Source organism: Liolophura sinensis, chromosome 13, assembly GCF_032854445.1.
Source record: "Liolophura sinensis isolate JHLJ2023 chromosome 13, CUHK_Ljap_v2, whole genome shotgun sequence".
In the NCBI taxonomy this organism is placed as follows: domain Eukaryota; kingdom Metazoa; phylum Mollusca; class Polyplacophora; order Chitonida; family Chitonidae; genus Liolophura; species Liolophura sinensis.
In genome coordinates this window covers 2,585,976-2,658,064 of record NC_088307.1, presented here as the reverse complement: position 1 = coordinate 2,658,064, position 72,089 = coordinate 2,585,976, and the positions used below count along the sequence as shown (strand labels likewise).

Genomic DNA, 72,089 nt, shown 5'->3' with positions numbered 1-72,089 from the left:
AATATATCTGCTGACCGAAGTTAAACTCGACCGAATTCAATCAAATTTTGTGTCTGGGAAAATTAAATACAAATTTATCGATTTCTTCATGATTTATTTGTTTGATTGGTGTTTTACGCGGTACTCAAGAATATTTCACTTTACGACGGCGGCCAGCAATACTGCGAGAGGAAACCGGGCACAGCCCGGGGAAAACCAACGACCATCCGCAGGTTGCTGACGGACCTTCCCACGTCCGGCGGGAGAGGACTCCAGCGTGAGCTGGACTTGAGCTACTTTATGAATTTAAATCCGCGTAATAACCCACTACCGCATTGTTCTTCCAGGTGACGTATGACCCCGCATCTTTTGACCCCATGACACAAACGTACAAAGACGTCACAGCTTACGTCAGCCTCCTTACAAAAACTACGTCATTCCGGGTAAATCAACCAATCAACATCTTCTTGCCAGATTCCGCTGCACCAGTAATCGCACGGCAAGCTCTGGACTGGTTCAAAACTCATTAATACTGCGGCAACCTGCCAAAAGTTGGTGGTTTACGACAGGCAGTTCAGTTTTCTCGACCCATATAACTGATCGCTGTTACAGAAGAGAACATTTCTTGAGAATAACGTTACACAAAAAGCGATCAATCTGTCATCAGATAATTTGTTCTCAGTTTCTGTACTGCATGTACATACAATGGCCCTGGCTGGTCTGGTCGTTTGGCAAGGCCTAGTTCTTTTATGCACAGTCTGTCGGCCCATCATCAAAGAAATCGAGGAGCACTCCGGTTTCTTCACCTAAAAAAATTCAAATTTAACAGAAAGTTTGTTGTCTGAGTGATGGTAGAATGTATTCTGCTATTGCGGAATACTGAGTATTCTGTTAAATACAACACACATATTACATTAATTCAACACAAATATTCTATTAAATTCTGTTAAATACCACGCACATATTCTATTAAACTCTGTTAAATACCACGCACATATTCTATTAAACTCTGTTAAATACCACGCACATATTCTATTAAACTCTGTTAAATACCACGCACATATTCTATTAAACTCTGTTAAATACCACGCACATATTCTATTAAACTCTGTTAAATACCACGCACATATTCTATTAAACTCTGTTAAATACCACGCACATATTCTATTAAACTCTGTTAAATACCACGCACATATTCTATTGATTCAACGTAAACATTCCAGGTATTCCAGCATCACTCAGACAACAGACTTTCTGTTACTATTAACAGATTAATTTTTCGAGAGTACGTATTTATGCGTATAACGTAAGCGGATATACATCGTCGTACTTTACTCATCCGCTCGCGGATAAATATAGGGCTATTCTACGTTACGGGCTATTCTCCGTTATAGGCATACTTGGGTGATTCTCCGCGCTTTACATCACACATTCTCCGTTATGACAAGCAAGAAATAGTACAATTTGCGCTAGTACATACTGTTAATGATACATGTTAATCAAATACATGATCAGTTATATAAAATAGAACAAAACAGATAAAGTAAAAACGAAGAAAGAATACTGCAAGAATAGCTCGAAAACATTCGCAGTTCACTGCGTACGTTTAACGTTATTTTTATCACGTTCATGAAGTACCTCAGATAAAGGGGAATAACTCGGGGTTAAACCATGTTAACAAGGCGGAAATGCAGTGCACAGTTAGGCGAGAACAAGCCGTGTCAACGAAGAAAACTATTTACTTTAACCTAGGAAAGTTACGCCGCTCACAGACACAAAATATATGCGGCTTATACACAGAGATCTACATGTAAATATTTGTATGTTACATTAAGACAATAATAAACTGCATACCGTTTTTGGGGCTTCATTACGTTCTTCAGTTTTCACGCTGTCTATGCTAGGGATTCGCCATGTTTGTTTCTAACAATCCCATGTTCAAACAGACCTAGGCGACACCCAATGAAATGGCCTCCCTTAGTCAGCTAACTGATGATACGTGAAAACGCATGCACTAAAGCTAAAATCTCACTTTAACCCCTTTGAATTACAGTCACTTTCCACTGTCAGTAGACACACACACAAGCCTATCTTTTCCTCAAACTCGCCGTATTTGCCAGACCAGCTTTCAGGAAAGCTTTTTGTTTACCAATGTTAAACTTTGTTTTTTTAATCTCCTGTACAGTTGTCTTGTCCAACTCACACATGGAGTCGGTTATGTTGTCAGAGATTTAAATTGGATCACATGACGTGAACCATCCAATAATATTTATGGATTTTTCTCGTCTTGGAGGCATTTCGGCCATTTGATTGGCTCTCTGATAACTGGGTTATCTGACTGTTTTAACAGTGAATAGGCCTATATTTATTGGTGTAAAGTTTGGCGAGATAAACCCGTTAACTGATATTATGAGTTTGTCCGGCTCTCTTCAGCCATAAACATGGCTGCCACGAAGACACCCCATGATAATCAATAGACCTTTCCAAACTGTCAATCAAGAACACGCAATTAACCAGTCGTAAGCAATATTGTTGCAAATAGGTTTACCGGATGATGGGTTACAAATGTTCAATCCTCTCTCTGACGTCATGACGTCACAAATGCTTTCACCGGGAATGGAATGAAAAGTAACGTTATCACGAGAAGGGGTTGTGGGGACATCGGATGTGTTGGATCCATCCATTAAGTCTTTGTTACAAAGTGCTCTTGGGACCACATGTAATTGCCAATATTAACGACGCATGACATGTATTTATAAAAACGCATACATTAATGTGCAAACTCTTTGCTGTTTTTATTTGAACTCAGACGTCCTATCCATAAACGCGTTGCATGTATACTGGGACTAAACACGCATACGTTTTTGTTAAAACATAGGCTGGCGACCTTTTTATAACATTGACGTTTTCAGCAAATTATTTCCAACGTCTTCTCCAAAACATTGGTGTTCTATACAGATGTGCGCATCTGCATAGAACACCATGTAGTATATGTGGGATGTCTCACTTGTGGGAAAGTTCGTCAGTAACTTGCCAAAGGCTCGTTATAGTTTTCTCCGAGCATTCGATATCATCCACACACAAGTATGACTGCCGTCGTATGAATGATTCTGACCTTAATTCTTCATCCTTTAACATAAAATTTAACTACACTATGAGCACCTGAGGTGCGAGTTAGCTTACCTCTAACACCACTCCAAGAAAAGTAAGTATTAGACTACATGGCCGTACCGTGGTGACTTCAAAGTAATATCGGAGCGAATGTGCCGTCATGCAGCACTAGGCAAAAGGAAAAAATTAGTAACGATTAAAAGGAAGCCCCTGAGTTAAAAATGTAGGGCCACGACTGGATTTGAATCGGCAACTAGCATGAAGCACATACGACATGCCTTTGCCGCGTATACATCTTTGATGGACGGACGTTATGTAACGGGGTATCATTTCGCATGCAATGACGGCTCGGGTCCAAGGTGAATCGAACTAGCAATACTACGTTTAACTTACCAGGTGGCCCACGAAGTGTTAATGCTAAGGCAATAGTGAACAATATACTACATAGCTTATATAAGCCCGAATTCCCTATGGGGGTAAAGTTTCCCCTTTGATCATGAGATCGTCACAGTCTATTTATTTGATTGGTGATTTACGCCGTATTCAAGAATATTTCTCTTATACGACGACGGCCAGCATTATAGTGGGAGGAAATGCGACAGAGCACTGGGGAAACCCACGACCATCCACAGGTTGCTGACAGAACTTCCAACGTACTAGTCATAGTTTGTAAGACTTTACACATAAGACCTATATAAGAGATCGTACATGTCGTCAATGTCCTTGATCTGACCACGTTGTGTCTACGTGAACCTACTCCACGATCAGAACAAAGTTGCACACTTTGTCGTAATGGAGCAGAGACAAGTGTTTTGTGGTCTTATATCTGAAAAGTTTTATCTGTAAGGTGACACTCACAGCCTGTTGATTTACCCTGGTTTTGATGCAATGGTTTCTGATAACGTTTTTTTAGAAAAGAGTTCAAGTTTGAGATTCGTGGTCGTATGGAAATGCTGTGTAGTGACGTCCATGCCGTTTTGAAAGGTCCAACAACAAGATAAAATATCTGGTCAACAATATGAACATGTGAGAAGAGAACGTCTGTTAACCTCATGCAGAGCAATTCCCTGAGCTTGTCGGCTACCAAATATGTTACCGAGAGGCCATATTTTATAAATGAAATGATGCGTTGTTGCCTTGATGATCTGTTTGATTTCACTCACAAGAAAGTCAGACAGAAACTCGCCATTTTTCATTACATCTTTAGCTACTTAGGGCGACAGAGCGACAATGCAACGTTTTAACACAGGCGACTACCCTTATTTGACGTCTCCCCTGTCGAAGCAATTCCATACCGTACGCAGTACGAAGGTGCTGAACGAGCCTATACGACCAATAGTTTATCTTATCTTTATCTGGCTCGGCGCGACTGTTACATTTTGCACCATTATTAGAAATCAGGGTATGTTTTCGTCCACGAAGTAGCAAAAATTTATTACATCAAGTTTATTTCATCTTTGGCACAATTTGAAACAACGTCTTTATTAGTGGACAAATGTTTATGAGATTATTTGGTCGTGTAGCAGGTGAAATCTGTTAATTGTTCATTTGCCGATCGTCTTCGTTACTTGCCTTGTTTTTTAACAGCAACGACGCATATTAGCCTACAGTTAGGATACAAGCTACAAGGGCAGGCACCTGTGGTTTTAGGATTAAGTGCAGTGTTTCCAGTAAATGTCACAAAAGGGTTCAATTGACGCCATTTTCCACCTTTTTGTATTCAGATTCGTGGATCGACAACGCCACACCACGATTATTTTGTTGCTTGATCAAATAAAACTTTTCCTTAATTGTTGCTGTCCCAGCATTTAGATGTTAGAGCAAAGAAACAGGATTGGTTGGCCTGGTGTCAGTATAATGAGACTGAGTTGGTTGTCATGCCTGTTGTCTTCGACATGATACTTCAGTGGCGGCAGCACTTTATATATATATATATATATATATATATATATATATATATATATATATATATATATATATATATATATATATATATATATATATATATATATATATATATGCAAATCTAATATGTTGTTCCTGTAGAGCGACCAAAAAAATATCTCTTTGTCGTGCAGCTGAGCGAGATCACGGGCTTCCAAACTTTGGTGCTTCAACAGACAAAAAAAATAAACAGCTTTGATTAGACAGATGATAGAGAGAGAGATGTGTTTCATGGGAAAGGCGACAATAATAAAGTAAAGAGAAATGGAATAGAAAAGTGATAGAAAGAAAAGGAAAGCACATTATTAAAAGAACAAAAGAAAGAGTTTATCTGAAGTGCGATCGTACAAATAACAAGACAGTGGAAAGACAGACAAAAGAAGCAAGCAAAACATGAAAATAAAACAAATGCGAACACACACAAGAGTTTTCCTGATTTGTTCCTACCAATGGCACAACGGGTTAAAAATGAGAAAGAGCAAACAAGAAATGAAAACATAAAAAATTGCGAAACAGTTCACCTGTTCATAGTCATATCTGTAACAAGACGGATGTACGTAAGTGCCTATCAATAAAGTCACAGTGTTATCGTGAGATAGTACCAGTGACGTGATAATAGCACTATACCTCGGGCTTATCGCCACCCGCGGACTTATCGCCCGTTTCTATGGTTTTTTTGCCGAACACAGCACCTCTTACACGGAGAGATCGATCTGTGAAATGAGACACAAAATCTCTGCAAAACAACGCATGAAAACAAGGCAAGCGTTTCAAAGATTCATACCTGGTTAGTGTGTTTGTCAATGTTTCCCTCAGATCTAGTACTGGAATCACTGGGTTTTTACTTATCCGTGTGGTGTACAGTGCCATTGTGGATTTGAAATATAGACCAATCGTATGCTTTTGGTGAGGATAATCAATGTATCCATCCATACAGACGGGAGCCGCAACTGAAACAGCGACGATAAAGCCACTTCCACTGATGTTTGCAGAACCTTTCGTCGCCTCTAGACTCGTTAGTAACGCTAAATCTGTATAACGTATAGTGTCAGATAAGAAACAGGGAAGGGCTGAAGGGCTACTGACGCGTTTGGAAGGTATAGATTTATGAAAATCTACATGTATTTATCATTAGATTTTATAATTTATTTTCAGAAAATGGCAAGCCTCAGAGTATTGACATTACCATTCCTGGTTCTTCTGTTCGGCAATCTGACACTTCAAGGTAAGTTTTCCTAGCGGAGAGCTAAAATATCCGTCTGGTAAGCGGGAGGGCCCGACTTCAATCCCCGCTAGCTCAAGTCCTGTCTGAGACATTACTGATTGTAATGTTGATACCTCATCACTTGGCCTTCAGTTTGAAGGAATGCTGGAATATATTGTTTAAAAATGGTAATCGGCTCGGTATCAATATACCTGTACAGTGACTGTGCGCACGAGGCGTCAGCTTTGGCGTTTCGAAACGGCATGGCTATCCAGTGAGGCAACACATCAAATATATTGTGGCTTTGTCCGGTCTGCGGCCGGAGAAACCATCTTCAAACCCAATACTGTTACACAAATCTAGTTTTGTTAGCGATTGCTCTTTCTAATCTAAATCCAATGCATTATTTCCTTCCCCTCAATCATTTATTATTAAAATTGCTATCAAACAAGTGGTTTTCAACGAACGTTAGACCGTGCAAACGGCTACACGAGCTTCGTCGGCCATGTCCCCATAAGCAGTAAGATTTTGAGCCCGCATCTAGAGTGAAAGGCATAGACCTATTTACGTCTAACACGCGAGGGAAAACGTGTGTTTCACGCGAGGGAAAACGTGTGTTTCACGAGAGGGAAAACGTGTGTTTTTGTCCACCCATAGATCCGCAAGTATATTCTTGAATACAGACTTAAAACATTAATCAAGTAAATAAATACATAAACAAATAAATAAACTCACAGCTGAAGCAGGGAGAATCGGATTGGAATCTGACTCTAATCAGGGGCCGATCTTGGTACCGGAAAATGGCTTCCAATTCCAATAAAACCAATTTAGAACTTCGAAAAGTTACTTTAAAGTATACATGAGTTTTATTTCTTAATATGTAGGATATGATGTGACCAAACATACAAAACCACAAAAAAGGTTATCAGCTTTCTTCTTTGGGTCGTAAAAGTGGCTTTAAGGCAGAGTTTCCATAAGGCCCCAGTGGAGGGGTCAGTTAGGAGTCCTAACTGGAGGCTGTGGGCCGGTCATTGATAAAGTGTATGTATGCTCATCGATGACGTCATTTCCGAATACTTCCAACCACTGGGAGAAAATCTGCATAAAATAGAGCATGAAATAGAGGGGATTAGCAAGAAATACAAAATATGCCTCAGAGTTTTTGGCATATCTTCATGTTCCTTAAAGCTGTGCTAGTTGATCTGTGGTACCTTTTGGATGTATCCTTTAATTAAACCATTTTGTGAACCATAAACGGTTGGTAATATTAATAAGGGAATTGTATCACTTCTGGAACCGTAAATAAAGCACTGAAATAAGTTTTTAATTTTGACAAAAACAATTCTGGCTTATTGTCTTGATATTAAATGTAGGATTCATGACCATGAGCCATGGAACCATTTCCACTTTAAAAGGGAAATAACTAGTACTTTTCGAGGGTTTACCTGTATGAAATAGAATCTGTCACTGAGGAGATTCGATATATTTATTTGCTTGGAGTTTTACACCGTGCTCAAAATATTTTGACCTATACAACAGTGCTGGCATTATGGTGTGCATACTGGAAAATGACACAATCCGATTGGTATTTATTTATTTATTTATTTATTTATATATTTATTTGATTGGTGTTTTATGTCATACTCAAGAATATTTCACTTATAACACGACGGCCAGCATTATGGTGGGAGGAAACCTCGCAGAGCCCGGGGGAATGACATGGAATAATCCAGAGGAGATATGGAATAACACCGTGGAGACATGGAAAAACCTCGTGAAGACATGGAATAACCCCGTGGAGACATGGAATAATCCAGAGGAGATATGGAATAACACCGTGGAGACATGGAATTATCCAGAGGAGATATGGAATAACACCATGTCTCCACAGGTTATTCCATATCTCCTCTAGATTATTCCATGTCTCCACGGGGTTATTCCATGTCTCCACGGGATATTCCATGTCTCCACGGGATATTCCATGTCTCCCTTGGGTTATTTCATGTCTCCACGGGGTCTTTCCATCTCTCCACGGGGTTTTAGTCATAAGATGGACTGTTCACTTTTAAAAAGATCAATGTGTCTTTATTATTCTTCACACGAAGACCTGATTTGCGGCGTAGTAGATAATAATAAAGCAGAATTGTTAGCTGTGTACACTATAGCGAACTGCTGTGTTTGGGCTGATTGTCCTCCACTAAGTGACCTAATATCCAAGCACAGTGAAACATTTTTGAGTATTAATGAATCAAATAAATCAATATTTTATGAAAAAATAATAAATAATTAAAAAATAAATAAAAATTCATTCCTTAAGGATTTTGGTCTTGAGACAAAATCGTTAAATTATTTTAGCGTAATACATGGATCTGTTACTTCAATTAGCCGTTTAGAATACTGTGTTTTTCCTCAGTTCCAGCAACCTCGACTGATACGTCTCCTACCACAAGCACAGCCCAGCCTTCATCTCCTACCACAAGTACAGCCCAGTCTACATCTCCTAACACAAGCACAACCCAGTCTACATCTCCTACCACAAGCGCAACCCAGTCTACATCTCCTACCACAAGCACAGCCCAGTCTACAACTACCACAAGCACAGCCCAGCCTACAACTCCTACCACAGCCACAGCCAAGTCTTCGACGGCTAACATAAGGACAGCTCAGCCTACAACTACTACCCCTAGTAAGGGTCAGTCTGCAGGTACTATCTCAGACTCAGTTCAGTCTGCAACTTATTTGACAAGCACAGGTGAGCCTATAAATCTTACCACAGGCACAATTGGGCCTATAAATCTTACCACAGGCACAATTGGGCCTATAAATCTTACCACAGGTACAACTGGCGAAAGCAATGCTACCAAAGAGACTACAAACATAGATAACGGAGCCCACAACGTGTTCTCACAGTGTCTTGTTTCTGTGGTGATTTTTCTAACAACCACATCTGCCGTGATATCCATGATTCACCGATGGTAATGTTTTGTAATGAGCACATCTGCCGTGATATCCATGATTCACTGATGGTAATGTTTTGTAATGAGCACATCTGGCGTGATATCCATGATTCACCGATGGTAATGTTTTGTAATGAGCACATCTGCCGTGATATCCATGACTCACCGATGATGGTGTTTTGAAATGACCACATCTGTCACATACCATAGACCACACACACAACTGAGCCTATAGCACTTATCAAAGACACAACTGAGCCTAAGGCACCTATCACAGACACAACTGAGACTATAGCATTTACCACAGACACAACTGAGACTATAGCACTTACCACAGACACAACTGAGCCTATAGCACTTACCACAGACACAACTGAGCCTAAGGCACCTATTACAGACACAACTGAGCCTATAGCACTTACCACAGACACAACTAAGCCTATAGCATTTACCACAGACACAACTGAGCCTATAGCACTTACCACAGACACAACTGAGCCTAAGGCACCTATTACAGACACAACTGAGCCTATAGCACTTACCAGACACAACTGAGCCTATAGCATTTACCACAGACACAACTGAGCCTATAGAACTTACCACAGACACAACTGAGCCTAAGGCACCTATTACAGACACAACTGAGCCTAAGGCACTTACCACAGACACAACTGAGCCTAAGGCACCTATCACAGACACAACTGAGCCTATAGCATTTACCACAGACACAACTGAGCCTATAGCACTTACCACAGACACAACTGAGCCTATAGCACTTACCACAGACACAACTGAGCCTAAGGCACCTATCACAGACACAACTGAGCCTATAGCACTTACCACAGACACAACTGAGCCTATAGCACTTACCACAGACACAACTGAACCTATAGCATTTACCACAGACACAACTGAGCCTATAGCACCTATCACAGACACAACTGAGCCTATAGCATTTACCACAGACACAACTGAGACTGTAGCACTTACCACAGACACAACTGAGCCTAAGGCACCTATCACAGACACAACTGAGCCTATAGCATTTACCACAGACACAACTGAGCCTATAGCATTTACCACAGACACAACTGAGCCTATAGCACTTACCACAGACACAACTGAGCCTAAGACACAACTGAGCCACAAATATATTGTGGCTTTGTCCGGTCTGCGGCCGGAGAAACCATCTTCAAACCCAATACTGTTACACAAATCTAGTTTTGTTAGCGATTGCTCTTTCTAATCTAAATCCAATGCATTATTTCCTTCCCCTCAATCATTTAATATTAAAATTGCTATCAAACAAGTGGTTTTCAACGATCGTTAGACCGTGCAAACGGCTACACGAGCTTCGTCGGCCGCTTCTTGTGAACATGTCCCCATAAGCAGCAAGATTGGTAGAATCTACACATTATCTGTCCAAGGCGGGTTTGAACCCGCATCTAGAGTGAAAGGCATAGACCTATTTACGTCTAACACGCGAGGGAAAACGTGTGTTTCACGAGAGGGAAAACGTGTGTTTTTGTCCACCCATAGATCCGCAAGTGTATTCTTGAATACAGACTTAAAACATTAATCAAGTAAATAAATACATAAACAAATGAATAAACTCACAGCTGAAGTAGCGAGAATCGGATTGGAATCTGACTCTAATCAGGGGCCGATCTTGGTACCGGAAAATGGCTTCCAATTCCAATAAAACCAATTTAGAACTTCGAAAAGTTACTTTAAAGTATACATGAGTTTTATTTCTTAATATGTAGGATATGATGTGACCAAACATACAAAACCACAAAAAGGTTATCAGCTTTCTTCTTTGGGTCGTAAAAGTGGCTTTAAGGCAGAGTTCTATAAGGCCCAAGTGGAGGGGTCAGTCCAGTAATTACGTAGCTTGCTGTGGTGACGTCAACGGTGATAGTTGTTTAAACAAGCTTTTTGAAGTCCTAACTGGAGGCTGTGGGCCGGTCATTGATAAAGTGTATGTATGCTCATCGATGACGTCATTTCCGAATTTCCGACCACTGAGAGAAAATCTGCATAAAATAGAGCATAAAATAGAGGGGATTAGCAAGAAATACAAAATATGCCTTAGAGTTTTTGGCATATCTTCATGTTCCTTAAAGCTGTGCTAGTTGATCTGTGGTACCTTTTTGATGTATCCTTTAACTGAACCATTTTGTGAACCATGAACGGTTGGTAATATTAATAAGGGAATTGTATCACTTCTGGAACCGTAAGTAAAGCACTGAAATAAGTTTTTAATTTTGACAAAAACGATTCTGGCTTATTGTCTTGATATTAAATGTAGGATTCATGACCATGAGCCATGGAAACTCATTTGCACTTTAAAAGGGAAATAACTAGTACTTTTCGAGGGTTTACCTGTATGAAATAGAATCTGTCACTGAGGAGATTATCCGATTGGTATTTATTTCTTTATTTATTTATTTATCTATTTGACGCCATACTCAAAAATATTTCACTTACACGATGACGGCCAGCATTATGGTGGGAGGAAACCTGGCAGAGCCCGGGGGAACCGATTGGTATAAGATACTAATTCAGTTAAAGCTCATGTCTCCACGGTGTTAGTCAATGTCTCCACGGAGTTATTCCATGTCTCCACGGTGGTATTCCATATTTCCTCTGGATTTTTCCTTGTCTCCACGGGTTATTTCATATCTCCTCTGGATTATTCCATGTCTCCACGGGGTAATTCCATGTCTCCACGGGGTTATTCCATATCTTCTCTGGATTATTCCATGTTTCCACGAGGTTATTCCATGTCTCCACGGGTTATTCCATATCTCCCATGGGTTATTCCATGTCTCCATGGGGTTATTCCATGTCTCCACGGGGTTATTCCATGTCTCCACGGGGTTATTCCATATCTCCTCTGGATTATTCCATGTCTCCACGGCGTTATTCCATGTCTTCACGGGGTTATTCCATATCTCCTCTGGATTGTCCATGTTTCCACGAGGTTATTCCATGTCTCCACGGTGTTATTCCATATCTCCTCTGGATAATTCCATGTCTCCATGGGGTTATTCAATGTCTCCACGTAGTAGATAATAATAAAGCAGAATTGTTAGCTGTGTACACTATAGCGAACTGCTGTGTTTAGGCTGATTGTCCTCAACTAAGTGACCTAATATCCAAGCACAGTGAAACATTCTTGAGTATTAATGAATCAAATAAATCAATTTTTTTATGAAAAAAATAATAAATAATTAAAAAATAAATAAAAATTCATTCCTTAAGGGTTTTGGTCTTGAGACAAAATCGTTAAATTATTTTAGCGTAATGCATGGATCTGTTACTTCAATTAGCTGTTTAGAATACTGTGTTTTTCTCAGTTTCAGCAACCTCGACTAGTGCGACGACAGCCCAGTCTACATCTCCTACCACAAGCACAGCCCAGTCTATATCTCCTACCATAAGCCCAGCCCAGTCTACATCTACTACCACAAGCACAACCCAGTCTATATCTTCTACCATAAGCACAGCCCAGTCTACATCTACTACCATAAGCACAGCCCAGTCTACATCTACTACCACAAGCACAACCCAGTCTATATCTTCTATCATAAGCACAACCCAGTCTATATCTCCTACCATAAGCACAGCTAATTCTACATCTCCTACCATAAGCACAACCCAGTTTACATCTCCTACCACAAGCACAGGTGAGCCTATAAATCTTACCACAGGTACAACTGGGCCTATAAATAATACGTCTGGCGAAAGCAATGATACCAAAGAGACTACAAACATGGATAACGGAGCCCACAACGTTTTCTCACAGTGTCTTATTTCTGTGGTGATGTTTCTAACAACCACATCTGCCGTGATATCCATGACTCGCCGGTGATGGTGTTTTGAAATGACCACATCTGTCACATACCATAGACCACACACACAACTGAGCCTATAGCACTTATCAAAGACACAACTGAGCCTAAGGCACCTATCACAGACACAACTGAGCCTATAGCATTTACCACAGACACAACTGAGACTATAGCACTTACCACAGACACAACTGAGCCTAAGGCACCTATTACAGGCACAACTGAGCCTATAGCACTTACCACAGACACAACTGAGCCTATAGCACTTACCACAGACACAACTGAGCCTATAGCATTTACCACAGACACAACTGAGCCTATAGCACTTACCACAGACACAACTGAGACTGTAGCACTTACCACAGACACAACTGAGCCTAAGGCACCTATCACAGACACAACTGAGCCTATAGCACTTACCACAGACACAGCTGAGCATACAGCACTTACCACAGACACAAATGAGCCTAAGGCGCCTATCACAGACATAACTAAGCCTATAGCACTTATTACACTTACCACAAGAACAACTGAAACTTTTTGCACCGACCACATCTGCCACATACCACAGACCACACACCACATCCATAACGGACCCTATTACTCTTACCATAGTCACAGCTGAGCCCATAAAATTTATTACAGGCACAACTCAGCCTATAACTCTTATCACAGAATTAACTGAGCCTATAGCTCCTATCACCGGCACAACTCAGCCTATGACACAATTATTACAGGCATAGCTGAGCCTGTAAGTATTACCACAGGCACAACTGAGCGTACAACATTTACTACAAACACAACTGGGCCTATAAATCTTACCACAAGCATAACTCAACTCATAACTCCTACCACAACTAATGCTAACGTTGAACCGTTGGTAACCATGAGTCCTGGTGGCATTAAGTCTGGCGAAAGCAATGCTATCAAAGAGACTACATAGATAACGGAGCCCACGTGTTCTCACGGTATCTTGATTCTGTGGTGATTTTGCCTAACAACCACGTCTGCCGTGATTCCGATGACTCACCGATGATGATGTTTCTAACAACCACATCTGCCTTGATATCCATGACTCACCCATGGTGATGTTTTGAAATTACCACATCTGCCGTGATATCGATGACTCATCTATGATGATGTTTTGTAAGAATCAAATCTGCCGTGATATCGATGAATGATCTGTGGTGATGTTTATAACGATCAGGTCCTGTGTGATCCTAACCGCTCGTCCTTTCCAAAGTTTGTCGCACTTTTCACAGGCACAACCTAACGAAACTTTGACTTGTTTGGAAAGGCCTTGCGCTTTGGTTATTATAAATAATAGCTCTAAGAACTATAGATTGGACCCTCGGCTTTCTCTATCTTTTTAATTTTAAGAAACAGTGAATTTGAAGAGGGTACGATTTATGTTGTGCTTTAAAAAAACTTGTTGAGAACCAGATGGATTCCATATGATAAGAAAACATCTTATTTTCTGGAAGCTTTTTATGCCATGCGATGACCTAAGAACGTTTCCAGAGCTTACAAAATGTTTCCGCCAATTTAGAATTTAGAACACCGATAATTAGCCGCTCAATCCAACGGTGATGGTACTGCTTCACTTCAGCATCACAGATTTTGCGCAGATTCCTAGCAATATCAGAAAATCATTGTGCAGCATCACAGAATCTGTGCAGTTCCAGGGATTCGATGCATCAACCTATAACCTGTGCCGCACCTGGGATTCTATGCAGCATCCTATAATCTACACAACACCAGGGATTCGATGCAGCAACCTATAACCTGTGCCGGACCTGGGATTCGATGCAGCATCCTATAATCTACACAACACCAGGGATTCGATGCAGCTTCCTATAACCTGTGCCGCACATGGGATTCGATGCAGCATTCTATAATCTACACAACACCAGGGATTCGATGCAGCAACCTATAACCTGTGCCGCACATGGGATTCGATGCAACATCTTTTGATCTGTGCAGCACAGGAATCGTACATCATCACAGATATCTAACATCATCAGGGGATTTGTGCAACATCAAGGACTCAGCGGAGCGTCATGAATTTCTGCAGCATTAGGAATTCGATGCAGTGTCATAGAGTCGGTGCAACATGAGGAATTCGTTACATTATTACAGATTCGGCACATCTCGAACTTTTAGCGGCCGCATTGGTGAGAGGTCTCTGAACAACAGAGAAATACGTTCCTAATTCAAGTTAAGCGGTTATATTGTCATGTACTTAACTGGTTGAAGTATTAGCTTATTTCAATGTTTATTTGACATTTTAATATATATATTTTTACTAGTTTTGCGCCATCTAATTATAATGTTTAAATGACGTTTTTTTTTGTCTGTTTATCTCTGATGTCATGTTTCATTCATGTTTTCGATTGTATAAATTTTGTTTATAAATTGGAAGATTTGTTGTGTATAATTAACAAAATCTAAGCTAACTGTCTTGTAAATAAAATATAATTCACTACAAATAGCACCAATTCCAGCAGAATTACGTCGTTATTCCGCTTACACACAAGCGTTTACGTCCCGACCCAGCTGTCGAGTTGAGATGGGTTCAATCTGAACTCCAGTGTTTGCCGAGCTTTATACATGATGGTGATAAATTTTGCTGTTGGCGGAAACCGGAGTACACGGCCGAGTACACGGCTGAGTACACGGCTGGGTTACAAGGTTGAGTACTCGGCTTGGGTGCACGACTGGGGTACACGGCTGGCCTGCACGGCTGGGCTACACCGCTGAGTAAACCGCTGAGTACACGGCTGGGGTACACGGCTGAGGAACAGGGCTTGGGAACACGACTTGGGTACATGGCTTGGATACACGGCTGGGATACACGGCTGGGGTACACGGCTGGGGTGCACGGCTGGGGTACATGGCTGGGGTACTCGGCTTGGGTACAGGGCTGGGGTACAGGGCTGGGGTACATGGCTGGGGTACACGGTTGGGGTGCAGGGCTTGGGTACAGGGCTTGGGTACATGGCTGGTGTACATGGCTGAGTACACGGCTGGAGCACACGGCTAAGTACATGGCTGGGGTACACGGCTGGGTTACACGGCTTGGGTACACGGCTGGGGTGCACTGTGCTACAACGCTGTGTACACGGCTGAGTACATGGCTGGGGTACACGGCTGGGGTGCACGGCTGGGGTACACCGCTGAGTACACCGCTGAGTACACGGCTGAGCTCATGGCTGGGGTACACGGCTTGGACCGTGGGTACATGGCTTGGATACACGGCTGGGGTTCACGGCTTGGATACACGGCTGGGATACACGGCTGGGGTGCACGGCTGGGATACACGGCTGGGGTACACGGCTGGGATACACGGCTGGGGTACACGGCTGGGATACACGGCTGGGGTACACGGCTGGGATACACGGCTAGGATACACGGCTGGGGTGCACGGCTAGGATACACGGCTGGGGTGCACGGCTGGGATACACGGCTGGGGTACACGGCTGGGATACACGGCTGGGGTACACGGCTGGGATACACGGCTGGAATACACGGCTTGGGTACATGGCTGGGATACACGGCTGGGGTGCACGGCTAGGATACACGGCTGGGGTACACGGCTGGTATACACGGCTGGGATACACGGCTGGGGTACTCGGCTTGGGTACACGGCTGGGATACACGGCTGGGGTACATGGCTAGGATACACGGCTTGGATACACGGCTGGGGTGCACGGCTTGGATACACGGCTGGGGTACACGGCTGGGATACACGGCTGGGATATACGGCTTGGGTACACGGCTGGGATACACGGCTGGGATATACGGCATGGATACACGGCTGGGATACATGGCTTGGGTACACGGCTGGGGTGCACGGCTTGGATACACGGCTGGGGTACACGGCTGGGATACACGTCTTGGGTACACAGCTGGGATACACGGCTGGGGTGCACGGCTGGGATACACGGCTGGGGTACACGGCTTGGATACACGGCTGGGATACACGGCTTGGGTACACGGCTGGGGTGCACGGCTGGGGTACATGGCTGGGGTACACGGCTGAGTACACGGCTGGGGTACACGGCTTGGGTACACGGCTTGGGTGCATGGCTGGGGTACACGGCTTGGGTACATGGCTGGGGTACACTTTTGGGGTACAGGGCTGGGATACACGGCTTGGGGAACACGGCTGGGGTACACGGCTGGGGTACACGGCTGGGTACACGTCTGGGGTACACGGCTTGGGTAAACCCCAACGCACTGACACATATCTGGATCTCACACATTCTGAGATCGCTTCTTCCACTCAAAAAAGTCTGCAATTGTAACATTTCATAGTCACGGCGGGTTCTACAGGCATGGTGTAAACCTCAATCTCTCAGTCACCGAGCCAGTCATCCATTACACGTCACCTTGGTGACCTTCGAGTGCTCTGTCTTTAAGGTACTTTCTGTATTATAACGCACTCGAATAAACGTGTCCATGCATGTGGTCAATATTCAAGCATATGGTCCGTGTCCATGTGCATGGTCCGTGTCCATGCATATGGTCTGTATCCATGCATATGGTCAGTATTCAAGCATATGGTCCGTGTCCATGCATATGGTCCGTGTCCATGCATATGGTCCGTGTCCATGCATATGGTCAGTATTCAAGCATATAGTCCATGTCCATGCAAAAGACCCGTGTACATGCATATGGTCCGTGTCCATGCATATGGTCGGTAACCATGTATATAGTCGATGTCCATGCATACGGCCCGTGTCCATGTATATGGTCCGTGTCCATGCATATGGTTTGTATCCATGCATATGGTCAGTATTCAAGCACATAGTCCGTGTCCATGCATATGGTCCATGTCCATGCATATGGTTTGTATCCATGCGTATGGTCAGTATTCAAGTATATGGCCCGTGTCCATATATATGGTCAGTGTCCATATATATGGTCCGTGTCCATGCACATGGTCCGTAACCATGTGTATGGTCTGTATCCAAGCATATGGTCCGTTTCCATGCATATGGTCCGTGTCCATGCATATGGTCAGTATTCAAGCATATAGTCCGTGTCCATGTATATTGTCCGTATCCAAGCATATGGTCCATGTCCATGTGTGTGGTCTGTATCAATGGGTATGGTCAGTATTCAAGCATATAGTCCGTGTCCATGTATATGGTCCGTGTCCATATATATGGTCCGTGTCCATGCATATGGTCTATGTCCATGTGTATGGTCTGTATCCATGTATATGGTCATTATTTAGACACATGGTCCATGTCCGTGTATATGGTCCGTGTCCATGCATATGATGAGTAACTATGTATATGGTCCGTATAGAAGCATGTGGTCCGTGTCCATGTATATGGTCTGTGTCCATGCATATGGTCCGTAACCATGTATATGGTCCGTATCCAAGCATACTGTCCGTATCCATGCAAATAGTTTGTATCCATGCATATGGTCAGTATCCAAGCATATGGCCCCTGTCCATGCATATGATCCGTGTCCATGCATATGGTTTGTATCCATGCATATGGTCAGTATTCAAGCATATAGTCCGTGTCCAAGCATATGTATATGGTCCGTGTTCATGCTTATGGCCCGTATCCAAGCATATGGTCCATGTCCATGTGTATGGTCCGTGTCCATCTATATTGTCTGTATCCATGCATATGGTCAGTATTCAAGCATATGGTCCGTGTCTATATATTTGGTCCGTGTCCATGCATATGGTCCGTAACCATGTATATGGTCCGTATCCAAGCATATGGTCCTTGTCAATATATATGATCCGTGTCCATGTATATGGTCCGTGTCCATGTATATAGTTCGTATTTATGCATATGGTTGGTGTCAATGTATATGGTCCGTGTCCATGTGTATGGTCGGTTTCCATGCATATGGTCCATTTCCTTGCATATGGTCCGTGTCCTTGCATTTGGTGGGTGGGGTGGGGCTGGGGATGGGTTCTCCATGGCCGAGGTGGAAAAGAACGCCAGCGCGGCACAATGACCCAGGAGCCTCTAACCAGTGCGGTTGATGTGAGTTCAAGTCCAGATCATGTGGGGTTTTTTTCTGGCAGTACATGGGAACACCACTCAGCAACTTGCAGATAGTCGTGGGTTTCTCTCGGGCTCTGCTCGGTTTCCTTCCACCATAATGACAGCTATTCTCTTTAAAACCGATGTGTTATTTTCTGTAAAACCCGAGTATTATTCTCTGTAAAATCTGAGTGCTATTCTCTATGAACCTGAGTGCTATTCTCTGTACAACCAGGGTGTTATTCTCTGTAAAACCTGAAAGTTATTCTCTGTAAAACCTTAAAGTTATTCTCTGTAAAACCTGAGAGTTATTCTCTGTGAAACCTGAGAGTTATTCTCTGTAAAACCTGAAAGTTATTCTCTGTAAAACCTGAAAGTTATTCCTTGAAAAACCTGAAAGTTATTCTCTGTAAAACCTGAGAGTTATTCTCTATAAAACCTGAAAGTTATTCTCTGTGAAACCTGAAAGTTATTCCCTGTAAAACTTCAGAGCTATTAAGTTATTCCCTGTAAAACTTCAGAGCTATTCTCTGTAAAACTTGAGTGATATTCCCTGTAAAACCACGTGTTACCGCTCAAAATTGGCAATCAAGTTCCTAACGTTTTCAAAACGGGCCCAATTACAAATTTTTTCAGTTTAAAATCATTTTAACGCTATAATTAATACAGGTATAAAAGTCTGATATTTTTAAATAGGCAATGACTTTAACTATTCTTGAATGGTAAATACAGAAACTCTGGTATAATTGTCGAATATGGATTGTTTTGCCAAAAATTTCCAGCGTAATGACCCAGGAGTCTCTCACCAATGCGGTCGCTGTGAGTTCAAGTCCAGCTCATGCTGGCTTCCTCTGCGGCCGTATGTGGGAAAGTCTGCCAGCAACCTGAGGATGGTCATGGGTTTCCCCCGGGCTGTGTCCGGTTTCCACCCACCATAATGCTGGCCGCCGTCGTATAAGTGAAATATTCTTGAGTACGGCGTAAAACACCAATCAAAAAAAAAAAAAAAGTTTATGTGAGTTGGCCTACATGATAGCCAGACTGAAAATTTCTAATTATCACTCAAGTCTTACAGCGTACGAGAAGAATACATTAGTGGATAGCATAAGTATGTAGATAAAACACACCTATATAGACAAACAAAATGTGGATGAAATAAACAAATAAATAAATAAATGGCACAAAACGGTAGCATGTTTTCCAAGATATTTATCTCGTTAATATATAGTACATGTACAGGACAACAAACATAGATCATTTATATGTCTTACATTGTTTTGCTGAAAAGTTATATTTCATGGTTGGTTGTCCTCATTGGTCATCAACGTGCTTTATGATATCATAACAATTTCAGTGAAAATGTCATCAGGTCGTGTGACTCTGTTCACAGTTGACTAAAACACATCAAACACCTCGCCTGTCGCATGTGATCAGTCGTCTCGGTGTGTTTAGTACATCAGTTTTCGCTAGAATGAACTGCACAAGTAGTGACACTGTGTTTGTGACGTCACAGTCACGCTGTGTCATGTGGTGTATCATTGCTCGGCACAAAATACATTCCCACTCCAGAATTGAAGTATGTTTGAGTACATCGGCTAGGAGTTTCTCTTACGTGCAAGTTTACTTGAAATTATAAAAAATACACCTTAACCTTGCCTCCATAGACGTTTGTTCAGAGCCAAACTCTACATGATTCCGATCGTGTGCGCGTAACGTTTGTTTCTAGGAGTGTAATGCGTCCATCGCATGCTTAGCAACGTCACGGCGTCGACGTTCGGTAAACGTCGGTAATCATAGGCTGTGTATATATGAAGGAGATGTGTCATCAGGTTAAGCACCGTTTAACAAAATTACATGTTCACATCAGGTTTTGTAATGCTACTAACTCGTTCTTACTATTTTGTGTTATTATAGGTATTCTTTGTATTACAACTTGACAACTTGAATTACGTTTTAATTGTCAATATCGCATTACTGCTGCGATGCGGAGATATACATAAAAATCCTGGACCACCAAGCTCGCATAACTTAAGATGTTGTCATTTAAATGCTAGGAGCCTTCTGGCTCAGTCTGATGATCAAATGTCATCATATTCTAAGTTAGACGAAGTCTCGACCGTACTTGTAAAAGAACATGATTACGATATTATTTGTGTAACAGAAACTTGGCTTAGTTCTGCCATACCAGATGAACGAGTTAATATAGAAGGGTACTACATTATAAGGAAAGACAGAGATAGGCATGGTGGGGGTGTTGCCATTTATTGTAAGTCATCATTGAATATCACACGCAGATTAGATCTTGAAAATGAAAATGAAATGCTATGGATTACAATTGAATTGTTCAATAGAAGTGTATTAGTTGCTGTATGTTACCGCTCTCCTAACCAATCAACGGAATCACGGGATCTTTTTATTGATAACTTTGATTCTACTCTCACTTCTGTTATATCAGAAAACCCACATGCTTTACTAATATTTGGTGATTTTAACGATCGCTGCACTGACTGGAATAAATACCATGATAAGAGTGAATTAAAAATGAAACTTTTCGACCTTTTGGCTGGAAAAAATTTATTTCAAATACTGAATGCGCCGACAAGATATACGGAAGATAGTGCTTATTTATTAGATCTAATAATCACTGACAATATGAGATATGTAATAGATTACGGAGTGGCTTGTCCCATGGCTAATCTTGACCACTGCACGATCTATTGTAAACTGGATGTTCTGTGCAATGATAAACCTAAATCTTTTAAAAGACGTGTATGGGACCTTAAATGTGCTGATATAGACCGTCTACGTAACTTACTGTCTGTCTCATCCTGGGATATATGTGACGTTTTCACTGATATAAATGACAAAGTGTATGCATGGTCAAATCTTTTTCTGTCATGCTGTAATGAAGCTATCCCAAATAAAGAAATTACCGTGAGACCTCGCGACAAGCCCTGGGTGACCAATGATGTGCGATATAAGTTACGAATTCGAAATAGATGCTTTAAAAAGTATAAAAGATCTAAAAATGAAAAAGATAAATTTCGCTTCTATATAGCCAGAAGGGAGGCCAACACAGCCAAAAGAGAGGCAATTCGTCGCTATGCTACACGTCTAAAGACCAAACTATCTGACCCAAATCTAGATACCAAGACTTACTGGTCTTCAATGAAATCACTGTTGGGTTCTAAAGCAAAACCTCCAATACCACCACTACTTGTAAATGGTAAAAATGTGTCCAGTGATATTGATAAGGCCAATGCTTTCTGTGCATTCTTTGCATCACATTCTGACCTTCCATCTCCTGTCCCCGACTTGCCGGACTTCTCCTTCGTTACTACAACTCGTTTAAACAGTATACAAATAACTGAAAAGGAAGTTGGTCAGTGTCTCAGTTCGTTAAATACAAGGAAGGCATCAGGTCCGGATGGGATCAGTAATTTTATGTTGCAGAGTGCAGCAGGAAGTATAGTACCCTCGCTTACTAAACTATTTAACTCTTCATTACAAAACGGCGTCTTTCCGTCCGCGTGGAAAAGGTGCCGCGTTTGCCCAGTATTTAAAAAAGGTGATCGACATTGTATTTCTAACTACAGACCAGTATGTCTTCAACCATCGATATCCAAAGTATTTGAAAAAGTCGTCCATAAACATTTATATCAATATCTTACGATAAACAATATTCTTATTCCTCACAATGCAGGATTCAAAAGTGGTGATTCAACTATCTGTCAACTAACTAAAATCGTCCATAATATTTATAAAGGTTTAGACAACGGTAATGATATGTGTTTGGTATTCTTGGATGTGAGCAAAGCCTTTGACAAGGTTTGGCACACAGGTTTACTATTTAAGTTGAGGCAGATGGGTATTGGAGGAATGTTACTGGCGTGGATAAATGATTACTTATCTGATCGATCAATCTCTGTTTGCCTCAACGGTAAAGAATCTAGCTCGATTCCCCAGGGCTCTGAACTTGGTCCTTTGTTGTTTCTTATCTTCATAAATGATATAAATACTAATATTGAATGTGACATAAATATATTTGCTGACGACACATCCTTGTTAGAAGAAATTAAAGAACTACCAGTCTCAGAAACTAGACTGAACCGTGACCTTAACAAGTTAGCATCGTGGGCAAATCAATGGTGTGTCACATTCAATGCTCTTAAGACAGTTTATTTACTTGTATCATTAAAGGGAAATCCTTCCTATCCCAAACTGTATCTTAATGGCACGGAGGTGAAGAGCGTTCAGTCCCACAAACACCTTGGGATCTTTTTACAACACAATGGGAAATGGGACGAACACATTAGAAACTTAGTTAATAAATGTAACAAAAAACTGAGTATTCTCAACCGATGTAAGAAATGCCTTACCCTAAAATGTTTGAAAACTCTATACTTCAGTCAAATAAGATCTACCATCGAATATGGTGACATCCTGTTTGACAATTGCGGTATAGTGTTGTCTCAAAAACTTGAAACAATTCAGCAAAGAGCTGCTCTTCTCTGTTCTGGGGGCCTACGTCGGACATCGTATAGTAAATTATTAAATGAACTAAGATGGGAACCGCTTTATGTGAGACGTAGATCCCTCAGAATTCTTCTCTTCCATAAAATTATAAATGGGCTATCGACTCCTTATTTGAAAAAATTACTAGCATGCGGAAATGAAGCTGTCGCCAGTACATACAATCTACGAAATAAGCACAACATCCGTCTTCCCAAAGGTCGTATCCAGTTGTACATGTCGTCATTTATTCCCCAAACAATTAAAGACTGGAATTCAATACCTCTCCACTTTCGTCACGACTCTCTAGAAAAGCTTAAATCCTATCTCAAACCTAGTTTTGTTGACAGCATTACTATTTCCGTACTGTACGATTCTTTTGTAACATTTTCCTCGATACTGCATTGTAGGATGCGGATGGGACTGAGCGCTCTTCACGCAGACTTATTTACCAATGGCCTTTCAGATGACCAGTCTTGTCATAAATGTAATTATAAATGTGAAAATTCTCATCATTTTCTTATTGAATGTCCCGCATATGCCGCTCAAAGGAAGCACATGTTCGACAGGTTTACTAAACTAAAACGATTTCTCCAAATGCTCACTTTATCTATTTTCCTTCCGCATTGCTCAAAACATATCTCAAATATTTTACTTTTTAGATCAAATGACCTATCTCTTGAAGACAATAAAACCATATTCTGTTCTGTGCACAAATTCATTCAAGATACTCGAAGATTTATCCATCGTACTCACCAAGTAGTTCAAACAAGCTCCTCTTAAGGTACAAAGTGCTAAGACTGAAACCCATTCTTAAATCTGTTATATAATCGGTACTTAATGAAGTATATAAGTGTGTGCAGTATTGGACGCCTATGTGTATTGTAAATATGTTATTCTTCACTATCAAGTTTTGATTATATAAATGTATGATGTATATAAGTTTGAGGAGACCCCCTAGTGACCCATGGGTTGTGGGATATCCTCAGTAAACAAATAAAGAATTAAATTAAATTAAATTAAACCTGCTGTATGGCATCAGAACATTTTATGTGAAAATGTCATCAGGTCGTGTGATTCTGGCCACAGTTGACTAAAACACATCAAACACCTCGCCTGTTGCATGTGATCAGTCGCCTCAGTGTTTGTAGTACGTCAGTTTACGCTAGAATGAACTGCACAGGTAGTGACACTGTGTTTGTGACGTCACAGTCACGCCGCGTCATGTGGTGTATCATTGCTCGGCACAAAACACATTCCCACCTCCACTAGTAGTTTCTCTTACGTGCAAGTTTACTTGAAATTATAATAAATACACCGTAAACTTGTCTTCATAAACGTCTTTTCAGGGCCAAACTCTACATGATTCCGACTGTGTGCGCGTAACGTTTGTTGCTAGGAGTGTAATGCGTCCATCGCATGCTTAGCAACGCCACGGCGGCGACGTTCGGTTAAGCACTGTTTAACCAAACGGCATGTTCACATCAGGTAAAGTGCGTTAAGAGTTAGTTTTATTTCATATACTGCTAATTTCCTCCCACCGTAATGCTGACGTATAAGTGAAACATTATTGAGTGCGGCGTAAAACACCAATGAAATAAATCAATGCACACACCTTTTTCAGTGAAAAATTGTTCAGAATACGAGTCGAAAACTCAAGCATGCATAACAATGGTGTTGCCGTGTTAAAATCTTACCATATGTTCAGTTAATAAAATGAAGACATGATCTATGTGTAAATAAGCCACACTCATTAATATTCAATATCTTTGATAAGATAAGCAGTTTATAACACAAGGACATTTGATCAGAGAAATGATGTATGTAGACAAGATTTAATCATGGATTAAACATCCAAAAACACACAAGAGTATGGACAACGATGTAGAAGAAAAATGGTTTTACTCGACGTCTGTGAGCTGTATACATACATGGAGGTTTTAAAATCTATTAGGTTCTTAAAACATCAAGGAACCCCGTCTTAAAGTTATAGTGGTGTGGGTGGAGGTTGGGGTGGGTGTGAGGGTGAGGGTTGTTTGAATAATACTGCAGTTTTCAGAGTTTAAAGGTCTGGATTATACATTTACCTTTGTTTATTAGACACGGTACTGATGAATATGAATATCTCGCAGCTAAATATGGCGTTCTTCATTTCTGGAATCCTTGATTATCAAATCATCGAGGAGAAAATTATAACCTTCCGAAAGAAAGGTTGGTTGGTATAATTATATCTAAATTCTGTTGTAATGTGTCTAAAATTCTGTTGAAAGAGACGTGTGACCAAAATCCGACAAACACACTGTTCCATACTAACCGTGTGTGATATAATACTCATCACTGTTCGTTGCTCAGTAGTAGAATACAACAACTCACGTTGGATTCGTTAGGCAGTTCGCCTCATTCTCACTCCTACGCCATCGTCACGGGAAAGCGTAAGGAACAATTTCCGTTGAACTGGCTAATCGGTTTCCATGGATTTTCTTTGCACGACAGGAAATGCTAAAAATTAGCCACTTGTTGATCCCATAGAATGTTTATCAGGAAATAATAACTTGCCTTTAGGTCATCATTGCAATCCAAATTTTACTGTTATTTTAGAAAAGCTCTAATAATTACCTGTTACAAAAAATCAGCCTTTGCACGTGTTACCGTTCAACAATTGGTAATCAAGCTCCTAAACCTTCGTTTAATTGGCGGATATGGATTATTTTGTCAAAAATCTCCGGTGTATAGCCCTTTTAAATTTATGTGATTTGGCCTACATAATGATAGCCGGACTGAAAATGTCTAGTTATCACTCCAGTCTTACAGCGTACCAGAGAAATACATTAGTGGATAGCATAAGTATGTAGATAAAACACACCTATATAGACAAACAAAATGTGGATGAAATAAACAAATAAATGACACAAAACGGTAACATATTTTCCAATATTTTTATCTCCCTATATACAGTACATGTACAAGACAAGAAACATAGATAATTCATATTTCTTACATCATTTTGCTGAAAAGTTATATTTCATGGTTGGTTGTCCTCATTGGTCATCAACGTGCTTTATGATATCATAACAATTTCAGTGAAAATGTCATCAGGTCGTGTGATTCTGTTCACAGGTGACTAAAACACATCAGACACCTCGCCTGTCGCATGTGATCAGTCGTCTCGATGTGTTTAGTACATTAGTTTTCGCAAGAATGAACTGCACAAGTAGTGACACTGTGTTTGTGACGTCACAGTCACGCTGTGTCATGTGATGTATCATTGCTCGGCACAAAACACATTCCCACTCCAGAATTGAAGTATGTTTGAGTACATCGGCTAGTAGTTTCTCTTACGTGCAAGTTTACTTGAAATTATAATAAATACACCGTAAACTTGTCTCCATAGACGTTTGATCACGGCCAAACTCTACATGAGTCCGATCGTGTGCGCGTAACGTTTGTTTCTAGGAGTTTAATGCGTCCATCGCATGCTTAGCAACGTCACGGCGTCGACGTTCGGTAAACGTCGGTAATCATAGGCTGCGTATATATGAAGGAAATGTATTATCAGGTTAAGCACTGTTTAACCACGACTTGTTCACATCAGGTAAAGTGAGTTAAGAGTTAGTTCTGTTTCATAATAGAACGGCTTATTTCCTCCCAACGTAATGCTGACGTATAAGTGAAACATTATTGAGTGCGGCGTAAAATACCAATGATATAAATAAATGCACACACTTATTTCAGTGAAAAATTTGTTCAGAATACGAGTTGCAAACTCCAGCATACATAACAATGGTGTTGCCATGTTACAGTTTTACCAAATATTCAGTTAATAAAATGTAGATATGATCTATGTATAAATAAGCCACGCTAATTAATATTCAATATCTTTGATAAGATATGCAGTTTATAAAACTTGTACATTTTATAAGAGAAATGATTTTGTGGACAAGATTTAATCATGGATTAAACAGTCAAGTCCTATCCGGTCGTACATATATGGGAAGACAGCAGCAACCTGCGGTTGGTCGTGGGTTTCCTCAGGCTTCAGTGAGCGGTTCCCTCCCACCATTCGTATAAGTGAAATATTCTTGAGTACAGCGTAAAACACGAATCAAATAAATAAACAAACAAACACTCAAGTGTATGGTGTAAGTATAACAGTAACACGTTTCAATGGAAATTTACAGATGTACCCTAACCAGTCAAGTGCATGCCTGAATGCAAGACGTGTCCGAGGTACTGGCATGTTTAGGCGATTATGAAGACACGCTATACTAGTAAGTGCATGTATTCTTTCTTGATCCACATGGATATGCAAAATCTTATATTTGAAAAATATGAACACGAACTGCGCTGGAAATATCTCCACGATTATTTGATTAGTTCTGGCCATAATAGGGCTGCCGTATTGTCGATGTGGCGGTATAAGGCATAATATTCATTAATTCTTTTAATCATGTTCATGTAGGTCTACAATCATACTGACGTCAGGCCATTAAAAAATACAGGATTGCGGGACTTCTTAAGAAATTTGAATTAAATATGATAAATGATACACCAAAAGTTAGGAAGATATTAAGCTACATGTAGCAACTATACAATTGGTGTAAATCATGGAAACTGTCTAATGTCATCCAAAAACACACAAGAGTATGGACACCGACGTAGAAGGAAAATGGTTTCACTCGACGTCATAAGCTGTATACATACATGGAAGTTTTAAAATCTAATAGGTTCCTAAAATATCAAGGAACCCCGTCTTACAGTTATAGTGGGTGTGATCGTGAGGGTTGTTTGAATAATGCTGCAATTTTCAAAGTTTAATGATCTGGATTATACATTTCTCTTTGTTTATTATACACGGTATTGATTTTACAATGAATATCTTGAAGCTAAATATAGCGTTCTTCGTTTCTGGAATCCTTGATTATCAAATTATCGAGGAGAAAATTATATTATACCTTACAGCGTTTTTCTCCTAAGGCACGGCCTGTTTGTCATAATACATTCTGTGTTTTAATAAAGACGTATTAAAAGAAAAAACAAAATGAGTTTAAAATAGGTTGCATGCATAAATATCCTTGGAATGGCGATTGGGAAAGGGATGTTGGTTGGAATAATTATATTTAGATTCTGTTGGAATGTAATTAACATTCTGTTGAAAGAGAGGTGTGACCAAAATCCGACAAACACACTGTTCCATACTAACCGTGTGTGATATAACACTCATCACTGTTCGTTACTCAGTAGTAGAATACAACAACTCACGTTGGATTCGTTAGGCACTTCGCCCCATTCTCTCCCTACGCCATTGTCACGGGAAAGCGTAAGGAACAACTTCCGTTGAACTGGCTAATCGGATTGCATGGATTTTCCTCTGTACGACAGGAAATGCTAAAAATTAGCCACTTGTTGATCCCATAGAACGTTTATCAGGAAATAATAACTTGCCTTTGGGTCATCATTGCAATCCAAATTTTACTGTTAGTTTCGAAAAGCTCTAATAATTACCTGTTACAAAACATCAGCCTGTGCACGTGTTACCGTTAAAAATTGGTAATCAAGCTCCTAAACCTTCGTTTAATTGGCGGATATGGATTATTTTGCCAAAAATCTCTGATGTATAGCTCTCTTAAATTTATGTGATTTGGCCTACATTATGATAGCCGGGCTGAAAATTTCTAATTATCACTCCAGTCTCACAGCGTACGAGAAGAATACATTAGTGGATAGCATAAGTATGTAGATAAAACACACCTATATAGACAAACAAAATGTGGATGAAATAAACAAATAAATAAATAAATGGCACAAAACGGTAACATGTTTTCTAATATTTTCATCTCCCTATATACAGTACATGTACTAGACAACAAACATAGATTATTCATATTTCTTACATTATTTTGCTGAAAAGTTATATTTCATGCTTGGTTGTCCTCACTGGTCATCAACGTGTTCTATGACATCAAAACAATCAGTGAAAATGTCATCAGATGGTGTGATTCTGGCCACAGTTGACTAAAACACATCAAACATCTCGCCTGTCGCATGTGATCAGTCGCCTCAGTGTGTGTAGTACATCAGTTTACGCTAGAATGAACTGCGCAAGTAGTGACACTGTGCTTGTGACGTCACAGTCACGCCGCGTCATGTGGTGTATCATTGCTCGGCACAAAACACATTCCCACTCCAGAATTGAAGTATGTTTGAGTACCTCCACTAGGAGTTTCTCTTACGTGCAAGTTTACTTGAAATTATAATAAATACACCGTAAACTTGTCTCCATAGACGTTTGTTCAGAGCCAAACTCTACATGATTCCGATCGTGTGCGCGTAACGTTTGTTTCTAGGAGTGTAATGCGTCCATCGCATGCTTAGCAACGTCACGGCGTCGACGTTCGGTAAACGTCGGTAACCATAGGCTGTGTATATATGAAGGAAATGTATTATCAGGTTAAGCACTGTTTAACCAAACGACATGTTCACATCAGGTAAAGTGAGTTAAGAGTTAGTTCTAGTTCATATACGGCTTCTTTCCTCTCACCGTAATGCTGACGTATAAGTGAAACATTATTGAGTGCGGCGTAAAACACCAATGAAATTAATAAATGCACACATCCATCTTATAGAGTGAAAAATTGTTGAAGGTTCTACAAAATTACCATGGCACACTTTGAGTGAAGATATTCTTTGAATGCATATAATTATATTCCAGTGTTTTGCATATTTAAAAATGGCTCCAAACGGTTTAAATAAGCATAATAAACTCAAGCGTATATAAAATCAACGGTAACTTGACCTTTGACACGTGGCGTCACGAGTTGAACGATGAACGAGCAAGTGGCAAGTTACAAATGGCGGTAGCGTGAAATTTGTGGATCATTGTCACATTATAGTACACGGTAATTATCCCAGATGCCCAAACGTGGCCTGTTAGGAGGCTGTAGCAACAGTAACCAGAATGGGGCCACCTGTGGCCAAAAGACAAGTCTGTGGCTCGAAAATGGATAAATTTTGTTACCCATACGCGGGTGTTTTTATTTGGACCGGCTCCATACTCCGTGCTGTGTTGTGAACATTTCCCAGCAGATTCTTACAGCAACAGTGAGCTGGAGCGGAAGCTTGGTGTGAAACCTAAACTTAAATCGGACGCAGTACCCGTTTTTCAAGCCGACAGAAGTAAACGAACCACATCTCACTCAAGCGACGAATGCTAAATTAACAGAAAGACGGCTCGGGTTGAGAGCAGTGAAGATGGCACTGTAGTAATTCCGCCTGTCACTCGCAACACCCGTTTGGATTCGTCAACTGTGCCAGCAGCTATCCGAAAACGGCATTGTATGAGAGTAAGTTAAGTTTGTTTACAAATTAAACCAGAAAGAATTTCTTTTTTCAAACAAAACGCTGATCCGTGAGGTGATGTTGGCACTTTAATTTTCTCTGCATCTTCAATACGTATTCATGTTGTTGTTGTAACTCGTAAACACACCGATTTGTGTGCGGATGGCTAGCTTTGTCTGATAGTCACATGTGGGTGTAGATCATAATAACATCTCCTTGTAGGGCCTTTATTCCCACTAATTTTATTTTGGAAATGTTATGTATTTTTAGTATTATAAAAGTGATATGATGGTGCCTTTCTTCATGTCAGCTAGCCTCTACTGTCCAAGCGGGTAACCTCTTCTATGTTTCATTTAAACCTAAGGATTGAAACACTTTGCGTGGCATACAAAAGGTCAAAAATTTACATTCTTGAATTTTATTTTGAATTACTAATAGCCATAAAACAACATCACTCTAAACCTGTGGTTTGAAGATCTGTCTTTTCATTCTTTAATTGTGTAATGTCATATTGTTAGCTTTACATAAAAATTTCTATTGTTCAGATTATCTCTGTGGCAGAATCTTGAGAATGTTGTCCAGAAGAGGTTGCTCCAGATATCTCAGAGCCGGATATCCCAGACCCAGGGGCCTCAGTGCTAGATACCTCAGAGTTGGATATTACACCAGACTCGTGTATTGAGGACATCAGTTTTACCACTGATGTTGAACTTTGCAGTAAGAGCACTAGGGCAACATAAGTTAATATTTGCCCAAAGCGAAGAAGCAAAGGTAAGAAGCTCCAGTTTTCTGTGTGATTCTTTAATTGGAACCCAAATTGATTATTTTCAAATTATGTATGTCACAACTGACTTAATATTTTCATTGCTGGTTTATCATTGTCTAAAATTGAGTTTTGTTATCTCCCAACATAGACAAGAACATTACAAGTGAACCACTCCAGCTTAAGGGCTGCACAGAAATAGTTCCCTCAAGTTATTTTATTATGGTAGCTACAGTAATGCCAGATGAATAATTGTAATGTATGTACATGTCCAGATATGAATATTACTCCATTTGCTTTTTGGGTGTTTAGGTATTTCATACAAAAGGCAGCCTGCTACTGCATGCACAGCAGTACAGTGCAACCTATTGGACGCACCCGCTCTCTGCCCCCTGTCTGAGGTTGATGAAGATAGTGGTGAGGAGAGTGAAGAGTCAGAAGAAGATGACCATAATGAGAAAGATGATCCAGTTTATCACCCTGACGAGGAAGACTTGCAAGAAGAGGAGCCAATCATTAGGTTAGTTCAAAATAACAACACTCATGCAGTATCTATGAAGATGCCCAATTGATGCACAGGGTCAGTCAGTACTTCTAGTATGATTTCCCAAAAGTCTTGAAGTAGGAGTCTTATGAATAAAAACTATACTTCACTAATTATCTATTACCATATTCCATATGCTATTACTAGGTTCGGTGAAAGGACGATTCCAACAATGGAAAAATGTTTTATTGTTTTTCAGTCCTGTTGCAGAAGCCTGTTTCAGCATTGTTTTCAGTGTTGTAGTGAATGTGTGGTGACATTTAAGACAACAGGCACCATGGTCAGTGTGGGGCAGGTATGCACCAGCTGCAGTTTTACCTGAGACTGGGACAGTCAGCCATTGGTTGGAAATTATCCTGCAGGAAATATCTTACTTTCCTCACCTATGCTGTTCTGTGGTGCAAATGTCTCAGAAACACTTCATGTATTCTCCTCTGCCGGAATCACTTCTTATTCGTACCAGACTTTCCTCAATCACCAAAGTCGTTCTTGAAGAAAGCTGTCAGCACCGTGTGGTCAGAAGAGAGAGGAGCATTGCTGACAGAACTCAAAACGTGTCAGACTGGCTTACATAGTGCAAAGTATGGCACTTACAGCATTCTGGAAACAAAGATCATTAAAGTCACCAACGTTGAAACAGTGACTGTAAGATCATTTTTTTGCAATAAAATTACAAAAATTCATTGTAATAAACTAAAATGTGATCAGACATAAAATTATGCTAAATCATTCATGGTTACAATTTGCACAGTTATGCCTCTTTTTATTGTCCGTCTGTTCTTTGTCCAGCTTTGTTACTGGCCTAGTATCGAACAGTTAAAATTACACTGTGTGTAAATTAAGAGGTGTGTACTTTGTAATCGTGAGGTCTCAGTGGTTATGGTGCAGCCCTTTTTGTGAAATTTCAAGAGGTTGTTTGAAGTTGTTCGCTCCATGTTCTGGGGATATTGGTTTTTGACATTCATGAGTCTCCTTTAGAGACTGATTTTTGACATATAAATGTAACTAATTCTGCTGAGTTGTTCTAAATACATAAATATAAATGTTTCATTATTATTAAGTCACAGAAGTCACCATCAGTAACGCACTGGAGAAGGAGTGATTAATCCAGGCTTTAGATAACCTGAAGAAAGAGAAGCTCACTGTGGATGAGATTGTTACAGATCGACACACCTTGGATAGGTATGTTGATGCTTTTTTTTTACTGTAAAATGTTGTGCTGTTAATGAACACTAATCCCATCAACCACAGGTCAGACAATACATCGGGGGTGGAAATTTAATTTTTTGTCCACTGTAATCTGTTCCTGGGGTCATTTTAGGAATGGTGCTCAGTGTAATAGTAATATTTTAAAAAACTGACATGACGTTTTAATAATCTGTCATCTTTCCAGAAATTGGGGGAATAATAAAGAGTAAATTAGTTGCGGCACATCAACCAGCTCTTAAATGTACAGTGCCTGTAGTATAATTTATGCACACTGTACTTGGTACTCATTGATCCATGGCTATTTTAATTGTATGTACATGTAATTGTAACACTTTACTGTTACCCTACTAATTCCGCAGTAAAAACAACAAGCTTATTCAGTAGCAACCTGTCATTGTGCATGAAGCAACCTTGTTTTGAGCATTTATCAGTCATTCATTTCTTGGAGACACAATGCATGTCCCAGTGTATTGCCGTATTTTATGAATCAGTGTGTTGTGGTCATTTTCAGGACTGGGTAAGAACATTGACAAGCTAGGGAAGAAGAAGGGTATGACAAAAGTGAACCTTTGGAAAAAGTCCATTGTAAAGCATCTGTATTGGTGTGCCAGTTCAACCAGTGACAGCAGTTCAGAGATGACAGTTTCCAAGTGGAATTCTATTGGTAATCATGTTCAAGACATTCGTCGTCATAATGACCAGACCCTCCCAAAATGTGCCCACAAACGTCTGTGTGGAAAAGAGAAAAAATAAGTGGATGGTTCCAAGTAGGTGTACCTCAGTGTTTTATTTTGCATTATCAGATTTTCAGATTAAATAAAACAACAGTAAAATTATTTACCTGTTAGTAGGGACAGCCTACAGTTCTTCTCTTTGCTAGAGTTTTTCTCTTATGACCCAAGAATTATGTATCAACACAGTGTATTTCTGTAATTTAGCATTAGGGTACCTATTTTAAGTTAGGGAACCATTAAATATACCTTCTCATCTATCACATTTTAAATTGAAGCATTTAGACTTTAGTGAAAGTAATGTCCCTCTATACATGTATGACGTATTATTCTGCAAAATATAAGTAATTTGAACTGACTGGTTTACAAATGTTTGTGGTTTAGATGAGAGCAGTAGAGAGAAGCTCTTGAGCATTATTAAGAGTGACTGTTTTGAGAAGGATGTGGCCATGTTGTGAACAGGACACCAAACTTCACCATTAAAGTCTTTCCATTCGGTCATCAACCACTTCGCAGCAAAGCTCTTCAACTACTCACCAGATGTTATGGACACAAGGTAAAATTAATAATTCCAAGAGTGATATTGCTTTGGATGACGTTTGAGGGCAGAGGTTACACTTACATACACTGTCTGTATCTCCATCAGTCTCCAGAACTGTGACCTCCTGCTTAAACTTTTTGCACAGTATAATTGTCATGTGCACGAATTATGCATATCTATTTCATGTTTTGAAGAAATATTTGAGGAGTTACAGTTAATGACAAAATCTGCATGTTAATGAATTTCAGATGTATTAACAAAGGGCAGTAATATGTTAGATATATATTTTTTTTAACATACGAAAGTTGGTATAATAATCCCTACTGAAAATTTGCTTCCGTTGGTTACAGCTTGTAATAGTTACTAGCTGAGAGTTTTGCAGAATCTGGGTTAAGAGTAGTGTACATGTATGTATAGGCTCTGCGCCTGATGTACATCAGGGTCGTGCACTCGTGCATGGTTGGAGTCATTTGCCATCAGTATATTTGGGGCCATATTCATGGTGGAAGTTTACATAAGAATCATGAGATTTATTTGGTCACGAGTCTAGTATGTAACACTATGACTGTAAAATGTATCTGTATGTCTTGCAGCACCGCACTTCAGTGGAAATTCGGATAGGAAGCAGGCGAATAGAAGAGAAGGGAAGCTGCAACACAAGTTTTCATATCCGAAGTACAAATGTGGGGAGCACAGTGTGAAAAAAGTCCTTGAACCTGTTACACACAGTATGTTAACTCTTTAAATGCAGTGTTTAGATACGGTAAAAATTATGATAATGTCTGATGGGTTCACAGCAGCAAAGTGTGGTTACATCTCACAAAACAAGAGTCAAGTTTCTTTTGTTACGAGAAGAGCTGTTCAACTGAAGCACATTGTATGTGTAGTTGTGTTACAAGATTAATTCAGTAGTCGTGAAATTAAGCATTCAAGGAAACTTTTCTTTTTTCTCTTTTTTTATTTTTATCTCTTTTATGTTATGGTTAATAGATGTAAAAAATTAAGACGAATAAAATTACCCAGTTGATAATATTTCAGTTTGGCTGAAACAACACAGAGGGTCATTCCATACTGACCACTTATGGCCTTGATGCGTTTCCTTTTGGTTTTAGAGTATGTCCAGAAACTCATAGATGTTGTTTTCCCAGCTGGCCACAGACCGAGACAAGCCCAAAATGATCAGATATTTTGTACTACACCTCAGAGGTAAAGATGCATACTAAAATGCTTATTTATATATTTATTTGATTGGTGTTTTACACCGCAGTCAAGGATATTTCACTTATACGATGGCGGCTAGCATTATGGTGGGAGGAAACCGGGCAGAGCCCGGGGGAAACCCCACGACCATCTGCAGCAGCTAAAATACTGCCTGGGTGACAAATTTGATTTTTTCCAGTAGGAGGTCCTAACTTATGAACACTTTTCTAAATACTCACAATTCAGATGTCTTGTTGAATGGTCTGCCATGTACCAGGGTATGCCGGCTACAGTGAAGTGGTTGATAATATGTGATTTGTATTAATCATATTTGTCATACTGTCTCTTTGTTGGCCTGAGGGTATTGATCCAAAGTCAAAGGTCGACCGTCAGAACCCCCCAGTAGGATTCATATTATTTTACGTATGTTATAAATGTGACAAATAAAAATCTCAACATATTTGAAAACGGCCTGTTGTGTTGGTCTGGCATCATCACTGTTTATTTAGTTCATAGATGATAGTTTTGTGATGTCACTACTCTGTTTAGCATTGAGACATCAAACTGTAGTGTCGGGACCGGTAGATCCAGGATCAATCCTTGATCGAGTCACACCTAAGACTTTAAAAGAGGAAGTTGTAACTTCCTCGCTTGGCGTTCAGAATGAAGGGGATAGTGCAACGACTGGTTGACCTGTATCAGTATAATGGCTCGGGCGGGGCGGCTTACTTGCCTTCGGTAAGTCGTCTCAGTGAAGCAGCACTAAATAAAAGAGCGGTGGAAATCCGTCCTGCAACAAGGAGGCACATTACACGTACATGCACCCTAATGATTCCTTCGTCGTCATATGACTGAAAAATTGTTGAGTACGACGTTAAACCCCAAGCACTCACTCACTCACTCACTCAAACTGTAGTGCGCGATGTAGTAGCATACCATATGACACTTGTCATACTTCGTATGTGTTAAACATAGAACGAAAATTTACAACCAATACAATATGACTTGGCCAATACGGACTTATTGTGGGAGATCTGTACTAGATTGCTTTTATGCTGTATTCGAGTAATTCGTGTACAAATTTGATTAATAAGGTGGGCTGATGCCTACTGTACCACACCCGAGCCTTTCACCAATATGGCAGGCTCTTTGGTCGTGGTGAAAATCTGCTCTTGGCGTGGGGACGTTTCAGAGGCAAAGATCAGTGGTTTTCTTAAATGTAATATCCAGTTTGGTACCCCATTATTATTAACCTCACTAGAGAATGCCAGGAAACATTTGTGTGCGCCTTGTTATTGAGAAGTGGTATTGTGGGTTATTTTTAATGGAATTGGGGAGCAGCTGGATCCCACCACATGATACCGGTAAATAAGGTGTTCTTTGTGTGTAGTAGAGATGGACATCCCCGGAGGGTTGGAGATGTAATGTCACGAGGGGGAGGGGGGTCACATGCGAATGGGCAGGGTGTGGCACAGTCTACAGGGTATGACCTCACGTTTGGTGGCAGTCAGAAGCTGGTCGTCTACTGCACACATACACACACACATAGACAAACACGTATACACTGAGATGTACATAGATCTACATGAATATTTATAAAGTCACCACGGCATAGAAAATAAACATATGCTCAGATTGAAAGTAGACTATTCGGGAGAATTGGGTTGGCCCTGAAAAGGGCCGTTGGGATACCAGCTGATGCTGTAAAGAGTAGATCACAAGCAATCGTCGTATGGGAGTTAGGCACATCGGGCAACTGGCCATAGTGGGGTGAATGATGCAGATGATGGCAGGGTGACACACAGCTGTTGGCGGGTTGGTTCAGGTAAATTACACATTTTCACCCTGTTTCTGGTGAGCTGGGTTCTGGGACGAGAGCGTTGTGGTCATTGACAAGATCATTCGTAATACATCATGAAACCAGTATAGTCCCCGGATGATGAAGAGAATCGGGCAGGTATGGCAGCGACTGCACGTGAAGGTATTACTAGTCTTACGCTTTTGCCAAGCAAGCGCCAACAGAACTGCACAAACCTGACAATAGGCAACATGTCGACGTTTTGCTGAAAAGATTAAGTTCAAATGGTGCAAGTTAATACCCAATGCCACATAAAAACCTCCCATTATTTAACTCTTAGATTATTGTCTCAAGACCACTTTAGACAAATAAGTTCCAAAACTTGTCTACAATTGAATGCCATGTAAAAAATTAGTTACTATCTGGCTATTATGTCATCTAGCTAGTAATGTCTGATGTCTTTGACATGATGTTTCAGTGGTGGCAACACTTTAGCGGCACAGACTTGCTCTCCCACAAGGAAGCAGAGTATAGTAAGGACTCCTCATTGTCATATGACTGAATAATTGTGAAGTATGACGTAAAACCTAAGGGTACATGCACACATACATATATATTATACATTGATCCTCACTGATCTACTGTTTCATTGTTGTCGCCCATCTTGCACTGTTGCATGTACGGGTAATATGTCACGTTAAACACATAGGGGTTGAGACACACCGGTTCAAATCCTCTATGGCCTGTGATGAACGGGACTCGAACATCCATCTCCTCACACCTGGCGTAGATCACAGTTATTTCAGGGCAGCAAACACATTCTGCTGCAGATGGCATGATAATGCAATTTCCGCATTTACATCTGTCAAAACATAGCCCACAGTTTCAGAATCTTTACCTTCACAACATCACACAGAACTGTAGACATAGATCATTTTTTAATTATCCTCCTGTAACAATTAGCAGAGTTGACATCCAAGCATATGCATGTCAGTGACGTCAACAAACTTATAGTTGCTGTTCAGTGAACAGTGGGAGGGGCTCATGAGAATGTACAATTTTCAGTGTAAGAATGTACAGAGTTTAAAGTGTATTTTTGGACTATTATCAACTTTGCCTAAAAGAACAAAAGAATTTAGGAAATTTTAGGAAAACATGTCTTGAATTCAATGCATTGACGTTATTTCACGTTAAAAATAACATAATGTTCTGGTTCTAATCTGCTGGAGAGTTGCAGTGAGATGGTAATGTTAAAAAGCTGTTGACTTTCGTATTCCGAGTTGCATATCCAGTTGACAAAAGTCAGAGGACGTTATTGTTGTTGTTTGTAACTATTGTTTGACATGCGTTCGATCAATATAAGTTTCCGGTTATTAACCTGACAAACAAGTGTAACTGGTAACAGAAAATTTTCACATATGTGTTGATGTTTCACAGATGACGTTCCTAGTGTCCTTAACGCAGGACTTACGAAAAAGTTATACTCTGCTAACACATTATGGTACCGCACCATTCAGTGTTCTGCAAACAGGACTGCTCGCTTTCACTGCCTTCACTTGTCTTGCTTGTGACCTCAGTCCTCCCCTCTGTTGCTATTTTCCCCATCATCTGACGAACAGGGCTCAAATCTATAGGGTTGGACCTTATGCATGCCCTCATCTTCCGCCAAAGTAACCAAATGTGTCATAGTCCTGTCGCTAGATTCATATCTTTGCTCGATGACAAGACAAACGGCCTTTAAAGGCCATTCAACTCGTGATGTCACCAAGGTCAAGGTCGTAAAAGCGATGTTTTCACACATGGTACATTTCCAAAGGTTTATAAATCCAGTTTAATCGTTTTTGAGAAGAACAGTAACGTGCTGCTATATTTACTATACCATTTAAAGTCTAAAATATGAGTCTTTTGATACCACATATATACGCGTCAAAAACTCAAGCGTACATAACAATGGTGTTGCCTTGTTACGCTCTTACCTGATATTCAGTTAATAAATTGAAGATATACTCTATGTATATTGTTTGAACAATGCTGCAATTTTCAGAGTTTAATGGTCTGGATTATATATTTCTTTTGTTTTATTTTACAAGATATTGATTTTACTATAAAAATCTCGCAGCTAAAAACGGCGTTCTTCATTTCTGGAATCCTCGATTATCAAATTATCGAAGAGCAAATTCTACCTTACAGCGTTTTTCTCCTAAGGCACGGCTTGTTTGTTATAACACATTCTGTGTTTTAATGAAGGCGTAACAGAAGAAAAAACAAAATGAGTTTAAAACAGGTGGCATGAGTAAAATTCCTTGGAATGGCGATAGCGAAAGAAAGGTTGGTTGGTATAATTATATTTAGAATTTGTTGTCATGTATCTAAAATTCTGTTGAAAGAGACGTGTGACCAAAATCCGACAAACACACTGTTTCATACTAACCGTGTGTGATATAATACTCATCACTGCTAATTGCTCAGTAGGAGAATACAACTCGCGTTGGATTCGTTAGGCGCTTCACCCCATTCTCACCCCTCTGCCATTGTCACGGGAAAGCGTAAGGAACACTTTCCGTTGAAATGGCTAATCGGTTTGCATGGATTTCCTCTGTACGACAGAAAATGCTAAAAATTAGCCACTTATTGATCTCATGGAATATTTTATCAGGAAATAACAACTTGCCTTTGCGTCATTAGTGATATACATTATCAGTTAAAGGGGCTATCTACCGAAGACATCAGCACAAATAGTTGCTGTTTTTACTGTTATTTTAGAATAGCTCAAATAATTACCTGTCACAAAACATTAGCCTGTGCCACCGTTCCAAACTGGTAATCAAGTTCCTAGATTTTTTAAAGCGATTTCCATTACAAGTTTTTCAAAGTTTAAAATCATTTTAACGCTATAAATAAATAGTACAGGTAAACGAGTCTGATTTGGCCTACATAATGATAGACGGACTGATAATGTCTATTTATCACTCCAGTCTTACAGCGTACCAGAGGAATACATTAGTGAATAGCATAAGTATGTAGATAAAACACACCTATATAGACAAACAAAATGTGGGTGAGATCAATAAATAAATAAAATAATCAATGGCACAAAACTGTAACATATTTTCCAATATTTTTATCTTTCCATACACAGTACATGTACAGGACAACAAACATAGATAATTCATATGTCTTACATGATTTTGCTGAAAAGTTATATTTCATGGTTAGTTGTCCTTTTTGGTCATCAATGTGCTCTTTGCCGTCATAACGATTTCAGTGAATATGTCATCAAGTAGTGTCATTCTGACCACCGTTGACAAAACCAGATCAAACACCTCGCCTGTCGCATGTGATCATTCGCCTCAATGTGTGTAGTACGCCAGTTTATCCTTGAATGAACTGCACAAGTAGTGACGCTGTGTTTGTGACGTCACAGTCACGAAGCGTCATGTCGTGTATCATTGCTCAGCACAAAACACATTCCCACTCCAGAATTGAAGTATGTTTGAGTACCTCCAGTAGGAGTTTCTCTTACGTGCCAGTTTACTTGAAATTTGAAATTATAACACATATACCCTCTCCATAGACGTCTTTTAAAAGCCAAACTCTACATGATTCCGATCGTGTGCGCGCAACGTTTGTTTCTAGGAGTGTTATGCGTCCATTGCACGCTTAGTAACGTCGGTAATCGTCGGCTGTGTACATATGAAAGTGATGTGTCATCAGGTTAAGCACTGTTTAACCAAACGACATGTTCACATTAGGTAAAGTGAATTAAGAGTTAGTTCTATTTCATGTACGGCTTATTTCCTCCCACCGTAATGTTGAAACATCATTGAGTGCGGCGTAAAACACCAATGAAATAAATAAATGCACACATGCACCTATTAGCGTGAAAAATTGTTAAAGGTTCTACAAAATTACCATGGCACACTTTGAGTGAAGATATTCTTTGAATGCATATAATTATATTCCAGAGTTTTGCATATTCAAAAATGGTTCCAAACGGTTGAAATAAACAAAATTAACTCAAGCGTATATAAAATCAGCGGTAATTTGACCTTTGACACGTGGCGTCACGAGTTGAACGATGACCGAGCAAGTGGCAAGTTACAGATGGCGGTAGTGTGAAAACAGTCGGTCATTGTCACATTATAGTACACGGTAATTATCCCAGATGCCCAAACGCTGCCTGTTAGGAGGCTGTAGCAACAGTAACCAGAGTGGGGCCACCATGCACCTGAGGCCAACAGACAAGTCTGTGGCTCGAAAATGGACAAATTTTGTTAGGCCTACCCAAACGAGGGTGTTTTTGTTTGGATCGACTCCATACTCCGTGCTGTGTTGTGAACATTTCCCAGCAGATTCTTACAGCAACAGTCAGCTGGAGCGGAAGCTTGGTGTGAAACCTAAACTTAAATCGAACGCAGTACCCGTTTTTCAAGCCGACAGAAGTAAACGAACCACATGTCACTCAAGCGACGAATGCTAAATTAACAGAAAGACGGCTCGGGTTGAGAGCAGTTAAGCTGGCACTGTAGTAATTCCGCCTGTCACTCGCAACGCCCGTTTGGATTCGTCAAATGTGCCAGCAGCTATCCGAAAACGGCATTGTATGAGAGTAAGTTAAGTTTGTTTACAAATTAAACCAGAAAGAATTTTTTTTTTCAAACAAAACACTGATCCGTGAGGTGATGTTGGCACTTTAATTTTCTCTGCATCTTCAATACATATTCATGTTGTTGTTGTAACTCGTAAACACACCGATTTGTGTGCGGATGGCTAGCTTTGTCTGATAGTCACATGTGGGTGTAGATCATAATAACATCTCCTTGTAGGGCCTTTATTCCCACTAATTTTAATTTGGAAATGTTATGTATTTTTATTATTATAAAAGTGATATGATGGTGCCTTTCTTCATGTCAGCTAGCCTCTACTGTCCAAGCGGGTAACCTCTTCTATGTTTCATTTAAACCTAAGGATTGAAACACTTTGCGTGGCATACAAAAGGTCAAAAATTTACATTCTTGAATTTTATTTTGAATTACTAATAGCCATAAAACAACATCACACTAAACCTGTGGTTTGAAGATCTGTCTTTTCATTCTTTAATTGTGTAATGTCATATTGTTAGCTTTAGGCCTACATAAAAATGTCTATTGTTCAGATTATCTCTGTGGCAGAATCTTGAGAATGTTGTCCAGCAGAGGTTGCTCCAGATATCTCAGAGCCGGATATCCCAGACCCAGGGGCCTCAGTGCTAGATACCTCAGAGTTGGATATTACACCAGACTGGTGTATTGAGGACATCAGTTTTACCACTGATGTTGGACTTCACTCAGAGCACTAGGTCATGAAGACATGAACATTGCAAGTGAACTGCTCCAGTTTTAAGGGTTATACAGAAATAGTTCGCTCAAGTGATTTTATTATGGTAGCTACAGTAATGCCACATGAATATTGATAATGCATTTACATGTCCAGATCTGAATATTACTCCATTTGCTTTTTGGGTGTTTAGGTATTTCATACACAAGGAAACCTGCTACTGCATGCACAGCAGTACAGTGCAACCTATTGGACGCACCCGCTCTCAGCCGCCTGTCTGAGGTTGATGAAGATAGTGGTGAGGAGAGTGAAGAGTCGGAAGAAGATGACCAAAATGAGACAGAGGATCCAGTTTATCACCCTAACGAGAAAGACTTGCAAGAAGAGGAGCCAATCATTAGGTTCGTTCAAAATATCAACACTCATGCAGTATCTATGAAGATGTCCAATTGATGCACAGGGTCAGTCAGTACTTCTAGTATGATTTCCCAAAAGTCTTGAAGTAGGAGTCTCATGAATAAAAACTATACTTCACTAATTATCTATTACCATACTCCATATGTTATATTCATTATTACTAGGTTCAGGGAAATTCAAACTATGGAAAAATGTTTTATTGTTTTTCAGTCCTGTCGCAGAAGCCTGTTTCAGCATTGCTTGCAGTGTTGTAGTGAATGTCTAGTGACATTTAAGACAACAGCCACGATGATCAGTGTGTGACAGGTATGCACCAGCTGCAGTTTTACCTAAGACTGGGGCAGTCAGCCATTGATTGGAAATTATCCTGCAGGAAATATCTTACTTTTCTCAGCTATGCTGTTCTGTGGTGCAAATGTCACAAAAACACTTCATGTGTTCTCCTCTGCCGGAATCACTTCTTATTCGTACCAGACTTTCCTCAATCACCAAAGTCGTTCTTGAAGAAAGCTGTCAGCCACCGTATGGTCAGAAGAGAGAGGAACATTGCTGACAGAACTCAAAAGGTGTCAGACTGGCTTACACAGTGCAAAGTATGGCACTTACAACATTCTAGAAACAAAGATCAATAAAGTCATCAACGTTGAAACAGTGACAGTAAGATCATTTTTTTTAAATAAATTTTGAGAAAAAAAATTAATTGTAATAAACTAAAATGTGATCAGACATAAACTTATGCTAAATCATTCATGGTTAGCCTTTGCACAGTTATGTCTCTTTTATTGTCCGTCTGTACTTTGTCCAGCTTTGTTACTGGCATAGTATCGAACAGTTAAAATTACACTGTGTGTAAATTAAGAGGTGTGTACTTTGTAATTGTGAGGTCTCAGTGGTTATGGTGCAGCCCTTTCTGTGAAATTTCAAGAGGTTGTTTAAAGTTATTCGCTCCATGTTCTGGGGATATTGGTTTTTGACATTCATGAGTCTCCTTTAGAGACTGATGAATTTTGACACATAAATGTAACTAATTCTGCTGAGTTGTTCTAAATAAATAAATATAAATGTTTTATTATTATTAGGTGACAGAAGTCGCCATCAGTAACACAGTGGAGAAGGAGTGGTTAATCCAGGCTTTAGATAACCTGAAGAAAGAGAAGCTCACTTTGGATGAGAATGTTACAGATTGACACACCTTGATTTGAAAATATCTTCACCAGGAACATCCTTCAAGTATACACACCTTGGATGTTTGGCATGTTGCCAAAGGTATATTGATGCTTTTGTTTTACTGTAAAATGTTGTACTGTTATTGAACACTAATCCCATCAGAGAATACATCAGGGGTGGAAATTTAATTTTTTATCCACTGTAATCTGTTCCTGGGGTCATTTTAGGAATGGTGCTCAATTTATATACTGGTGATAGCATGACTACAGATGAAAGTAATACTTTAAAAAACTGACATGACGTTTTAGTAATCTGTCGGGGAAAAATAAAGAGTAAATCAATTGAGGCACATTAACCAGCTCTTAAATGTACAGTGCCTGTAGTATAATTTATGCACACTGTACTTGGTACTTATTGATCCATGACCATTTTAATTGTATGTACATGTAATTGTAACACTTTATTGTTACCCTACTAATTCCACAGTAAAAACAACTAGCTTATTCAGTAGCAACCTGTCATTGTGCATGAAGCAACCTAGTTTTGAGCATTTATCAGTCATTCATTTCTTGGAGACACAATGCATGTTCCAGTGTATTGCCGTATTTTACGAATCAGTGTGTTGTGGTCATTTTCAGGACTGGGTAAGAACATTGACAAGCTTGGGAAGAAGAAGGGTATGACAAAAGTGAACCTTTGGAAAAAGTCCACTGTAAACCATCTGTATTGGTGTGCCAGTTCAACCAGTGACAGCAGTTCAGAGATGACAGTTTCCAAGTGGAATTCTATTGGTAATCATGTTCAAGACATTAGTCGTCATAATGACCAGACCCTCCCAAAATGTGCCCACAAACGTCTGTGTGGAAAAGAGAAAAAATAAGTGGATGGTTCCAAGTAGGTGTACCTTAGTGTTTTATTTTGCATTATCAGATTTTCAGATTAAGTAAAACAAGAGTAAAATTATTTACGTGTTAGTAGGGACAGCCTACAGTTCTTCTCTTTGCTAGAGTTTTTCTCTTATGACCCAAGAATTATGTATCAACACAGTGTATTTCAGTAATTTAGCATTAGGGTACCTATTTTAAGTTAGGGAACCATTAAATATACCTTTTCATCTATCACATTTTAAATTGAAGCATTTAGACTTTAGTGAAAGTAATGTCCCTCTATACATGTATGACGTATTATTCTGCAAAATATAAGTGATTTGAACTGACTGGTTTACAAATGTTCGTGTTTTAGATGAGAGCAGTACAGAGAAGCTCTTGGGCATTATTAAGAGTGTCTGTTTTGAGAAGGATGTGGCCATGTTGTGAACATGACACCAAACTTCACACTTAAAGTCTTTACATTTGGTCATCAACCACTTTGCAGCAAAGCTCCTCAAGTACACACCAGATGTTATGGACACAAGGTAAAATTAATAATTCCAAGGGTGATATTGCTTTGGATGACGTTCATGACTGGCTGTGCTCAGTAGGGGTTTTTAACCTACAAAACCTTATCCACAGTAAACAGTGATAGTATGCCTTGTGTTTATTGATTTCTTCAGTCAGATGTCTTGTTGAATGGTCTGCCATGTACCAGGGTATGCCGGCTACAGTGAAGTGGTTGATAATATGTGATTTGTATTAATCATATTTGTGATACTGTCTCTTTGTTGGCCTGAGGGTATTGATCCAAAGTCAAAGGTCGACTGTCAGAACCCCCCCCCCCTCCCCCTCCCCCTCCACCCAGTAGGGTACATGTTACATGTATTTTATGTATCTTTTAAACGTGACAAATAAAAATCTTAACATATTTGAAACCGGCCTGTTGTGTTGATCTGGCATCATCACTGTTTGTTTAGTTCATAGATGATAGTTTTGTGATGTCACTACTCCGTTCAGCATTGAGACATCAGACTGTAGCCTGTGATGTAGTAGCTTACCATACCACATTTATTATATTCCGTATGTGTTAAATATAAAACGAAAATTTATAACCAATACAGTATGACTGGGCCAGTACGGGCCTATTGTGGAAGATGTGTATTGAAGTGCTTTTAGGCTGTATTGGAGCAATTCGAGTACAAATTTGATTAATAAGGTGGGCTGGTGCCTAGTGTACCACACAAGGTATCACTTAACCCGAGCCTTTCACCAATATGTCAGGCTCTTTGGTCGTGGTTGAAATGTGCTCTTGGCGTGGGGACGTTTCAGAGGAACTTAGCAAAGGTCAGTGTTTTTATTCAATGTAATATCCAGTTTATTACCCCATTATGATTAACCTGACTAGAGAATGCCAGGAAACATTTATGTACACCTTGTTATTGAGAAGTGGTATTGTGGGTTATTTTTATGGGAATGGGAAATAACTGGATCCCCACCACATGATACCGGTAAATAAGGTGTTCTTTGGTGGAGGGTGGAGATACAACGTGACGGGAGGGGGTGGGGGGGGAGGGGGAAGCGGAGCACAGGCGAATGGGCAGGGTGTGGCACAGTCTACAGGGTATGACCTCACGTGTGGTGGCAGTCAGAAGCTGGTCGTCTACTGCACACATACACACTTAGACAAAGACGTATACACAGATATGTACATAGATCTACATGAATATTTATAAAGTAACCACGGCATAGAAAATAAACATATGCTGAGATTGAAAGTAGACTTTTCGGGAGATTTGGGTTGGCCCCGAGAAGGTCTTTTTGGATGACCACTGATGCTGTAAAGAGTAGATCACAAGCAGTTGCCGTATGGGAGTTAGGCACATCGGGCAACTGACCACAGTGGAGTGAATGATGCAGAGGATGGCAGGGTGACGCACAGCTGTTGGCGGGTTTGTTCAGGCAAATCACACATTTTCACCCTGTTTCTGGTGAGCTGGGTTCTCTTACGAGAGCGTTGTGGTCATTGACAAGATCATTCGTAATACATCATGAAACCAGTATAGTCCCCGGATGGTGAAGAGAATCGGGCACGTATGGCAGCGACTGCACGTGAAGGTATTACTAGTCTTATGTTTTTGCCAAGCAAGTGCCAACAGAACTGCACAAAACTGACAATAAGCAACATGTCGACGTTTTGCTGAAAAAGATTAAGTTCAAATGGTGCAAGTTAATACCCAATGCCACATAAAAACCCCCTATTATTTAACTCTCAGATTGTTGTCTCAAGACCACTTTAGACAAATAAGTTCCAAAACTTGTCTGCAGTTAAATGCCTTATAGGAAATTAGTTACTATCTGGCTATTATGTCACCTAGCTAGTAATGTCTGATGTCTTTGACATGATGTTTCAGTGGTGGCAACACTTTAGCGGCACAGACTTGCTCTCCCACAAGGAAGCAGAGTATAGTAAGGACTCCTCATTGTCATATGACTGAAAAATTGTGAAGTATGACGTAAAACCTAAGGGTACATGCACACATACATATATATTATACATTGATACTCACTGATCTACTGTTTCATTGTTGTCGCCCATCTTGCACTGTTGCCTGTACTGGTAATATGCCACATCAAACACATAGGGGTTGAGGCACACCGGTTCAAATCCTCTATGGTCTGTGATGAACGCGACTCGAACATCCATCTCCTCACACCTGGCGTAGATCACAGTTATTTCATGGCAGCAAACACATTCTGCTGCAGATGGCATGATGATGCAATTTCCACATTTACACCTGTCAAAACATTGCACAGTTTCAGAATCTTTACCTTCACAACATCACACAGAACTGTAGACATAGATCATTTTTTAATTATCCTCCTGTAACAATTACCAGAGTTGACATCCAAGCATAAGCATGTCAGTGACGTCAACAAACTTATAGTTACTGTTCAATGAATAGTGGGAGGGGCTCATGAAAATGTACAATTTTAAGTGTAAGAATGTACAGAGTTTAAAGTGTATTTTTGGACTATTATCAACTTTGCCTAAAAGAACAAAAGAATTTAGGAAATTTTAGGAAAACATGTCTTGAATTCAATACATTGACGTTATTTCACGTTAAAAATAACATAATGTTCTGGTTCTAATCTGCTGGAGAATTGCAGTGAGATGGTAATGTTAAAAAGCTGTTCACTTGCGTATTCCGAGTTGCATTTCCAGTGGACAAAAGTCAGAGGACGTTATTGTTGTTGTTGTGGTTTGTAACTATTGTTTGACAGGCGTTCGATCAATATAAGTTTCCGGTTATTAACCTGACCAACAAGTGTAACTGGTAATAGAAAATTTTCACATATGTGTTGATGTTTCACAGATGACGTTCCTAGTGTCCTTAACGCAGGAAAAGTTATACTCTGCTAACATATTATGGTACCGCACCATTCAGTGTTCTGCAAACAGGACTGCTCGCTTTCACTGCCTTCACTTGTCTTGCTTGTGACCTCAGTCCTCCCCTCTGCTGCAATTTTCCCCATCATCTGACGAACAGGGCTCAAATCTATAGGGTTAGGCCTTATGCTTGCCCTCATCTTCCGCCAAAGTAACCAAATGTGTCATAGTCCTGTCGCTAGATTCATATCTTTGCTCGATGACAAGACAAACGGCCTTCAAAGGCCATTCAACTCGTGATGTCACCAAGGTCAAGGTCGTAAAGCGATGTTTTCACACATGGTACATTTCCACAGGTTTATAAATCCAGTTTAATCGTTTTTGAGAAGAACAGTAACGTGCTGCTATATTTACTATACCATTTAAAGTCTAAAATATGAGTCTTTTGATACCACATATATACGCGTCAAAAACTCAAGCGTACAAAACAATGTTGTTGCCTTGTTACGCTTTTACCATATATTCAATTAATAAAATAAAGATATACTCTATGTATATTGTTTGAAGAATGCTGCAATTTTCAGAATTTAATGGTCTGGATTATATATTTCTTTTGTTTTATTCTACAAGGTATTGATTTTACTATAAAAATCTCGCAGCTAAAAACGGCGTTCTCCATTTCTGGAATCCTCGATTATCAAATTATCGAGGAGCAAATTCTACCTTACAGCGTTTTTCTCCTAAGGCACGGCTTGTTTGTCATAACACATTCTGTGTTTTAATGAAGGCGTAACAGAAGAAAAAACAAAATGAGTTTAAAACAGGTAGTATGAGTAAAACTCCTTGGAATGGCGATAGCGAAAGAAAGGTTGGTTGGTATAATTATATTTAGAATTTGTTGTCATGTAACTAAAATTCTGTTGAAAGAGACGTGTGACCAAAATCCGACAAACACACTGTTTCATACTAACCGTGTGTGATATAATACTCATCACTGCTAATTGCTCAGTAGGAGAATACAACTCGCGTTGGATTCGTTAGGCACTTCACCCCATTCTCACCCCTCTGCCATTGTCACGGGAAAGCGTAAGGAACACTTTCCGTTGAAATGGCTAACCGGTTTGCATGGATTTCCTCTGTACGACAGAAAATGCTAAAAATTAGCCACTTATTGATCTCATGGAATATTTTATCAGGAAATAACAACTTGCCTTCGCGTCATTAGTGATATACATTATCAGTTAAAGGGGCTATCTACCGAAGACATCAGCACAAATAGTTGTTGTTTTTACTGTTATTTTAGAATAGCTCAAATAATTACCTGTCACAAAACATTAGCCTGTGCCACCGTTCCAAACTGGTAATCAAGTTCCTAGATTTTTTAAAGCGGTTTCCATTACAAGTTTTTCAAAGTTTAAAATCATTTTAACGCTATAAATAAATAGTAGGCCTACAGGTAAACGAGTCTGATTTGGCCTACATAATGATAGACGGACTGATAATGTCTATTTATCACTCCAGTCTTACAGCGTACCAGAGGAATACATTAGTGAATAGCATAAGTATGTAGATAAAACACACCTATATAGACAAACAAAATGTGGGTGAGATCAATAAATAAATAAAATAATCAATGGCACAAAACTGTAACATATTTTCCAATATTTTTATCTTTCAATACACAGTACATGTACAGGACAACAAACATAGATAATTCATATGTCTTACATGATTTTGCTGAAAAGTTATATTTCATGGTTAGTTGTCCTTTTTGGTCATCAACGTGCTCTTTTCCGTCATAACGATTTCAGTGAATATGTCATCAGCTAGTGTCATTCTGACCACCGTTGACAAAACCAGATCAAACACCTCGCCTGTCGCATGTGATCATTCGCCTCAATGTGTGTAGTACGCCAGTTTATCCTTGAATGAACTGCACAAGTAGTGACGCTGTGTTTGTGACGTCACAGTCACGAAGCGTCATGTCGTGTATCATTGCTCGGCACAAAACACATTCCCACTCCAGAATTGAAGTATGTTTGAGTACCTCCACTAGGAGTTTCTCTTACGTGCCAGTTTACTTGAAATTTGAAATTATAACACATATACCCTCTCCATAGACGTCTTTTAAAAGCCAAACTACATTATTCCGATCGTGTGCGCGTAACGTTTGTTTCTAGGAGTGTTATGCGTCCATTGCACGCTTAGTAACGTCGGTAATCGTCGGCTGTGTACATATGAAAGTGATGTGTCATCAGGTTAAGCACTGTTTAACCAAACGACATGTTCACATTAGGTAAAGTGAATTAAGAGTTAGTTCTATTTCATGTACGGCTTATTTCCTCTCACCGTAATGTTGATGTATAAGCGAAACATCATTGAGTGCGGCGTAAAACACCAATGAAATAAATAAATGCACACATGCACCTATTAGCGTGAAAAATTGTTGAAGGTTCTACAAAATTACCATGGCACACTGCGTGAAGATATTCTTTGAATGCATATAATTATATTCCAGAGTTTTGCATATTCAAAAATGGCTCCAAACGGTTTAAATAAACAAAACAAACTCAAGCGTATATAAAATCAGCGGTAATTTGACCTTTGACACGTGGCGTCACGAGTTGAACGCTGAATGAGAAAGTGGCAAGTTACAAATGGCGGTAGCGTGAAAACAGTCGGTCATTGTCACATTATAGTACACGGTAATTATCCCAGATGCCCAAACGCTGCCTGTTAGGAGGCTGTAGCAACAGTAACCAGAGTGGCGCCACCATGCACCTGAGGCCAAAAGACAAGTCTGTGGCTCGAAAATGGACAAATTTTGTTAGGCCTACCCAAACGAGGGTGTTTTTGTTTGGATCGACTCCATACTCCGTGCTGTGTTGTGAACATTTCCCAGCAGATTCTTACAGCAACAGTCAGCTGGAGCGGAAGCTTGGTGTGAAACCTAAACTTAAATCGGACGCAGTACCCGTTTTTCAAGCCGACAGAAGTAAACGAACTACATCTCACTCAAGCGACGAATGCTAAATTAACAGAAAGACGGCTCGGGTTGAGAGCAGTTAAGCTGGCACTGTAGTAATTCCGCCTGTCACTCGCAACGCCCGTTTGGATTCGTCAAATGTGCCAGCAGCTATCCGAAAACGGCATTATATGAGAGTAAGTTAAGTTTGTTTACAAATTAAACCAGAAAGAATTTTTTTTCAAACAAAACGCTGATCCGTGAGGTGATGTTGGCACTTTAATTTTCTCTGCATCTTCAATACATATTCATGTTGTTGTTGTAACTCGTAAACACACCGATTTGTGTGCGGATGGCTGATAGTCACATATGGGTGTAGATCATAATAACATCTCCTTGTAGGGCCTTTATTCCCACTAATTTTATTTTGGAAATGTTATGTATTTTTATTATTATAAAAGTGATATGATGGTGCCTTTCTTCATGTCAGCTAGCCTCTACTGTCCAAGCGGGTAACCTCTTCTATGTTTCATTTAAACCTAAGGATTGAAACACTTTGCGTGGCATACAAAAGGTCAAAAATTTACATTCTTGAATTTTATTTTGAATTACTAATACCCATAAAACAACATCACACTAAACCTGTGGTTTGAAGATCTGTCTTTTCATTTTTTAATTGTGTAATGTCATATTGTTAGCTTTAGGCCTACATAAAAATTTCTATTGTTCAGATTATCTCTGTGGCAGAATCTTGAGAATGTTGTCCAGAAGAGGTTGCTCCAGATATCTCAGAGCCGGATATCCCAGACCCAGGGGCCTCAGTGCTAGATACCTCAGAGTTGGATATTACACCAGACTCGTGTATTGAGAACATCAGTTTTACCACTGATGTTGGACTTCACTCAGAGCACTAGGTCATGAAGACATGAACATTGCAAGTGAACTGCTCCAGTTTTAAGGGTTATACAGAAATAGTTCGCTCAAGTGATTTTATTATGGTAGCTACAGTAATGCCACATGAATATTGATAATGCATTTACATGTCCAGATCTGAATATTACTCCATTTGCTTTTTGGGTGTTTAGGTATTTCATACACAAGGAAACCTGCTACTGCATGCACAGCAGTACAGTGCAACCTATTGGACGCACCCGCTCTCAGCCGCCTGTCTGAGGTTGATGAAGATAGTGGTGAGGAGAGTGAAGAGTCGGAAGAAGATGACCAAAATGAGACAGAGGATCCAGTTTATCACCCTAACGAGAAAGACTTGCAAGAAGAGGAGCCAATCATTAGGTTCGTTCAAAATATCAACACTCATGCAGTATCTATGAAGATGTCCAATTGATGCACAGGGTCAGTCAGTACTTCTAGTATGATTTCCCAAAAGTCTTGAAGTAGGAGTCTCATGAATAAAAACTATACTTCACTAATTATCTATTACCATACTCCATATGTTATATTCATTATTACTAGGTTCAGGGAAATTCAAACTATGGAAAAATGTTTTATTGTTTTTCAGTCCTGTCGCAGAAGCCTGTTTCAGCATTGCTTGCAGTGTTGTAGTGAATGTCTAGTGACATTTAAGACAACAGCCACGATGATCAGTGTGTGGCAGGTATGCACCAGCTGCAGTTTTACCTAAGACTGGGGCAGTCAGCCATTGATTGGAAATTATCCTGCAGGAAATATCTTACTTTTCTCAGCTATGCTGTTCTGTGGTGCAAATGTCACAAAAACACTTCATGTGTTCTCCTCTGCCGGAATCACTTCTTATTCGTACCAGACTTTCCTCAATCACCAAAGTCGTTCTTGAAGAAAGCTGTCAGCCACCGTATGGTCAGAAGAGAGAGGAACATTGCTGACAGAACTCAAAAGGTGTCAGACTGGCTTACACAGTGCAAAGTATGGCACTTACAACATTCTAGAAACAAAGATCAATAAAGTCATCAACGTTGAAACAGTGACAGTAAGATCATTTTTTTTAAATAAATTTTGAGAAAAAAAATTAATTGTAATAAACTAAAATGTGATCAGACATAAACTTATGCTAAATCATTCATGGTTAGCCTTTGCACAGTTATGTCTCTTTTATTGTCCGTCTGTACTTTGTCCAGCTTTGTTACTGGCATAGTATCCAACAGTTAAAATTACACTGTGTGTAAATTAAGAGGTGTGTACTTTGTAATGGTGAGGTCTCAGTGGTTATGGTGCAGCCCTTTCTTTGAAATTTCAAGACGTTGTTTGAAGTTATTCGCTCCATGTTCTGGGGATATTGGTTTTTGACATTCATGAGTCTCCTTTAGAGACTGATGAATTTTGACACATAAATGTAACTAATTCTGCTGAGTTGTTCTAAATAAATAAATATAAATGTTTTATTATTATTAGGTGACAGAAGTCGCCATCAGTAACACAGTGGAGAAGGAGTGGTTAATCCAGGCTTTAGATAACCTGAAGAAAGAGAAGCTCACTTTGGATGAGAATGTTACAGATTGACACACCTTGATTTGAAAATATCTTCACCAGGAACATCCTTCAAGTATACACACCTTGGATGTTTGGCATGTTGCCAAAGGTATATTGATGCTTTTGTTTTACTGTAAAATGTTGTACTGTTATTGAACACTAATCCCATCAGACAATACATCAGGGGTGGAAATTTAATTTTTTATCCACTGTAATCTGTTCCTGGGGTCATTTTAGGAATGGTGCTCAATTTATATACTGGTGATAGCATGACTACAGATGAAAGTAATACTTTAAAAAACTGACATGACGTTTTAGTAATCTGTCGGGGAAAAATAAAGAGTAAATCAATTGAGGCACATTAACCAGCTCTTAAATGTACAGTGCCTGTAGTATAATTTATGCACACTGTACTTGGTACTTATTGATCCATGACCATTTTTTTAATTGTACGTACATGTAATTGTAACACTTTATTGTTACCCTACTAATTCCACAGTAAAAACAACTAGCTTATTCAGTAGCAACCTGTCATTGTGCATGAAGCAACCTAAATTTGAGCATTTATCAGTCATTCATTTCTTGGAGACACAATGCATGTTCCAGTGTATTGCCGTATTTTACGAATCAGTGTGTTGTGGTCATTTTCAGGACTGGGTAAGAACATTGACAAGCTTGGGAAGAAGAAGGGTATGACAAAAGTGAACCTTTGGAAAAAGTCCACTGTAAACCATCTGTATTGGTGTGCCAGTTCAACCAGTGACAGCAGTTCAGAGATGACAGTTTCCAAGTGGAATTCTATTGGTAATCATGTTCAAGACATTAGTCGTCATAATGACCAGACCCTCCCAAAATGTGCCCACAAACGTCTGTGTGGAAAAGAGAAAAAATAAGTGGATGGTTCCAAGTAGGTGTACCTTAGTGTTTTATTTTGCATTATCAGATTTTCAGATTAAGTAAAACAAGAGTAAAATTATTTACGTGTTAGTAGGGACAGCCTACAGTTCTTCTCTTTGCTAGAGGTTTTCTCTTATGACCCAAGAATTATGTATCAACACAGTGTATTTCTGTAATTTAGCATTAGGGTACCTATTTTAAGTTAGGGAACCATTAAATATACCTTTTCATCTATCACATTTTAAATTGAAGCATTTAGACTTTAGTGAAAGTAATGTCCCTCTATACATGTATGACGTATTATTCTGCAAAATATAAGTGATTTGAACTGACTGGTTTACAAATGTTCGTGTTTTAGATGAGAGCAGTACAGAGAAGCTCTTGGGCATTATTAAGAGTGTTTTGAGAAGGATGTGGCCATGTTGTGAACATGACACCAAACTTCACACTTAAAGTCTTTACATTTGGTCATCAACCACTTTGCAGCAAAGCTCCTCAAGTACACACCAGATGTTATGGACGCAAGGTAAAATTGATAATTCCAAGGGTGATATTGCTTTGGATGACGTTCATGACTGGCTGTGTTCAGTAGGGGTTTTTAACCTACAAAACCTTATCCACAGTAAACAGTGATAGTATGCCTTGTGTTTATTGATTTCCTCATTCAGATGTCTTGTTGAATGGTCTGCCATGTGCCAGGGTATGCCGGCTACAGTGAAGTGGTTGATAATATGTGATTTGTATTAATCATATTTGTCATACTGTCTCTTTGTTGGCCTGAGGATATTGATCCAAAGTCAAAGGTCGACTGTGAGACCCCCCCCCCCCCCCCGCTCTCCACCCAGTAGGGTACATGTTACATGTATTTTATGTATGTTATAAATGTGACAAATAAAAATCTCATCATATTTGAAAACGGCCTGTTGTGTTGATCTGGCATCATCACTGTTTATTTAGTTCATAGATGATAGTTTTGTGATGTCACTACTCCGTTCAGCATTGAAACATCAAACTGTAGCGTGCGATGTAGTAGCTTACCGTAACACATCTATCATATCCCGTGTGTGTTCAATATAAAACGAAAATTTATAACCAATACAATATGACTGGGCCAGTACGGGCCTATTGTGGAAAATGTGTATTGAAGTGCTTTTAGGCTGTATTGGAGCAATTCGAGTACAAATTTGATTAATAAGGTGGGCTGGTGCCTACTGTACCACACAAGGTGTCACTTAACCCGAGCCTTTCACCAATATGTCAGGCTCTTTGGTCGTGGTTGAAATGTGCTCTTGGCGTGGGGACGTTTCAGAGGAACTTAGCAAAGGTCAGTGTTTTTATTCAATGTAATATCCAGTTTATTACCCCATTATGATTAACCTGACTAGAGAATGCCAGGAAACATTTGTGTACACCTTGTTATTGAGAAGTGGTATTGTGGGGTTTTTTTATGGGAATGGGAAATAACGGGATCCCACAACATGATACCGGTAAATAAGGTGTTCTTGGGTGGAGGGGTGGAGATACAACGTGACGGGGGCGAGGGGGGGGGTTCACAGGCGAATGGCAGGGTGTGGCACAATCTACAGGGTATGACTTCACGTGTGGTGGCAGTCAGAAGCTGGTCGTCTACTGCACACACACACACACACACACATAGACAAAGACGTATACACTGATATGTACATAGATCTACATGAATATTTATAAAGTAATCATGGCATAGAAAATAAACATATGCTCAGACTGAAAGTAGACTTTTCGGGAGATTTGGGTTGTCCCCGAGAAGGTCTTTTTGGATGACCGCTGATGCTGTAAAGAGTAGATCACAAGCAGTTCCCGTATGAGAGTTATGCACATCTCGCAACAGGCCATAGTGGGGTGAATGATGCAGATGATGGCAGGGTGACGCACAGCTGTTGGTGGGTTGGTTCAGGCAAATTACACATTTTCACCCTGTTTCTGGTGAGCTGGGTACTGGGATGAGAGCGTTGTGGTCATTGACAAGATCATTCGTAATACATCATGAAACCAGTATAGTCCCCGGATGATGAAGAGAATCGGGCACGTATGGCAGCGACTGCACATGAAGGTGTTACTAGTCTGATGCTTTCTGATGCCAAGCAAGTGCCAACAGAACTGCACAAAACTGACAATAAGCAACATGTCGACGTTTTGCTGAAAAGATTAAGTTCAAATGGTGCAAGTTAATACCCAATGCCACATAAAAACCTCCCATTATTTAACTCTTAGATTATTGTCTCAGACCACTTTAGACAAATAAGTTCCAAAACTTGTCTACAATGAATGCCATGTAGAAAATTAGTTACTATCTGGCTATAATGTCACCTAGTTAGTAATGTCTGATGTCTTTGACATGATGTTTCAGTGGTGGCAACACTTTAGCGGCACAGACTTGCTCTCCCACAAGGAAGCAGAGTATAGTAAGGACTCCTCATTGTCATATGACTGAAAAATTGTGAACTATGACGTAAAACTAAGCGTACATACACACATACATATATATTATACATTGATACTCACTGATCTACTGTTTTATTGTTGTCGCCCATCTTGCACTGTTGTCTGTACTGGTAATACGCCACGTCAAACACATAGGGTTGAGGCACACCGGTTCAAATCCTCTATGGTCTGTGATGAACGGGACTCGAACATCCATCTCCTCGCACCTGGCGTAGATCACAGTTATTTCATGGCAGCAAACACATTGTGCTGCAGATGGCATGATGATGCAGTTTCCACATTAACACCTGTCAAAACATTGCACAGTTTCAGAATCTTTACCTTCACAACATCACACAGAACTGTAGACATAGATCATTTTTTAATTATCCTCCTGTAACTATTAGCAGAGTTGACATCCAAGTATATGCATGTCAGTGACGTCAACAAACTTATAGTTACTGTTCAATGAACAGTGGGAGGGGCTGATGAGAATGTACAATTTTAAGTGTAAGAATGTACAGAGTTTAAAGTGTATTTTTGGACTATTATCAATTTTGCCTAAAAGAACAAAAGAATTTAGGAAATTTTAGGAAAACATGTCTTGAATTCAATGCATTGACGTTATTTCACGTTAAAAATAACATAATGTTCTGGTTCTAATCTGCTGGAGAATTGCAGTGAGATGGTAATGTTAAAAAGCTGTTGACTTTCGTATTCCGAGTTGCATATTCCAGTTGACAAAAGTCAGTTATTGTTGTTGTTGTGGTTTGTAACTATTGTTTGACATGCGTTCGATCAATATAAGTTTCCGGTTATTAACCTGACAAACAAGTGTAACTGGTAATAGAAAATTTTCACATATGTGTTGATGTTTCACAGATGACGTTCCTAGTGTCCTTAACGCAGGAAAAGTTATTCTCTGCTAACATATTATGGTACCGCACCATTCAGTGTTCTGCAAACAAGACTGCTCGCTTTCACTGCCTTCACTTGTCTTGCTTGTGACCTCAGTCCTCCCCTCTGTTGCTATTTTCCCCATCATCTGACGAACAGGGCTCAAATCTATAGGGTTGGACCTTATGCATGCCCTCATCTTCCGCCAAAGTAACCAAATGTGTCATGGTCCTGTCGCTAGATTCATATGTTTGCGCCACAAACGGCCTTCAAAAGCCATTCAACTCGTGATGTCACAAGGTCAAGGTCGTAAAAGCGATGTTTTTACACATGGTACATTTCCACAGGTTTATAAATCCAGTTAAATCGTTTTTTATTTAGAAAATATTTAATTTTTATAGAGAAGAATAGTAACGTGCTGCTATATTTTCTATACCATTTAAAGTCTAAAATATGAGTCTTCTGATACCACATATATACGAATCAAAAATTCATTTGTAGATAACAATGACGTTGCCTTGTTACACTCTTACCATATATTCAATTAATAAAATGAAGATATACTCTATGTATATTGTTTAAATAATGCTGCAATTTTCAGAGTTTAATGGTCTGGATCATTTCTTTTTGTTTATTACACACTGTATTGATTTTATTTTGAAAATCTCGCAGGTAAATATGGCGCTCTTCATTTATGGAATCCTTGATTATCAAATTATCGAGGAGAAAATTATATTATACCTTACAGCGTTTTTCTCCTCAGGCACGGCTTGTTTCCCATAATACATTGTGTGTTTTAATACAGGTGTATTGAAAGAAAAAACAAAATCAGTTTAAAACAGGTTGCATGCATAAAACTCCTTGGTATGGCCATTGCGACTGGGACGTTGGTTGGAATAGTTATATTTAGATTAGCGCAATGTGTTTTAAACCAAACTGCGACACGTCAATCTCCTGTGATTTTCAAGACTTTACTGTTGGCGTAGAATGTTGATGATCCCTGACAGGTTCTTACAATAAAAGGATACCCCATGTCCTTGTCGGTCAGATCTCTGTACAGTTATACTTGTTAAAGTACGTGTCGAGCTTAGTGTTTTCTTTTACAGGAAGACACCGTTGTGATGTAACTAATATTTTGTTGAAAGAGACGTGTGACCAAAACCCGACAAACACACTGTTCCATACTAACCGTGTGTGATATAATACTCATCACTGTTAATGGCTCAGTAGTAGAATACATCAACTCACGTTGGATTCCTTAGGCACTTCACCCCATTCTCACCCCCACGCTGTGGTCACGGGAAAGCGTAAGGAACACTTTCCGTTGAACTGGCTAATCGATTTGCATGGATTTCTTCTGTACGACAGAAAATGCTGAAAATTAGCCACTTGTTGATCTCATAGAATATTTTATCAGGAAATAACAACTTGCCTTTGCGTCATCATTAGTATACATTATCAGTTAAAGAGGCTACCTACCGAAGACATCAGCACAAATATAATCTAATTTCTACTGTTATTTTAGAATAGTTCAAAAAATTACATGCCACAAAGCATCAGCATGTGCACGTATTTACCGCTCAAAATTGGTAAACAAGTTCCTAAAGTTTTTAAAGCGGTTCCCATTACACGTTTTTCGAACTTCAAAATCCTTTTAACGCTATAAATACTACAGGTATACGAGTCTGATATTTATTAAGAGGCAATGACTTTAACTATTCAAAAACTCTCCGGTGTATAACCTCTTTAAGTTTATGTGATTTGGCCTACATAATGATAGCCGGACTGAAAATGTCACCCCAGTTATCACTCCAGTCTTACAGAGTACCAGAGGAATACATTAGTGGATAGCATAAGTATGTAGATAAAACACACCTATATAGGCAAACAAAATGTGGGTGAGATAAATAAATAAATAAATGGCACAAAACGGTAACATGTTTTCCAATATTTTTATCTCCCTATATACAATATATGTACAAGACATCTAACATAGATAATTCATATTTCTTACATTAGATTCCTCAAAAGTTATCTTTCATGGTTGGTTGTCCTCATTGGTCTTCAACGTGCTCTATGACATCAAAACAATCAGTGAAAATGTCATCAGATGGTGTGATTTTGGCCACAGTTGACTGAAACACATCAAACATCTCTCCTGTCGCATGTGATCAGTCGCCTAAGTTTGTGTAGTACGTCAATTTACGCTAGACTGAACTGCATAAGTGGTGAGACTGTGTTTGAGACGTCACAGTCACGCCGCGTCATGTGGTGTATCATTGCTCGGCACAAAACACATTCCCACTCCAGAATTGAAGTATGTTTGAGTACCTCCACTAGGAGTTTTTCTTACGTGCAAGTTTACTTGAAATTATAATAAATACACCGTAAACTTGTCTCCATAGACGTTTGTTCAGAGCCAAACTCTACATGATTCCGATCGTGTGCGTGTAGCGTTTGTTTCTAGGAGTGTAATGCGTCCATCGCATGCTTAGCAACGTCACGGCGTCGACGTTCGGTAAACGTCGGTAACCATAGGATGTGTATATATGAAGGAGATGTATTATCAGGTTAAGCACTGTTTAACCAAACGACATGTTCACATCAGATAAAGTGAGTTAAGAGTTAGTTCTATTTCATATACGGTTTATTTCCTCCCACCGTAATGCTGACTTATAAGTGAAACATTATTGAGTGCGGCGTAAAACACCAATGAAATAAATAAATGCACACATCCATCTATTAGAGTGAAAAATTGTTGAAGGTTCTACAAAATTACCATGGCAGACTTTGAGTGAAAATATTTTTTGAATGCATATAATTATATTCTAGTGTTTTGCATATTCAAAAATGGCTCAAAACGGTTTAAATAAGCAAAATAAACTCCAGCGTATATAAAATCAACGGTAATTTGACCTTTGACACGTGGCGTCACGAGTTCAACAATGAACGAGCAAGTGGCAAGTTACAAATGGCGGCAGCATGAAAACAGTCGGTCATTAAATGTCATTATAGTACAATATAGTACACGGTAATTATCCCAGATGCCCAAACGCTGCCTGTTAGCAGGCTATAGCAACAGTAACCAGAATGGGGTCACCATGCACCTGTGGCCAAAAGACAAGTCTGTGGTTCGAAAATGGACAAATTTTGTTACCCAAACGAGGGTGTTTTTGTTTTGACCGACTCCATACTCCGTGCTGTGTTGTGAACATTTCCCAGTAGATTCTTACAGCTACAGTCAGCTGGAGCGGAAGCTTGGTGTGAAACCTAAACTTAAATCGGACGCAGTACCCGTTTTTCAAGCCGACAGAAGTAAACGAACCACATCTCACTCAAGCGACGAATGCTAGATTAACAGAAAGACGGCTCGGGTTGAGAGCAGTTAAGCTGGCACTGTAGTAATTCCGCCTGGCACTCGCAACGCCCGTTTGGATTCGTCAACTGTGCCAGCAGCTATCCGAAAACGGCATTGTATGAGAGTAAGTTAAGTTTGTTTACAAATTAAACCACAAAGAATTTTTTTTTCAAACAAAACGCTGATCCGTGAGGTGATGTTGGCACTTTAATTTTCTCTGCATCTTCAATACATATTCATGTTGTTGTTGTAACTCGTAAACACACCGATTTGTGTGCGGATGGCTGATAGTCACATGTTGGTGTAGATCATAATAACATCTCCTTGTAGGGCCTTTATTCCCACTAATTTTATTTTGGAAATGTTATGTATTTTTATTATTATAAAAGTGATATGATGGTGCCTTTCTTCATGTCAGCTAGCCTCTACTGTCCAAGCGGGTAACCTCTTCTATGTTTCATTTAAACCTAAGGGTTGAAACACTTTGCGTGGCATACAAAAGGTCAAAAATTTACATTCTTGAATTTTATTTTGAATTACTAATAGCCATAAAACAACATCACACTAAGCCTGTGGTTTGAAGATCTGTCTTTTCATTCTTTAATTGTGTAATGTCATATTGTTAGCTTTAGGCCTACATAAAAATGTCTATTGTTCAGATTATCTCTGTGGCAGAATCTTGAGAATGTTGTCCAGAAGAGGTTGCTCCAGATATCTCAGAGCCGGATATCCCAGACCCAGGGGCCTCAGTGCTAGATACCTCAGAGTTGGATATTACACCAGACTCGTGTATTGAGGACATCAGTTTTACCACTGATGTTGGACTTCACTCAGAGCACTAGGTCATGAAGACATGAACATTGCAAGTGAACTACTCCAGTTTTAAGGGTTATACAGAAATAGTTCGCTCAAGTGATTTTATTATGGTAGCTACAGTAATACCAGATGAATAATGGTAATGTATTTACATGTCCAGATATGAATATTACTCCACTTGCTTTTTGGGTTTTTAGGTATTTCATACACAAGGAAACCTGCTACTGCATGCACAGCAGTACAGTGCAACCTATTGGACGCACCCGCTCTCTGCCGCCTCTCTGAGGTTGATGAAGATAGTGGTGAGGAGAGTGAAGAGTCGGAAGAAGATGACCAAAATGAGACAGAGGATCCAGTTTATCACCCTAACGAGAAAGACTTGCAAGAAAAGGAGCCAATCATTAGGTTCGTTCAAAATACCAACACTCATGCAGCATCTATGAAGATGTCCAATTGATGCACAGGGTCAGTCAGTACTTCTAGTATGATTTCCCAAAAGTCTTGAAGTAGGTGTCTCATGAATAAAAACTATACTTCACTAATTATCTATTACCATACTCCATATGTTATATTCATTATTACTAGGTTCAGGGAAATTCAAACTATGGAAAAATGTTTTATTGTTTTTTCAGTCCTGTCCCAGAAGCCTGTTTCAGCATTGTTTGCAGTGTTGTAGTGAATGTGTGGTGACATTTAAGGCAACAGGCACGATGGTCAGTGTGCGGCAGGTATGCACCAGCTGCAGTTTTACCTGAGACTGGGGCAGTCAGCCATTGGTTGGAAATTATCCTGCAGGAAATATCTTACTTTTCTCAGCTATGCTGTTCTGTGGTGCAAATGTCACAAAAACACTTCATGTGTTCTCCTCTGCCGGAATCACTTCTTATTCGTACCAGACTTTCCTCAATCACCAAAGTCGTTCTTGAAGAAAGCTGTCAGCCACCGTGTGGTCAGAAGAGAGAGGAACATTGCTGACAGAACTCAAAAGGTGTCAGACTGGCTTACACAGTGCAAAGTAGGGCACTTACAACATTCTAGAAACAAAGATCAATAAAGTCATCAACGTTGAAACAGTGAGAGTAAGATCATTTTTTTTTATAAATTTTGAGAAAAAAAATTAATTGTAATAAACTAAAATGTGATCAGACATAAACTTATGCTAAATCATTCATGGTTAGCCTTTGCACAGTTATGCCTCTTTTATTGTCCGTCTGTACTTTGTCCAGCTTTGTTACTGGCATAGTATCCAACAGTTAAAATTACACTCTGTGTAAATTAAGAGGTGTGTACTTTGTAATTGTGAGGTCTCAGTGGTTATGGTGCAGCCCTTTCTGTGAAATTTCAAGAGGTTGTTTGAAGTTATTTGCTCCATGTTCTGGGGATATTGGTTTTTGACATTCATGAGTCTCCTTTAGAGACTGATGAATTTTGACATATAAGTGTAATTAATCCTGCTGATTTATGCTAAGTACATAAATATAAATGTTTTGTTATTATTAGGTCACAGAAGTCGCCATCAGTAACGCAGTGGAGAAGGAGTGGTTAATCCAGGCTTTAGATAACCTGAAGAAAGAGAAGCTCACTGTGGATGAGATTGTTACAGATCGACACACCTTGGATAGGTATGTTGATGCTTTTTTTTTTAATATAAAATGTTGTGCTGTTAATGAACACTAATCCCATCAACCACAGGTCAGACAATACATCGGGGGTGGAAATTTAATTTTTTGTCCACTGTAATCTGTTCCTGGGGTCATTTTAGGAATGGTGTTCAGTGTAATAGTAATATTTAAAAAAAAACTGACATGACATTTTAATAATCTTTCCGGAAATTGGGGGAATAATAAAGAGTAAATTAGTTGAGGCACATCAACCAGCTCTTAAATGTACAGTGCACGCTGTACTTGGTACTCATTGATCCATGGCTATTTTAATTGTATGTACATGTAATTTTAACACTTTATTGTTACCCTACTAATTCTGCAGTTAAAACAACAAGCTTATTCAGTAGCAACCTGTCATTGTGCATGAAGCAACCTTGTTTTGAGCATTTATCAGTCATTCATTTCTTGGAGACATAATGCATGTCCCAGTGTATTGCTGTATTTTATGAATCAGTGTGTTGTGGTCATTTTCAGGACTGGGTAAGACCATTGACAAGCTTGGGAAGAAGAAGGGTATAACAAAAGTGAACTTTTGGAAAAGGTCCATTGTAAACCATCTGTATTGGTGTGCCAGTTCAACCAGTGACAGCAGTTCAGAGATGACAGTTTCCAAGTGGAATTCTATTGGTAATCATGTTCAAGACATTCATTTGGTCATCAACCACTTCGCAGCAAAGCTCTTCAACTACTCACCAGATGTTATGGACACAAGGTTAAATTAATAATTCCAAGGGTGATATTGCTTTGGATGACGTTTGAGGGCAGAGGTTACACTTACATACACTGTCTGTATCTCCATCAGTCTCCAGAACTGTGACCTCCTGCTGAAACTTTTTGCACAGTATAATTGTGATGTGCACGAATTATGCATATCTATTTCATGTTTTGAAGAAATATTTGAGGAGTTACAGTTAATGACAAAATCTGCATGTCAATGAATTTCAGATGTATTAACAAACGGAAGTAATATGTTAAATATATAATTTTTTTTGAACATACGAAAGTTGGTATAATGATCCCTTCTGAAAATTTGCTTCCGTTGGCTACAGCTTGTAACAGTTACTAGCTGGGAGTTTTGTTGAATCTGGGTTAAGAGTGGTGTACATGTATGTATAGGCTCTACGCCTGATGTACATCAGGGTGGTGCACTGGCGCATGGTCGGAGCCATTTGCTATCAGTATATTTGGGGCCATATTCATAGTGGAAGTTGGGGCCTCCGTGGCTCAGTCGGTAAAGCGCTAGCGCAGCGTAATGACCCAGGAGTCTCTCACCAATGCGGTCGCTGTGAGTTCAAGTCCAGCTCATGCTGGCGGCCGTATGTGAGAAGGTCTGCCAGCAACCTGCGGATGGTCGTGGGTTTCCCCCGGGCTCTGCCCGGTTTCCACCCACCATAATGCTGGCCGCCGTCGTATAAGTGAAATATTCTTGAGTACGGCGTAAAACACCAATCAAAAAAAAAAAAAAAAAAAAAAAATAGTGGAAGTTTACGTAAGAATCATGAGATTTATTTAGATATTTGGCCACGAGTCTAGTATGTAACACTATGACTGTAAAATGTATTTTTATGTCTTGCAGCACTGCACTTCAATGAAAATTCCGATAGGAAGCAGGCGAAGACAAGAGAAGGGAAGCTGCAATACAAGTTGTCATATCCGAAGTACAAACGTGGGGGGCACAGTGTGAAAAAAGTCCTTGAACCAGTTACACACTGTATGTTAACTGTTTAAATGCAGTGTTTAGATACGGTAGAAACTATAATAATGTATGATGGGTTCACAGCAGCAAAGTGTGGTTACATCTCACAAAACAAGAGTCAAGTTTCTTTGTTACGAGAAGAGCTGTTCAACTGAACCAAATTGTATGTGTAGTTGTGTTACAAGATTAATTCAGTAGTCGTGGAATTAAGCATTTAAGGAAACTTTTCTTTTTCTCTTTTTTATTTTTATCTCTTTTATGTTATGGTTGATAGATGTAAAAGATTAAGACCAATAAAATTATCCGGTTGATAATATTTCAGTTTGGCTGAAACAACACAGAGGATCATTCCATACTGACCACTTATGGCCTTGATATGTTTCCTTTTGGTTTTAGAGTATGTCCCAGAAGTTCATAGATGTTGTTTTCCCAGCTGGCCACAGACCGAGACAAGCCCAAAATGATCAGACATTTTGTATTACACCTCAGAGGTAAAGATGCATACTAAAATGCTTATTTATATATTTATTTGATTGGTGTTTTACACCGCAGTCAAGGATATTTCACTTATACGATGGCGGCTAGCATTATGGTGGGAGGAAACGGGGCAGAGCCCGGGGGAAACCCCACGACCATCCGCAGCAGCTAAAATACTTGCCTGGGTGACAAATTTGCTTTTTTCCAGTAGGAGGTCCTAACTTATGAACACTTTTCTAAATACTCACAATTCAGATGTCTTGTTGAATGGTCTGCCATGTACCAGGGTATGCGGCTACAGTGAAGTGGTTGATAATATGTGATTTGTATTGATCATATTTGTGATACTGTCTCTTTGTTGGCCTGAGGGTATTGATCCAAAGTCAAAGGTCGACTGTCAGAACACCCCCCCCCCCCCCCAGCAGGATTCATATTATTTTTACGTATGTTATAAATGTGACAAATAAAAATCTCATCATATTTGAAAACGGCCTGTTGTGTTGATCTGGCATCATCACTGTTTATTTAGTTCATAGATGATAGTTTTGTGATGTCGCTACTCTGTTTAGCATTGAGACATCAAACTGTAGTGCGCGATGTAGTAGCATACCATACGACACTTGTCATACTCCGTATGTGTTAAACATAGAACGAACATTTACAACCAATACAATATGACTTGGCCAATACGGACTTATTGTGGGAGATCTGTACTAGATTGCTTTTAGGCTGTATTCGAGTAATTCGTGTACAAATTTGATTAATAAGGTGGGCTGATGCCTACTGTACCACACCCGAGCTTTCACCAATATGGCAGGCTCTTTGGTCGTGGTGGAAATCTGCTCTTGGCGTGGGGACGTTTCAAAGGCAAAGATCAGTGGTTTTCTTCAATGTAATATCCGGTTTATTACCCCATTATGATTAACCTGACTAGAGAATGCCAGGAAACATTTGTGTACACCTTGTTATTGAGAAGTGGTATTGTGTGTTATTTTTATGGGAATGGGGAGCAGCTGGATCCCACCACATGATACCGGTAAATAAGGTGTTCTTTGTATGTAGTAGAGATGGACATCCCGGAGGGGTGGAGATACAACGTGACCGGGGGGGGGGGGGGGGGGGGGGGAAACAGGCGAATGGGCAGGGTGTGGCACAGTCTACAGGGTATGACCTCACGTGTGGTGGCAGTCAGAAGCTGGTCGTCTACTGCACACATACACACACACATAGACAAAGACGTATACACTGAGATGTACATAGATCTACATGAATATTATAAAGTAACCACGGCATAGAAAATAAACATATGCTCAGATTGAAAGTAGACTATTCGGAGATTTGGGTTGGCCCTGAAAAGGGCCGTTGGGATACCAGCTGATGCTGTAAAGAGTAGATCACAAGCAGTCGTCGTATGGGAGTTAGGCACATCGGGCAACTGGCCATAGTGGGGTGAATGATGCAGATGATGGCAGGGTGACGCACAGCCGTTGGCGGGTTGGTTCAGACAAATCACACATTTCACCCCTGTTTCTGGTGAGCTGGGTACTGGGATGAGAGCGTTGTGGTCATTGACAAGATCATTCGTAATACATCATGAAACCAGTATAGTCTCCGGATGATGAAGAGAATCGGGCAGGTATGGCAGCGACTGCACATGAAGGTATTATTAGTCTTATGCTTTTGCCAAGCAAGTGCCAACAGAACTGCACAAACTGACAATAAGCAACATGTCGACGTTTTGCTGAAAAGATTAAGTTCAAATGGTGCAAGTTAATACCCAATGCACATAAAAACCTCCCATTATTTAACTCTTAGATTATTGTCTCAAGACCACTTTAGACAAATAAGTTCCAAAACTTGTCTACAATTGAATGCCATGTAGAAAATTAATTACTATCTGGCTATTATGTCACCTAGCTAGTAATGTCTGATGTCTTTGACATGATGTTTCAGTGGTGGCAACACTTTAGCGGCACCAGACTTGCTCTCCCACAAGGAAGCAGAGTATAGTAAGGACTCCTCATTGTCATATGACTGAAAAATTGTGAAGTATGACGTAAAACCTAAGGGTACATGCACACATACATATATATTATACATTGATACTCACTGATCTACTGTTTTATTGTTGTCGCCCATCTTGCACTGTTGCATGTACTGGTAATATACCACGTTAAACACACTGGGGTTGAGACACACCGTTCAAATCCTCTATGGCCTGTGATGAACGGGACTCGAACATCCATCTCCTCACACCTGGCGTAGATCACAGTTATTTCATGGCAGCAAACACATTCTGCTGGCAGATGGCATGATGATGCAATTTCCACATTTACACCTGTCAAAACATAGCCCACAGTTTCCGAATCTTTACCTTCACAACATCACACAGAACTGTAGACATAGATCATTTTTAATTATCCTCCTGTAACAATTAGCAGAGTTGACATCCAAGCATAAGCATGTCAGTGACGTCAACAAACTTATAGTTACTGTTCATTGAACAGTGGGGGGGGGGGGCTCATGAGAATGTACAATTTTAAGTGTAAGAATGTACAGAGTTTAAAGTGTATTTTTGGACTATTATCAACTTTGCCTAAAAGAACAAAAGAATTTAGGAAATTTTAGGAAAACATGTCTTGAATTCAATGCATTGACGTTATTACACGTAAAAATAACATAATGTTCTGGTTCTAATCTGCTGGAGAATTGCAGTGAGATGGTAATGTTAAAAAGCTGTTGACTTCGTATTCCCAGTTGCATATCCAGTTGACAAAAGTCAGAGGACGTCATTGTTGTGGTTTGTAAGTATTGTTGACAAACGATTGATCAATATAAGTTTTCGGTTATTAACCCTGACAAACAAGTATAACTGGTAATAGAAAATTTTTCACATATGTGTTGATGTTTCACGGATGACGTTCCTAGTGTCCTTAAAAAAAGGACGAAAAAGTTATACTCTGCTAACATATTATGGCACCGTACCATTCAGTGTTCTGCAAACAGGACTGCTCGCTTTCACCGTCTTCACTTGTGTTGCTTGTGACCTCAGTCCTCCCGTCTGTTGCTATTTTCCCCATCATCAGACGAACAGGGCTCAAATCTATAGGGTTGGACCTTATGCATGCCCTCATCTTCCGCCAAAGTAACCAAATGTGTCATAGTCCTGTCGCTAGATTCATATCTTTGCTCGATGACAAGACAAACGGCCTTCAAAGGCCATTCAACTCGTCATGTCACCAAGGTCAAGGTCGTAAAAGCGATGTTTTCACACATGGTACATTTCCAAAGGTTTATAAATCCAGTTAAATCGTTTTTGAGAAGAACAGTAACGTGCTGCTATATTTACTGTACCATTTAAAGTCTAAAATATGAGTCTTTTGATACCACATATATACGCGTCAAAAACTCAAGCGTACAAAACAATGTTGTTGCCTTGTTACGCTCTTACCATATATTCAATTTATAAAATAAAGATATACTCTATGTATATTGTTTGAAGAATGCTGCAATTTTCAGAGTTTAATGGTCTGGATCATTTCTTTTGGTTTATTATACACGTTATTGATTTTACTATGAATATCTTGCAGCTAAATACAGCGTTCTTCATTTCTGGAATCCTCGATTATCAAATTATCGAGGAGCAAATTCTACCTTACAGCGTTTTTCTCCTCAGGCAACGGGTTGTTTGTCACATAACACATTCTGTGTTTTAATGAAGGCGTAACAGAAGAAAAAACAAAATGAGTTTAAAACAGGTGGCATAAGTAAAACTCCTTGGAATGGCGATAGCGAAAGAAAAGTTGGTTGGTATAATTATATTTAGAATTTGTTGTCAAGTAACTAAAATTCTGTTGAAAGAGACGTGTGACCAAAATCCGACAAACACACTGTTTCATACTAACCGTGTGTGATATAATACTCATCACTGCTAATTGCTCAGTAGGAGAATACAACAACTCACGTTGGATTCGTTAGGCACTTCACCCCATTCTCACCCCTCTGCCATTGTCACGGGAAAGCGTAAGGAACACTTTCCGTTGAAATGGCTAACCGGTTTGCATGGATTTCCTCTGTACGACAGAAAATGCTAAAAATTAGCCACTTGTTGATCTCATGGAATTTTTTATCAGGAAATAACAACTTTCCTTTGCGTCATTAGTGATATACATTATCAGTTAAAGGGGCTATCTACCGAAGACATCAGCACAAATAGTTGCTGTTTTTACTGTTATTTTAGAATAGCTCAAATAATTACCTGTCACAAAACATTAGCCTGTGCCACCGTTCCAAACTTGTGATCAAGTTCCTAGATTTTTTAAAGCGGTTTCCATTACAAGTTTTTCAAAGTTTAAAATCATTTTAACGCTATAAATAAATAGTACAAGTCTGATTTGGCCTACATAATGATAGCTGGAGTGGTAATGTCTATTTATCACTCCAGTCTTACAGCGTACCAGAGGAATACATTAGTGAATAGCATAAGTATGTAGATAAAACACACCTATATAGACAAACAAAATGTGGGTGAGATCAATAAATAAATAAAATAATCAATGGCACAAAACTGTAACATATTTTCCAATATTTTTATCTTTCCATACACAGTACATGTACAGGACAACAAACATAGATAATTCATATCTCTTACATGATTTTGCTGAAAAGTTATATTTCATGGTTAGTTGTCCTTTTTGGTCATCAACGTGCTCTTTGCCGTCGTAACGATTTCAGTGAATATGTCATCAGGTAGTGTCATTCTGCCCACCGTTGACAAAACCAGATCAAACACCTCGCCTGTCGCATGTGATCATTCGCCTCAATGTGTGTAGTACGCCAGTTTATCCTTGAATGAACTGCACAAGTAGTGACGCTGTGTTTGTGACGTCACAGTCACGAAGCGTCATGTCGTGTATCATTGCTCGGCACAAAACACATTCCCACTCCAGAATTGAAGTATGTTTGAGTACCTCCACTAGGAGTTTCTCTTACGTGCCAGTTTACTTGAAATTTGAAATTATAACACATATACCCTCTCCATAGACGTCTTTTAAAAGCCAAACTCTACATCATTCCGATCGTGTGCGCGTAACGTTTGTTTCTAGGAGTGTTATGCGTCCATTGCACGCTTAGTAACGTCGGTAATCGTCGGCTGTGTACATATGAAAGTGATGTGTCATCAGGTTAAGCACTGTTTAACCAAACGACATGTTCACATTAGGTAAAGTGAATTAAGAGTTAGTTCTATTTCATGTACGGCTTATTTTCTCTCACCGTAATGTTGATGTATAAGTGAAACATCATTGAGTGCGGCGTAAAACACCAATGAAATAAATAAATGCACACATGCACCTATTAGCGTGAAAAATTGTTGAAGGTTCTACAAAATTACCATGGCACACTGCGTGAAGATATTCTTTGAATGCATATAATTATATTCCAGAGTTTTGCATATTCAAAAATGGCTCCAAACGGTTTAAATAAACAAAATAAACTCAAGCGTATATAAAATCAGCGGTAATTTGACC

General features: G+C 39.7%; 5 protein-coding genes and 4 long non-coding RNA genes across 12 annotated transcripts in view; 6 read left to right on the top strand and 3 right to left on the bottom strand.

Annotated features, from left to right (window-relative positions):
• Positions 1–15,542, top strand: part of LOC135480150 (uncharacterized) — a 26,190-nt gene extending 10,648 nt beyond the window's left edge. For 2 of the 3 annotated variants that reach the window (XM_064759917.1, XM_064759915.1), the window contains 4 exons: positions 327–422; positions 6,190–6,259; positions 8,652–8,990; positions 12,558–15,542. In XM_064759917.1, the coding sequence (XP_064615987.1) occupies positions 327–422; positions 6,190–6,259; positions 8,652–8,990; positions 12,558–13,072 (1,020 nt within the window). In that variant the 3' untranslated portion in view covers positions 13,073–15,542. The remainder of the gene's footprint in view (positions 1–326; positions 423–6,189; positions 6,260–8,651; positions 8,991–12,557) is intronic. The other variant, XM_064759916.1, reaches the window with a different exon arrangement.
• A 1,080-nt stretch (positions 15,543–16,622) lies between these two features.
• LOC135480401 (cornifin-A-like) lies at positions 16,623–17,300 on the bottom strand. The gene has a single exon (XM_064760230.1). The coding sequence runs from the start codon at positions 17,298–17,300 to the stop codon at positions 16,623–16,625; it is 678 nt and encodes a 225-aa protein (XP_064616300.1).
• A 13,730-nt stretch (positions 17,301–31,030) lies between these two features.
• On the top strand, positions 31,031–33,129 carry LOC135480536 (uncharacterized). The gene is made up of 3 exons (XR_010445940.1): positions 31,031–31,690; positions 31,995–32,202; positions 32,690–33,129. It is a non-coding gene; the product is annotated as an uncharacterized LOC135480536 (long non-coding RNA).
• Positions 33,130–37,805: 4,676 nt separating this feature from the next.
• Positions 37,806–39,364, bottom strand: LOC135480400 (uncharacterized). Its single transcript, XM_064760229.1, has 3 exons — positions 39,201–39,364; positions 38,340–38,567; positions 37,806–37,941 (listed from the first exon to the last, which is right to left on the bottom strand). The coding sequence occupies exons 1-3, from the start codon at positions 39,362–39,364 to the stop codon at positions 37,806–37,808; spliced, it is 528 nt and encodes a 175-aa protein (XP_064616299.1).
• A 2,462-nt stretch (positions 39,365–41,826) lies between these two features.
• Positions 41,827–44,091, top strand: LOC135480537 (uncharacterized). Of its 2 annotated transcripts, none has more exons than XR_010445942.1 (3): positions 41,827–42,314; positions 42,861–43,422; positions 43,833–44,091. It is a non-coding gene; the product is annotated as an uncharacterized LOC135480537 (long non-coding RNA). The 2 variants fall into 2 exon arrangements; XR_010445941.1 differs by lacking the exon at positions 43,833–44,091 and adding an exon at positions 43,649–43,723.
• Positions 44,092–44,558: 467 nt separating this feature from the next.
• LOC135480155 (uncharacterized) lies at positions 44,559–46,315 on the top strand. The gene is made up of 3 exons (XR_010445908.1): positions 44,559–44,704; positions 45,244–45,499; positions 45,848–46,315. It is a non-coding gene; the product is annotated as an uncharacterized LOC135480155 (long non-coding RNA).
• A 1,725-nt stretch (positions 46,316–48,040) lies between these two features.
• On the bottom strand, positions 48,041–49,065 carry LOC135480399 (uncharacterized). Its single transcript, XM_064760228.1, has 2 exons — positions 48,917–49,065; positions 48,041–48,272 (listed from the first exon to the last, which is right to left on the bottom strand). Exons 1-2 carry the CDS (start codon positions 49,063–49,065, stop codon positions 48,041–48,043), a joined length of 381 nt encoding a protein of 126 aa, XP_064616298.1.
• Positions 49,066–51,583: 2,518 nt separating this feature from the next.
• Positions 51,584–53,175, top strand: LOC135480397 (uncharacterized). The gene is made up of 2 exons (XM_064760227.1): positions 51,584–51,860; positions 52,916–53,175. Exons 1-2 carry the CDS (start codon positions 51,584–51,586, stop codon positions 53,173–53,175), a joined length of 537 nt encoding a protein of 178 aa, XP_064616297.1.
• Positions 53,176–54,246: 1,071 nt separating this feature from the next.
• Positions 54,247–55,593, top strand: LOC135480156 (uncharacterized). The gene is made up of 3 exons (XR_010445909.1): positions 54,247–54,405; positions 54,948–55,100; positions 55,552–55,593. It is a non-coding gene; the product is annotated as an uncharacterized LOC135480156 (long non-coding RNA).
• Positions 55,594–72,089: the final 16,496 nt, after the last annotated feature.

What these genes read in the sequence shown, in the direction of transcription:
- LOC135480399 (XM_064760228.1), bottom strand. Translation starts at nt 49,065, where the DNA reads ATGAGGGCAAGCATAAGGCCTAACCCTATAGATTTGAGCCCTGTTCGT. An exon ending in TGTTTGCAGAACACTGAATG is followed by an intron (nt 48,273 to 48,916) that starts GTGCGGTACCAT and finishes ATGTTTTGACAG; the next exon opens with GTGTAAATGTGGAAATTGCA.
- LOC135480397 (XM_064760227.1), top strand. Translation starts at nt 51,584, where the DNA reads ATGCCCAAACGCTGCCTGTTAGGAGGCTGTAGCAACAGTAACCAGAGT. An exon ending in CGTTTTTCAAGCCGACAGAA is followed by an intron (nt 51,861 to 52,915) that starts GTAAACGAACTA and finishes TTGGGTGTTTAG; the next exon opens with GTATTTCATACACAAGGAAA.
- LOC135480401 (XM_064760230.1), bottom strand. Translation starts at nt 17,300, where the DNA reads ATGTGTCAGTGCGTTGGGGTTTACCCAAGCCGTGTACCCCAGACGTGT.
- LOC135480400 (XM_064760229.1), bottom strand. Translation starts at nt 39,364, where the DNA reads ATGAGGGCATGCATAAGGTCCAACCCTATAGATTTGAGCCCTGTTCGT. An exon ending in GAATGGTGCGGTACCATAAT is followed by an intron (nt 38,568 to 39,200) that starts GTGTTAGCAGAG and finishes ATGTTTTGACAG; the next exon opens with ATGTAAATGCGGAAATTGCA. An exon ending in AACAATGAAACAGTAGATCA is followed by an intron (nt 37,942 to 38,339) that starts GTGAGGATCAAT and finishes GCCTATTGTCAG; the next exon opens with GTTTGTGCAGTTCTGTTGGC.